Source organism: Rattus rattus, chromosome 4 (genome assembly GCF_011064425.1).
Source record: "Rattus rattus isolate New Zealand chromosome 4, Rrattus_CSIRO_v1, whole genome shotgun sequence".
Lineage (NCBI taxonomy): Eukaryota > Metazoa > Chordata > Mammalia > Rodentia > Muridae > Rattus > Rattus rattus.
The window spans coordinates 108,023,544-108,095,632 of record NC_046157.1 but is presented as its reverse complement, the minus strand read 5'-3'; the positions used below and the strand labels follow the sequence as shown (position 1 = coordinate 108,095,632).

Genomic DNA, 72,089 nt, shown 5'->3' with positions numbered 1-72,089 from the left:
CACCAAGTGCAAATAGAAACTTCCTGAATGAGACATACATTAATTTATCTGTATAATGGTGAGTCATCAGAAGATAGTTTGCTAATATGTTTCTTTAGCAGAATAATAATAAGAGATTCTTCCTTGGGCTTATGACCTCTGTGGCCATGGTTCTGGCCTCAGTAATGGTGCGAGATATGGATTTAATTTTATGGAGCAGGATTTAAATCTATTATGAAGAGTTGGTTCGTGCCATGATGTTCATGTCACTACTGGACTGGTAGGAATATCTTCCAGTGCTAGTCATCTTTACAGCTTGCAATATTCACAGTTTATGAAAAACGTGTACTTTTCTCCTCTGATGCACGTAACTTTTTCAGAACTGGAAGATATCCAGTAGGGTGAAGCTTTGGATGAGTAGCATATTGATTTTTTCCATGTCTAATGGTGTAGTTTGTGATATGTTCAGTAACAGGGTCTTGATAAGGTCTTACTGTTCCATACAAGAGCATTGACAATAGTGTGTAATGTTTCAGTTGTAAATAGTGTGTAATGATGCTTACTGGCTGTTCTAGTTAGTTTTATGTCAACTTAACAAAAGGTAGAGTCATTTCAGTATAGGGAATTTCAGTTGCAAATGTGCTCACCACAGTCTGGCCTGTGGGAAAGCCTGTGATAGATTTTCTTGGCTGGTGATTAATGTGGGAGTTCCAAGGCCACTGTGGGCAGTGTTATTCTTGAACTGGTGGTCCTGGGTACTTTAAAAAGAGCAGGCTAAGTATGTCATGAGAAACAACCTGGAATATCATAAAGTTTTTATCTTTAAATCAGTTCCTGTCTCCCAAATATTGTTCTGACTTCTTTGGATAAAAGACTATAAGCTACAACATGAAATAAACCAAATAAATCCTTTCCTCTCACATTGATTTTGATCATGATCTTTATCACAATAATGGAAAAATAACCAAAACACTGGTCAAGCAACTCCAAAATAGTTATCTCACTCATGGTACTAGGCTTTTAACTTGTTAGCCTGTAGTGTCTAACAGTATCATTGTGACCTCCTTATATGATAACTCTCCATGTTTCTCTCTCTCTCTCTCTCTCTCTCTCTCTCTCTCTCTCTCTCTCTCTCTCTCTCTGTGGGTGTATGCTGTTTGTGTGTGTGGGTGCATAAGTGTGTGTCTACAATAGTATACAACAAAATCCATAGCCACCATTATACTAAATTAAGAAAAAGTTAAATAAATAAAAAGTCAAAGGCACCTATTCTCTCTACATTTATTCAGGATACAGTATGCAGTATTTGCTTCAACAATGAGATAAGAGGGAGAAATAAAATAGATGCCAATATGAAGGAAAGAAGTGAAATCTTTTCTATTTGAAGATAGTACTCCATCAGAAAACTCTTAGGTCTGATAAACACTTTCTGCAAATTCTTTGGACACAACATCAATAAAGATCAGTAACCTTCCTCTACACCAGTGTTTTAGAAGGAAATCAGGAGATAAAGCCAAAGAATATTAAATACAAAATACCTATGGAAAAATTTGAACTGAGGTTGTTCTACACAGAAAACTTTGAGAAACCAAAGACAGAAGCTGAGCAAACCATGGGAAGCAATCCCTCCACGGTCTCGGCATCAGCTCTTGCCTCCAGATTCCAGTCCTTCTTGAGTTCCTAATCTGACTTCCTCCAAAAATGGATCATGATATAGAAGTATAAGTGAAATAAAATTTTTCCTCCTTAAGTTGCCATTAGATCATGATGTTTCATTGCAGCAATAAAAACTCCAAGACACAGATTTAGTGTAATCCCCATCAAAATTGCAAGTACTTTATTTTCATAAGTTAAAAAAAAATCTAATATTTACAAGGAAGCCCATCACCTGGTATAGCTAAGATGGACCAATATAATTTCATACATATAGAAACAATTATTATCTGAGAAACAGATAGAACAATATACATAGACTACAAATGAATTGTTTACCTTGCTAGTGATACATTTCATCAAGGCAGGATATAATTACACATGGTAATACTTTATAAAAATACCCATTTAATTTTTGAGTATATAAAATCATAAATTCATCATTTGGATAGATGGCCAGAGCCATGCCACATAAAATATAAATATGATTTTATAAAACCTGATGTTCAATCCTAAAATATACTGTAATGTAAAAATGAAAAGGCTAAGGCTATCTAAATCCATAGTTTTCCTGTTTGTTATCACTAAAGTAAACATAGTATTTGTAGATCACATGATCACCTTTTACCCAGAAGATGAGATTCTGGCCTGAAAGCTAAGATGTTCTAGTATGTGTCTACCTTGACAGACAAAATAATGTTTATAGCACTTCTCTTTAAATTATACTCTCTTAGGGGGAAATGCTTATTTTTTCCTAGAAAGCAGTGAATTCATGTACAGTGGGGTTTTTAGTAAGGAGAAAGGGGAAGAGATCAATGACTCTCTATGTTTTGTGTGCTTGGGTAGTGGGATGGTGTAATAGAGCTGTCAACACACATTGCTGATGGGGTAGAAAATATGTTCCTTCATTTTCAAGCCTCATATTAGAAATATAAATCCATGTATGAGACATCATATAGTGACTTTAAATCCAATCACTACGGGCTTGGGGATTTGACTCAGAGTAGAGCGCTTGCCTAGCAAGCGCAAGGCTCTGGGTTTGGTCCCCAGCTCCAAAAAAAAGAATAGAAAAAAAAAACCAAAACAACATCTTATAGAATGTCAATTCATTAGACATGTCTATAAACATTTTTAAATACTTGTCTTTTTAATATATATATATATATATATATATATATATATATATATATATATATATATATTGTATTGAGCAGTGCTGAATTTTAGGGCATGTGGAATTTATTGTTGACAATAACATAAGTTATGAAATATCACCACCATTTGCTTTTATACATTATGAGCCAATTTGGGGCATGTATATGTTTCTCAGCAAATCAGTGAAATTGTCTAAATTCTACATAAACAGTTCTAAAGACTTTAGTCTTAGTTTATTCTGAAATGTTTTATTGCTACCAAGTGTTTCCTTCTCTGAAATTTGTTTGCCATAGAGAACTGTAGAGGAATTTTGATCCAACAGTATGGCTGCTCTGGCAAGGGGTAACATCCAAAGTTATCATCCAGCTGGAATACAGAAAAACCACACACCTTTGTGGCTGGACTACAGACACTTCTATGATACAAAGTAACTAATCATAGAAATATTTGACAGAATGAGTCACAGACAGGATATGCCCACCTTTGACAAGAAGAGACAAGAAATTGAGGAACAGTGAGGGTAAGAGAACTCAATGAAATTCAATTCAATTTAGTTCATTCAATTCAATGGAATTCAATTCAGTCCAATTCAATAAAATCAAGTTTAGTTCAGTTCAGATCAGCTCCTTTCAGTTGAAGGCTGTTGCATTCAGTTCAATCTGAAGCAGAGCAGTAGAGTTCAGTTCAGTTCACTTGGTGGGGTTCAGAGGCAGTCTTTCCAAGCAGATCAATACAGTCAGAAGCTGAGAGAAACCAATTTGAATCAGTCACCTTGAAGAGGAGTTTGTGCCAGACCAGATGAGTTGAACCAGCATCCAGAATTCAGAAAGATCTAGAAAGGATGGGTTTATTCAGCAGTTAGTCTGGGAGGCTGCAACATGCTAGGCCTTGGTTAGCAGATGGAGGCTGAAAGCTGAAGTCTTCCAGGTCCAGGTTTGAGAAGATTAGGTTGTATAGAGTATACAACCTTCTGAGCCTAGGATTATGGATAGTTAAAGGGCTCAGTGCAAGCCATGCGTTCATAAAGCTTGAGTATGGCTCTCATCACTTCATTTGAGGAAATAAAAGCAGCATTTACATTTACAGAGAGCACTCCTTCAAACACAATCATGACAACCATGCTCCTTAGAAACTTGCTGCTTTACAACTAAATAGTAATCATCCAAGGCAAGTATTTTGTGTGGTTTATTTTATATCTTTACTTTTTAAAAATGTTTTAATAAAATACAGGATTTGGAATTCACTAAGTAATTCAATGAACAACCGAGTTAATTTCTAATTGGTTCATGCAGACAAACAGTCTGATTTCATAGAAAATGTGTACTAAAAATAATTGTTGGGGTTGGGGATTTAGCTCAGCGGTAGCGCGCTTGCCTAGGAAGCGCAAGGCCCTGGGTTCGGTCCCCAGCTCCGAAAAAAAAAAAAGAACCAAAAAAAAAATTGTTCTGTGTATCAAAAACTTGAGTTATGAAATCTCACACTCAGAAATTGTCAAGGTAGGACTACAGTATAAAATTTTAACTTTATAAACAATTCATAACATACATACTTCAGATGCCATATCCATGCCAATGCTCTTCTGTCCTATATTAAATGTAGGCATCACTAATTGATTCAGGAAAACCTTTTGCTCACCCTACACATGCACTCATAAGTGTTCTCATCCTGCAGCACACCCTGTGATGCAGCGCTTGGGATGCTGATGTAGAGTGAGTTCCAGGAGTTCAAGGTTAGCCTGGGTTATTGCCACAATCTTTCCCCTTGTCTCCATATCCTTGTTTTAGAGAAAGGATGCAGAGAGAGAGAGAACAAGAGAGTAAGAGAGCAAGAGACAGAGAGACCGAGAGAGACAGAGACAGAGACAAAGACACATAGAAAGACAGATCACATTTCAATCTGCACCCAGAGCTAAGGCTATCACAGCCCTCTGTACCCAAATCCTGCCCAGACAGAGCAGGTCTCCCAGGAGTGCTCTCACTCCTAAGACCACAGGCCCACAGGAGACACAAGCTCCATTCAGAGACAGCAAGACCAACTAACACCAGAGATAACCAGATGGCATGAGGAAAGCACAAGAAACTAAGCAACAGAAACTAAGACTACTTGGCATCATCAGAACCCAGTTCTCCCACCACAGCAAGTCCTGGATACCCCAACACACGGGAAAAGCAAGATTTAGATTTAAAAATCTCACCTCATGATGATGATAGAGGACGTTAAGAAGGACATGATAAATCCCTTAAAGAAATATAGGACAACACAGGTAAACAAGTAGAAGCCCTTAAAGAGGAAACACAAAAAAAAATCCCTTAAAGAGTTACAGGAAAACATAACCAAACAGGTGAAGGAATTAAACAAAACCATCCAGGATCTAAAAATGGAACTAGAAACGCATTTTGACCATTAATCAAAATGTATTTGCCACTCATGATAGAGATTTTTTAAGCTCATATTAAAAGCTTTCCACCTGGGGTTGGGAATTAAGCTCAGTGGTAGGCGCTTGCTTAGCAAGGAAGGCCCTAGGGTTTGACCCTAGCTCCAAAAAAAAAAAGAAAAAAAAAAAAAAAAGCTTTCCACCTGCAGTTAGCTTCTGATCATTACATTATTTTTCTGAATAAAAAGGAAAGTTTTATCACTAATAAGGGGCATGAGAGTTTCTTCTTTTAAGCAGGAAGATGATTTAATGCTTAAGAGCCATATTTTAATATAAAATAAAACTATTTAAGATATTACTATTTTAATATTAGTCTAATAAGAACACTAAAATTAAAAGATTGATGTGGAGGAGAGAGGTTGTGTGCTTTATAAAATAGTAGGTCTGTATCTGGACATTTCGAACATTCTTGATGTTAGTCATTCCTCCATCTCCTGCTTCCCGTCTCTCTTATCCCTGTGTCTACTTGCACACCTTCCTTTTCCACCTTTTCTATTCAAATAACCTGTGTTGTACTCTCTGAATCTCATAAGATCCTTTGCCCCATTCCCTCTTTTCAAAAATAGCTACTTCTATGGTGTGTGTGTGTGTGTGTGTGTGTGTGTGTGTGTGTGTGTGTGTGTGTGTGTGTTGGATATTTTTGTTTGTTTTTGATTAGTTGGTTGGTTTGGTTTGGTTTAGTTGTTGTTTTTTTTTGATTCTTTGTTACTCCAAGTTAAATACAAATCTAAATAAATTCCCAATGCTAAGATCCACATGTTAGTGAGAACATGAAATATTGGTAATTCTGGGTCTGCATAAAATGTTTTCTAGTTTCATCCATTTACATTAGAATTTAATGATTTCATTTCTCTTTAAAGCTGCATAAATTACTCCGTGTATCAGTACAGCATTTTAAGTCTTCATTAAGCAATTGATGGACATGTACGTAGTTTCCATACCCTGACTATTATGGAAGAGCAGCACTAAACAAGGATGAACCTGTATTTCTGTAGTAAAAAATAGAATGTTTGTAATATGTGTCCAGGAATTTTATAGGTTCTAGATTGGTTTTGAGAATTCTCTATGATGATTTCCATAGTGTCTTTGCCAATTTGGTCTCCTAAAATCAGTGCATGAGTGTAGCCTGTTTCCTACATTCTTGCCAGTTTGTTGTCTTTTGTTTTTTTAATCTTTGCCAATTTGACTTGGATAAAATTAGATCACAAAATAGTTTTAACTTTTTTTATTTCTCTGATAACTAATGATGCTAAACAAATTTTAAATTATTCTTAGCTGTTTGTCTTTCTTTTTCTAAGATGAAACCCATCTTTTGATGAGTTTGTATCCTTGTTTTGTTTTGTTCTTTGAGTTCATGGTATATTCTAGTCATTAACCTGTCAGACATATATCTGGTAAAGATCCCCCACCCCTTTTTCTGGATGTTTTTTCAGTTGACCAATAGTTTTCCTGGCCGTACAAAAGGGGGTTTTGTTGGGGGATGGTTTTTCATTAAGTGTCAATTGTTGATTTCGGCAATGAGTCTTTTTCAAAAGGTTCTTACATTGAACAGATGTCTCAAAGTGCCCTCCCTACTCTCTTCTAAAATTTGCAATGTTTTATGTCCACCATTCAGAGTTTATTATGGTAGTGGGTTTAGCTTAATGCTGCTTATATTATAATGTTAATTTTGGTCCTCAAAACTGCTTACATGAGTGTCTGCATGTAAGACACTGAGGGATCCTGCCAAGAGTTGGTTCCGATTGGTAAATAAAGATGCTGGCATCCAAAGGCTGGGCAGTGAAGACAAGGACAGAACTTTTAGGATTCTCAGGCTTGGAGCTTGGGACAGACAGGAAGAAGGGAGAGGGAAGAGCCACTGTCCAGAGAAGGAGAGGAAAGGCACTATGCCTGAGGAAAGTGCAGGACAAACATATGTGGCTACCATGTAAAGGAGCCAACAGAGAGTAACCCAACAGGGCTGCCAGACTGGCTCCAGGTCAGCCAGGATAGAATATGGAATTTAGTAATACCTCTGCATTATCAATGGAAGGTGAATTCACCACATGGAAGTTAGGAAGTGGTCCCACCATTTAGCTGATTTAAGGCATATCAAAATATAAAGAGTGTGTGTGTGTGTGTGTGTGTGTGTGTGTGTGTGTGTGTGTGTGTGTTTATGTGTGTCTTTCATTCAAAATCAAGGCAGGTAGCAGGAACCTGCTGCCAGGGTTTATATATATAAAAAAATAATCCTATATTTGATCCATTTTCATGAAGCTTGAGAAAGAAAAATTGAGTTACATTCCTCCTACATAGATACCCAGTTTCCCCAACACCATTTATGAATCTGTCTTTTTTCCAATGTAAGGTTTTGACTTCTTTGTCAAAATTTAGTTGGCTTTAAGTGTGTATGCTTATATATGAGTCCTCAATTCTCTTTCATCTATCACTGTGTCTGCTTTAGTGTTTGTACTTTTTTTTTTTGATAATTCAGTGCTGTTTTTACCACTGTGGCTCTACAGTATAACTTGAGATCAACTATGGTGATATCTATTTTACTGTTCATCATTGTCTTGGCTATCCTGGCTCCATCGTGTTTCCATAAGAATTTTAAGGTTGCCTTTTCAATTTCTATGAATGATTGCATTAAAATCTTGATGAGGGTTACATTGAATTTGTAGATTGGTTTTGGAAAAGTGACCATTTTTACAATAATATTCCTGCTAATTCATATTCATTGGATAGCTCTATCTTTGGAGTCATCTTTAATTAATCCATACATTTATTTTACTGTTTTAAAGTTTTCTTAGTGTACAACTTTCGTTTCCTTGTTTGGGTTTAATCATGGGGGTAGGAGGCAGTGCTGATTATTGTATAAGACAGTTTCACTGATACAGTACATTGTCTTTGATATATATATATATATATATATATATATATATATATATATGAAGGCTATTGATTTGGATATGTTAGTTTTGTATCCTACCACTTCAATTAAAATGTTATCAGCTTTAGGAATTTTCTGGTGGAGTCTTCATTATCTCTCATGTCATTTACAAAGAAAGATACTTCATTTTCCATCCCTTGTTTTTGCTGCCCATGTTTTTTTGTTTTAGCTAGGACTTCATGCACTATATTGAATAGGTGTTTTTCTCTATTCAACATAATGTTAACAGTTTATCATACATGGACTATAATTTATTGAGATATGTTTCCTCATGACAGGCCTTTGCAGAGTTATCATTAAGGGATGTTGGATTTTGTTCAAAGCCTTTTGTTGCAGGAAGTGGAACGATTATGTAATTTCTATCTTTTAGCCAATTTCTTTGGTGAAATATGCTCATTGATTTATGTATATTGAACTGTCCCTCTATCACTATATTGAAACCCACATAATCATAACATGTGATCTTTTGGATGTGTTCTTGAATTTGTTTGTCTAATTTTTTATTGAGAATTTTCGTGTTCATGTTCTTCAGTAGATTGATCTACAGTTCTCATTTTATTGATATCAGGGTGATACCAGCTTCATAAAGAGTTTGCAATCTATTTTTTTAGAATTTCAGTTTTCTTCTTTAGTTTTATTAACTTGGCTCTCCTCCCTTTTAATTGGTTAATTCAGCTAAGTGTTGTCTTTTAAATCTTTTCAAAAAGCCAACTTAGTTTCAGGGGTTCTTTACAATTTGTTTGATTTTTCATTTATATTTCATTAATTCCTCCTCTTATTGATGTTATTTGCTCCATCTACTGCCTTTGAAATTGAATTGAATTGTGCTTATTGTTCCAATTCCTTAACATCTCCAGGTTATTGATTCGAGACATCTCTCTTTTTTTTTTTTTTTTTAATGGAGACACTTAGAACTGTACTGTTCTCTCTTAGGATTGCCTTTATTGTATCCCATGAATTTGGGTATGTTCTGTTTTTCATTTTCATAGAATTATAGGAAATTTTATTATTAAATTATTTTATTTATTTACATTCCAAATGTCCTCCCTTCCTGCCCCCCCTCCTTGATTTGTTCGCCTTTCTTCCTCCCCTTTGCTTCTAAGACTGTGCTTCATTCCCCCAAGTCATCATCCCTCTTCCTTGGGGCATCAAGTTTCTATAGGATTAAGTGCATCCTCTCCCACTGAGGCTTCTTGACTCTTTCAATCATCCACTCATCACTCAGTAGGGTATTGTTAGTAAGTTTGTATATTTTCTCTGTTTTTGTTGTTGTTGTTGCTGTTCTTGTTTTACCATTAGTTTCTAGCTGTAGCCCACTGTGGTCAGATATAATATCAGATGTTGTTTCAATTTTCCTGTTTCTTGAGACATACTTAGTGCTCTAATATTAAATATACTTTAGAAAAGGTCAATGGTTTGTATGGAAGAAATGTTCTGTGGATAACTGTTTGGTCCATTTGGCATATGGTAGAACATTTTATTCAAGTGTTCCTTTGTTCTCTTTTGTTTTTTATGAAGTTAATCTCTCTAAAGGTGAAAATGGATATGGAAACCACACAATATTACTGTGTGGGGTGAATTTGTGACTTCCAACCCAGTCGTATATGCTTTGTAAAATTGAGTGTGTGTGTGTGTGTGTGTGTGTGTGTGTGTGTGTGTGTGTGTGTGTGTGTGTGTACATATTTAGTAATTTCCTCTGAGTGGGTTATTCCTTTAATCAGAATGAAGTAATCTTCTTTTTCACTTTTGACAAGAACTGGTTTGAAGTCTATTTTGTCAGATGTTTGAATAGCAGCAACTACTTGTTTCTTGCTTCCATTTGCTCGGAATGCCTTTTCCTTCCTTTCACCATAAGATAGTTTTTGCCTTTGGTGCTTCTTGGAGATAGCAAAAAGGCTTCTGTTTTCTAAATCAATCTGCTAATCTGTGATGTATGATGGCTTTAGACCATTGTTGTTCAAAGTTATTACTCAATGTTTTTATTGCACTGGTTTATTTTTTTTTTAATTTCATAGTGTTTGGAGCTTTCTTGGTCCTCGTTGGTTTAATAAGTGTCTTCATATTCTTTAGTTTGACTGCCTTTAGTTTAATGCATATAATTTTCTTTCTCTTCAGACTGAAATATACTTTCAATATTTCAGTGTTCTCTGCAGGTCTACCTTGGAGGTCATAAATAGTTTTATCCTGATTTTATCATTAAAATTTTGTATTTTCAATGGTGATTGACAGTTCTGCTAGGTATGTTAAACTGAGTGGGCTACTGTGATTTTTAAGAGTTTGAAAGGCATCTGTTCAAGCACTTCTTGTTTTCCTAGTTTGGACTGGAATGTTAACCAGTTATTCTGATGAGCCAACCTTCTTTTCTCCAGTTTTCAATATACTTTATTCTGAACATTTCATGGATATGACATAGGGTGTTCCTTTGCTGATCCTATCTGTTTGAAATTCTGCATGCCTCTCACATCAGAATGGGCGTCTCTTTCCCTAGATTTGGTAATTCTTCAACTTGGTAATTCTGCTGTACATTCATTGAAATCATTTGGCATGTATTTTATATGAGCTTTTTTTCTATAATTCCTGGGCTTTTTCCTTTTATGGAGTCTCAAGTTCTTGGATGTCCTGTTTATACATTTTAAAGATTTATATTTGTTCTTGACTGAATGCTTCAGCCCCTTGACTTAGCCTTCTGTCCTTAAACTCTGTCTGCCACACAATCCACTCTATTAGTAAAGCCCTTTGTTGAACTCTTGTATTTTACATTTCCATCATCATTTTGTTTTTATTTTACATAACCTTTCTATCTTCTTACTGAGTTATATTTTCATACCATATTTTACTTAGGTGGTTTGTGTTATTTTCAAAAAAAGATGTTCAAACCCTCCTTGAGTTTTATCATATTTATAAACCTTTTCTAATTTTGTGTCTAAAACTTTAAAAGCATTTTGATTGGAGGCATAACTATAGAACTGGTAATTTTGAAAGAGACAATTTGTCATTCATTTCCATGTTCCTAGTGTTTTTGTTTTGTTTTGTTTTGTTTTGGTTTTGGTTTTTTTTGTTTGTTTGTTTGTTTTTTGTTTTTCGGAGCTGGGGACCGAACCCAGGGCCTTGCGCTCGCTAGGCAAGCGCTCTACCGCTGAGCTAAATCCCCAACCCCGTTCCTAGTGTTTTTATGATGGGACCTACCTGTCTGTGATTTTATTTTTGATTAACATATTTTGTAATTGTTACTTTTAATTCAGTGTGTTTCCTTCTCTTGTTGAAGCAGACATATCTGCAGTGTTCAGGAGAAACTGATTTGTAGTACAGTTGTGGTGATATTTTCCATCTTTTACATTAGCGTTTCAGGTGTCAGTCACTACCTTAGACCTGCCATACACAAACAAACACAAAAATACACAAGATGGGTATCAACTGCAACTACAGTCACTATGTGCTAGGTAACACCCTGTGATATTAGAGTATAGGTGACTACAACACAGACACTTAAGGACAGATTGTTTATGGAGTAAAAGAAACTGTGGTAGTATCACAAGGGAAATGCAAATGAAAACAACCCTGAGATTCCACCTCACACCAGTCAGAATGGCTAAGCTCAAAAGTTCCGGTGGCAGCAGATGCTAGCAGGGATGTGGAGAAAGAGGAACACTCCTCCATTGTTGGTGGGATTGCAGACTGGTACAACCATTCTGGAAATCAGTCTGGATGTTCCTCAGAAAATTGGACATTGAACTACCTGAGAACCCAGCTATCCCTCTCTTGGGCATATACCCAAAAGATGCCCCAACATATAACAAAGAGACATGCTCCACTAAGTTCATAGCAGCCTTATTTATAATAGCCAGAAGCTAGAAAGAACCCAGATGCCCTTCAACGGAGGAATGGATACAGAAAATGTGGTACATCTACACAATGGAATATTACTCAGGTATCAAAAACAACGACTTTATGAAATTCGTAGGCAAATGGTTGGAACTGGAAAATATCATCCTGAGTTAGGTAACCCAATCACAGAAAAACACGCATGGTATGCACTCATTGATAAGTGGATATTAGCCCAAATGCTCAAATTACCCTAAATCCACAGAACACATGAAACTCAAGAAGGATGACCAAAATGTGAATGCTTCATTCCTTCTTTAAAAGGGGAACAAGAATACCCTTGGCAGGGAATAGGGAGGCAAAGTTTAGAACAGAGCTGAAGGAATGTCCATTCAGAGCCTGCCCCACATGTGGCCCATACATATACAGCCACCAAATTAGATAAGATGGATGAAGCAAAGAAGTGCAGACTGACAGGAACCGGATGTAGATCTCTTGAAAGACACAGCCAGAATACAGCAAATACATAGGCAAATGTCAGCAGCAAACCACTGAACTGAGAACGGGACCCCCGTTGAAGGATTCAGAGAAAGGACTGGTAGAGCTTGAAGAGGCTCGAGACCCCTTATGAACAACAATGCCAACCAACCAGAGCTTCCAGGGACTAAGTCACTACCCAGAGACTATACATGGACTGACCCTGGGCTCTGACCTCATAGGTAGCAATGAATATCCTAGTAAGAGCACCAGTGGAAGGGGAAGCCCTTGGTCCTGCCAAGACTGAACACCCAGTGAACGTGATTTTTGGGGGGGAGGGCATTATTGGGGGGAGGATGGGAGGAACACCCATACAGAAAGGAGGGGAGGGTTAGGGGGATGTTGGCCTGAAAACCAGGAAAAGGAATAACAATTGAAATGTAAATAAGAAATACCCAATTTAATAAAGATGGAGGAAAAAAAACAGACTAACGTTAAAAAGAAAAAAAAAAAAAAAGAAAGAAACCTTGGTTGTGCTGTGTGTACCAATATCTCAGTATGAGTGGAAAGAAAGAAGATATAATCAATCACAGTAAGACAAGTGATAAGTCTTAGGTTTTTTAGAAAGTAGAGAAGGACAAAGGTAGGTCTGAGAATAATCAAGGTAACAGAAAAATTGGGTGGATGTATAAGGTTTGGGTTAAAAGCAGACTAAAAATTGTGGAGTAAAAAACCATGCCCAGATATCATAAGCAATATCAGCTTCTGTTCTATATGAGATGTAACAGGGAGAATAGTGGGCATCAAAAAAGATAAAGGAAGAAAGTTTTTTTTTAAGAAAAAATTAAAAAATAGCAAAAGGCACGGCAGTAGGAGAGAGTGTTTATCTGTTGCAATGACTACACTATGTTCTATATAGATAGTATCTATACAGGAGGAATAAGAGCTGAACAGGAAGATGCGATCATGAAGCCACCGACACAGCTGTACTAGGGAAGGAAATCTGGGTGGAGATAGAAGAAAATGAGATATTGACCAGAATACTGTGAGAGTCTTTGGTGGACTCACTGCTTTCTCTCCCTAGTCCTGGGCTGGGCTGTATTCCATGCTAATCTTTCCCTGTCCTGCTCTCTTGTAATCTCCAGGTTTTGCTTGTAAGATGAGTTTTCTTAATTTACTTGTGTGGTCTGTAGATGGCTGAGACCAACTTTACTCAGCCACATTCGCTGTTTCCAAAAGGTTTGTGATGGCTAGTGTCTATCGGTGCCTAAAACATGTGGTAGAATGTGGACATAACTCCTGTCACAGGTATGGCTTTTGTCAATTTCCATATCAACATTTTATCCCAGTATTCCTGAACTGAAACACAACTACGGTGAGAGGCATAACATGAAAAGTAGCCCACTCCTGATACTGCCTGGAGGGTCAGGACCCAAAGGATGGATAACCCAGAGTCTTAGGATCAAGCTTAACACAACCAGTCAAAAAGTCAATGAAATGACTCCTAATAATATTCTATAAAATCATAGATTAGATTAATGTTTAACTCGATTGTCATCAGAGGCGCATCATCCAGCAAACGTTAGAAACAGAGACCCACAGCCAAACATTAGGCAGAACTCAGGGAATTGTCTTAAAGATCAATGTTAAATTAGTATTTGTATACTCTCTATGATTAGCAGAACATTTATTTGCATATTTTCACCTATCAATAAGGATCATTACTCAGAAGAAATTCAAATGTTTCTTGATCTGTCCCCCCTTATTCCAGGACACAGAATTAAATTATATACACTTAAGAACATAGAGGTTGATAGACATGAATTTGTAACACTTATGCGACAGTTATCTAACCTTGAAGACTCAGCTATCTTCTAATAACTAGCCACTTCAAACCTTTGATCCCTAAAATTAACCCAAATAAGTAGAAAGTATGAACTTTATATTAATCAAATATATATAGCAAAAAAAACTCATCTGTTTGAAATCAGGCAGATAAAAGTATGAATTCCTATTTTGCTTATTTATGTGATTGTAGGTAAATAATCTTTCTATGCCTTAGCTGTAGATCTTTCAAAAGACAGGATACATATTTTATAATATGCTGATGCTTTTATCCCATAAACATTTCTAAAATCATGCTCATTTCACTACTCTTGCTTTCACTCTGGGACTATCATTTCTGAACTCACTGACCTGTGGACCTGTTTAATCATCAGTGTTCTGGGAAACAGTGCATACACACATAAACAAATTGAAATTTAAGTTCCATTTAAAACATCGCATAATGACTGCTTATTTCAGTGATCTAAGTAGTCCTGGCCTTATTAATGTGATGCACTAAACATGGGATTGGGAAAAGATTTAGCCTTTCAGCCCTGCAAAGCCTGGAAAGTAGGGTCTGGATGCTACTGATTGAACAAACACTTCACTAATGCTACAACTCATGTAAAAATCAGTTTCATCATATGACGTGTGACTATTGACAGCCTCTCATCATTTGATGGTGACATTTCTATTGCTTGGTTTTCTAGAAAAGGAAAATAATCTTACAAACAGAAGGCGTAAAAATGATCATGAGAAATATTAAATATTTATATATTATCCAGTGTATAAGATAAACATTACTCTATCAGAAAATCCTAGTGACTTGTATCCATCAGTTACAAGTTATAGATGCCATTTTGAAGTCTTATAAAAAAAAGAATAAATTAACTGATTGTAGCTCAGCACAATGATTTATGATCTAATTTTAGGAAATTAGAAAATAATACTGACAGCTTAACAAAATATCAAGCAATCAATAGAGGATTTTAATGATTACAGCTACCTGCTTTTAAGTTTCCATTTTGAAACTGTCCCAATGTAAAATGAACAAGTGGAAAATAGGACTAGAAAAATGCCCATCCTCATATTCTTATGACTTGGCTTTGTGCTGTGAGAGAGCTTAACACTTCCTAACAATGATAACCCATCTACCTTTTATTCCCAAAAATCTATCCTCTGGTATGATAAACCAGGAAATGGGAAACTACCAGTGTTGAACTCTAGATGTTAATTTTTAAGAGTCAAAAGATATGGCTCCCATATACACCTTCAGTTCCTAACCTTAGAGGAAGAGATGGGGAAGGATGGACTCAGGGAGAGAAATTTACACCCCAACATGTACTGAAAAACACACATATATATGTATAAAATATATATATATACATATATATATTATACATACACCCATATTTACACACACTCAGAGAGAGAGAGAGAGAGGGAGAGAGAGAGGAAGAGAGAGGGAGGGAGGGAGGGAGGGAGGGAGGGAGGGAGGGAGAGGAGCTTAAAGTCATTGGGATTGAAGAGCAAAGATCACATGATATTTTTGGATTTTTGGTCAACTATCAGAGTTTCCTGTTCTGTGCCCCATAGTATTTGACTACCTAGCACTTCCCCCTGCGCCTGTGTTCTTCTTTAATTATATGGAAGCAAAAAATAAAAAAGAAATATTAAAGTAAGAAGTAAATCGTTTCCTGTTCTCTCCCCCATGACTTACCTCTTTTGAGAACTAACATTAGGAGCATAATACACATGCTAGATATTTGTCCCAAAAGACACAGTATCTCTTTTGATACAATGGTGTACCAAGAAGGCTGAACCTTGGTTGGTGCCAGTGAGATTCCTTCTTTCATATCTTCTGTTTGAGTGTGTCAAGGGCAAAAATAAGGGACAAATTTGAAAGCAAGAGTAAAAATAAGCTATCTTTTTGGCTTCATCCTGAAACTCACAGATTTGGCAATGAGTTTATTAAAAAGTCCCATCCCACATACAGTCACCAATTCCAGACACTATTGCAGGTGCCAAGAACATAGCTGTCTCCTGAGAGGCTCTGTCAGAGCCTTACAAATACAGAGAGAGATGTTTATAGCCAACCATTGAGCTGAGAACAGGGTCCCCAAAGGAGGAGTTAGAGAAAGAACTGAAGGAACTGAAGGGGTTTGCAACCCCATAGGACAAACAACAATATCAACCAATCAAACACATCAGAGCTCCCAGGCACTAAACCACCTTCCAAAGAGTACACATAGGGGGAACCATGGCTCCAGTCACATATGTACCAGAAGATGGCCTTGTTGAGCATCAATGGGAGGAGAGGTCCTTGGTCCTGTGAAGGCTTGATGCCCCAGTGTAGGGTAATGCCAAGGCGGGGAGGTGGGAGGGAGTAGATGGGTAGGGGAGCACCCCCATAGAGGCAGGAGGAGGGGGATGGAATAGGGGGTTTCTGGAGGGGCAACCGGGAAGGGGGATAACATTTGAAATGTAGATAAAGTAAATATCCAATAAATAAAGAGAAAAGGAATCCCAATTCCTCTCCAGTAGCCTTCTTCTGTTGCTACATGCATTAATATACAGCATGGTGTTGGCATGGCAACAGACACATGGATCAGCTGAACAGAGATCCCAGAAATAAAATAACACATCTCTAGCCAAGAATATATATAAATATCGAAAAACATACTGAAGAAAGGACCACCTCTTCAACAAATAGGTATGAGGAAACCGGGTGTCCACATGCTCAACACTGAAACTTGATTCTTGTTTCTCCATATGAAAAAAAATATCAAATCAAAATGAACAAAAGACATTCACATAAAGCCTGAAACTCTAAAACAACCATAGGCAAACAAGAAAGGCCAGAATATTAATATAGGAAATTTCTTAGGATGGAATAATGGGCAAAACTCTTGCCAACGATTCCTCTGACAGCATATTAATACCTGAAGTAATAATAAGTATTCCTAACAAAAAACAAGTAAACAATATGTAGAGTTAGAGCCCAGCTCTTCTTTCCAATTCCATGATCTCAGAATATGACTCAGATTGAAAATGTATTTATAAATACCTTGGTCATATAGTTTTAGGCTCCTCTCTGACTAGATCATAACTTAGATAACCCACTTATTTTAACCTACATTATTCCATGTGGCTGGTTACTTTTGCTCAGGTACTATGTGTCTGCCTCCTCACATCTTCCCTGGGGGATCCTCTTACCTGGCTCTATCCCAGAATTCTTTCTCTCTCCTGGACATTCTACCTCCTATTATCTATCTAAGCCATTGTCCATCAGCTTTATTATTGACAGGTGCCACATCCATACAGACATAAGATATTCTCTCTACAACAGTAAGCAAATATCTCCTGAATGCAAATAGCCAGTAAACATGAAGAAAGTCCAATAATGCTTGCCCCAGGGGAAAGGCAAATAAACATGTGAATGAGACTCCCTCTCATTCCACCTGAATATTACCAAATACTCATATTAATAATGTCGGTAATGGTGTGAAGAAGAAAAAGTCATTTAAACACTTTGGAAATATCAGTCAGTGTACACAGTATCAAGAACAGTATTAAATTTGAAAATAAATATAAAACATATAAAAATATAAATACCATATTTGCAACTATCCCATTCCTGGGTCTACGACTGGAGAAAATGAAGTCACAATGCAAAGAGATACCTACATGTCTTTGTTTATTATGACACTATTCACAAAAGCGAAGTTATTACATATGCCTACTAACAAGTGAATATATAAAGAAAACATTTTATTTAGGTATATAATGGGGTATCATTCAATAATAAGTCAGGAAAATCAATGGTGATAAATAATGGTGTATTAAGGCAAACAAGACAGATTGAGAAAAAAATGTTGTATCATTCTTGTCTAAGGAAGAAAAGAAGTGGGGAGAATAAGGTAGAGATGAAGAAAGTAAGGAACAAAGGGAAAAGTAAGGCAGACAGGAAGGAAGTGAAGGAGTACAAAATAGAAAGGAAAACTTGTAAATAGAGGAGGCATTATCACCAAAAACAGGGAAGGTACCTAGGAAGGACAGACAGAGAAAGGGACCTACAAAGCTATAGACATTGATGGAGAGAGAGGGAGAGAGGAAGAGAGGGAGAGAGGAAGAGAGAGAGAGAGAGAGAGAGAGAGAGAGAGAGAGAGAGAGAGAGAATGAGAATGAGAGAATGCTTCACTCCTTCTTTAAAAGGCGAACAAGAGGGGTTGGGGATTTAGCTCAGTGGTAGAGCGCTTGCCTAGGAAGCGCAAGGCCCTGGGTTCGGTCCCCAGCTCCAAAAAAAAAAAAAAAAGGGGAACAAGAATACCCTTGGCAGGAATAGGGAGGCAAAGTGTAGAACAGAGGCAGAAGGAACACCCATTCAAAGCCTGCCCCATATGTGGCCCATACATATACAGCCACCAAACTAGATAAGATGGATGAAGCAAAGAAGTGCAGACTGACAGGAACCAGATGTAGATATCTCCTGAGAGACACAGCCATAATACAGCAAATACATAGGCGAATGCCAGCAGCAAATCACTGAACTGAGAACCGGAACCCCGTTGAAGGAATCAGAAAAAAGACTGAAAGAGCTTGAAGGAGCTTGAGACAATACAGCAATGCCAACCATCCAGAGCTTCCAGGGACTAAGCCACTACCCAAAGACTATACATGGACTGACCCTGGGCTCCAACTGCATAGGTAGCGATGAATAGCCTAGTAAGGGCACCAGTGGAAGGTGAAGCCATTGGTCCTGCCAAGACTGAACCCCCAGTGAACATGATTGTTGGGGGGAGGGTGATAAAAGAGGGAGGATGGGGAGGGGAACATCCATATAGAAGGGGACAGGGAGGGTTTGGGGGGATGTTGGCCTGGAAACCAGGAAAGGGAATAACAATTGAAATGTAAATAAGAAATAACCAAGTTAATAAAGATGGAGAAAAAAGAAAGAGGAGTCTTATTGGATACAGGCACATCCAGAAGTAGAGGCTTTGGGACATTGAAATGATATGATCAGTTTTATGTAGTTCAATACAGAGATTATATACAAAATGTATACATACTTAAAGAAAACTTCATACTGAATTGACTTCCACTGTGGACAGTTAAGGCAGCTATCCCTAAAGATTTCTTCTCTATTATAAAAAGCAAGTGGACTGGATCTCCTAGGTATGGACCAGTGGATTTTTTCCAGCTATACTTTAAATGCTTTACCAAAATTTATTGGGGTCTGTGGCATTAGATTGTAAACAAAGCAAACCAAGGGCCTCCTGCCAAATTTCCTTTATATATACTCCAAGCTATAATTCACAAAGACAGCTGATGGAGCCATAGCTGGTTCTCACTTGTCTAGAAGCAGGAGATTTACACTTGACATAATCATAGATAGTGTCACCAATGGGAGGTAGATGACTGCTGAACTTTGCAGAGGTAAGCCCTCTCAGACACATATGGAAATGGGATGGTAGTAAACATTTATCCTCTTTCCAAAATAACAGGAAGAGATACAAGATATTCAGAAAAGCTGACTTTTAGAAAACTTCCCATAGTACATCTTTGTTATAGATTGACTATTGTGACTTAGCATTATGGTGGGCAATAATGAGAGCAATAGACTAAGGAAGATTCCCAAGCCAGAAAGAATAATGTTTGCCATTAAGGCAGTTTTCTGTGTTATCGTGCAACCCTAGAGAGTTAGGTCTTCTTGAGGAGCAATTATTTCTTTATTTAGTTGAAATGGTAAAAGACAGGCAATCCTAAAAGCATGTCTTGAATAAGTCAAGTATTTACTGCCCCTGTTCAAACAAAACAGATCCCCTCTGTTGATTGCACACTGTTCATTCATTAAAAAAACAGAGGATATTTTTAAAAAGGATCACATGTTACATTTGAATCACATGTTATATTTGTACATATCAAGCACAGCTACGGTTCAGTATATTGCAGAATCTCCAATCCAGGAAAGTAATGTGATATGACCTTCTCTGAATAACTTAATGCTCAAAGAAGATGGTGTATGTCCTTTCTGGGCAAGTAAGAGTTACTGGGTTGCTTCTCTTTCTCTCTCACTTCTTGCAGTGTTCTGGAAGGCTCATGCTCCAGATGGTCCACAGCAGAACAACTGCCTGACCCACAGAAGACCTTGTTTGCAAGCTTAACAAACTTTCCTGTGCTAATTCATTAACATGCTGAGGTTAAATTGTTCTGCTATGTCAATCTAGACCAGCAATCTAGACCCACATGTGTGTCGGGACCCCTTTGCCAAACTTGTATCTAAAAAAAATTTACATTAGGATACATAACTGCAGCAAAATTACAGTTATGAAGTAGCAACAAAAATAATTTTATGGCTGTGTGTCACCACAACATGAGGAAGTGTATGTATTAAAGGGTTTCAGCATTAGAAAGTGCCACAAACCACTCAGACAGAGGACACCGTGGGAGAAGCAGGGCTCTGGTACTCAGGAAGGCACAGGTTTGGCGCAATGACAGACAGACACAACACACTCAGGGTGGTTTGAATCTGCTGTGATTTTACTGAAATCTGCTTTGTGGTTATATACAATGCTTGAACAGGAGCTAAGTTTTTGGCCCCTTGCCAGAGTACACTCAAACAATAACCAAGAAAAAGTTTAACAGTTTACATTAAGTTCAGAACAGAAAGCAAGACAGGAAACAAATTTTCCTGAGAATCGGACTAGTGCCAGACGGTGGTCATAAACTTCATTTACCTCAATCTCTAAATATCTTCTCTTGGATAACAACAGGACAGCCAGCTGTAAGGAATCTTTTGTCTTTTACTCTCTCTTAGCCAAAAATTTATGTAATTGTCTTTTTAAAGATAGGACAGTTCCTTTTGATAATAGGCAAGCACAGGGACGCGATCTGGCCAAGCGTTCTATAAAATTTAAAGAATAATAATAGTACTCTCTTTCCATCAATATTAACACATCTATTACCTTCTTCATCATGTGTCCCTGTGTAGGGCAATGGCTCTGCAGTGGTCCTGTATCTACTCATGCTGTTTTTATCTAAAGGAGGGGCCAACTTCCTCTAAATAAATATTGTTTTCTCCCATGTAACTACTTGATAGCAATTCCTGAATGTATGGATTTTTTAAAATTGACGGGACTTTTCCCTCTAATAGCTAGCACCTTAATTCTTTCACTATCTAGGAGGTCTGGATTATCCACAGTTAATTCTTCCTGTTTTAAGTTATTGATCACATCTCTTAGAGTTTCATTCTGATTCTACTTAATTTTTGCTAGTGCTTTCAAAAGAGGCATGGTCCATAAAGACCAAATCAGGTTGTGATGTTCGTGTTAGTAGAAAAAGAAACAAAAGAGCAAATATGTAACTCCGGATCTTACCTATTCGAATCAGCTAGGCAGAAAGTCGAGAAGGAAGTGGCCAAGTGTCTCCAGGAGACCAAGTTCCGAGGAACACGTATCTATGGCCTGCTGACCACGATTGTTTCCTGTCAGACAGGCTCCACTGGAGCTGGTGCAGCAAGAAAGGTTGAAATCCTCTGAACAATGCTTACAAAAACCCTGACTCAATCCTGGCTAACAAGTCAAGTTGGGTAAAAAAAAACTTTCTAATTTATCCATGAGAAAGAACCTTGTGACAATGAACCTAAAGGATATATAAAAACATATATTTGACCACCAAAATCTATCATTATTGAATGTATGACATGCTGAAAATTTTTAGAAGATAAAAGCACTGAAAAATTTAAATATACTTAGCCAAAAAGCATTATCCTTTATATGCAAAATGCTTCAAAACCAATGAAAAGTACAAATAAGAAAGCTGAGAAAATAAAGAATGGGAGAGATGTGCTTGTTGGTAATTGTTTCTTACTGCGAATGATAGAGAGCAAAATTCAGCTAGTTAAGAGCTTCCCCTTATGGGGAAAAGAGATGTAGACTCTTCATGGGCTCTGGCCTGAGTCTTCTGCTCCTCCACACTTATCACAAAAGGTCAATGTCCAGTCAGTGGGGTAAATTCAAACCATCATGTTTATTTTAAAGACATTTGGAGGGTAAGAATTTTCTTAATTATACTTAAATATATTCAGCCACCTCTTCTTCATGAGTATTGCAAATCCCAGTGTTAGTTAGTGATTAAATACAAGGAAAGAACACAACATGCAACCGCTGTCCTACTTCTATGTAACCAGACACTGAGGACACCCATCCTCAGGAAATACTATATGCTTCTCTTTTTCCACAGAACAAGCTACAGTAGATACCATTTTGAGTTTCAGCATCTGCCCCGGGATTGAGGACATTTAGTGAACTTGACGTAGTCTGGCAGTTGTAGATCAAGTGTCAAGTTCAGCCCTCATTCATCAGCAGTGTATACAAAGAGAATATTTTAAAGGATTAAACAAATACACACCTAAAAACTTCTGGTGCAAAGGAGTGCATCACTGGAAAATAACAGTGGAAAATACCCACTGTTGGGAAAGGGGAGAAATGCCCCTCATCCCAACCCCAGTCCTTGACACAGAGTGCTTAGCCAGCTAGAAAGTCCTGGAGTTTTGGATTTTTGCTCTTTAAGGCCCATCTGGTTCAGGCTTTGAGGTACACTGGTGAACCTATTTCCAGTGGCTACAAAGTATTTGGCTATATTGGAATGCAGTCCAGAGACCACAAGCTGTTTTAGGAAGTCAAACAGATACTGGAATTATTGAGGATAGGTTTGTGTCTGTGTGTGTGCGTGTGTGTGCTTGTCTGTATGCATATATGTTTGTGTGTGTGTGTGTGTGTATGTGCGTGTGTGTGTTCATGTGTGTATATGTGTCTATATGTGTATTTGTGTCTGGATTTGTCTAGCAAGATAATTCTTTCTGTACTGTATGGCTTTTAATACTTTTCCTTAAATTCATACCCTGTGTTGTAGCTTCGCAAAGACCTCTGGACATAGTTTTAATATCTGAGAAGTTTATATTTATCATTTCATGCTCAGTGCTCTGCTTCAGTAGGAAAAACATGACCATTAACTCTTAACTTTAAAGCAGGTTTTGATGGGAGCTTTGTGACAATTACAAGAGTTAGAGTTGAAATTGGCTAAAGTGACTCAAGTCATGTAAGAAAGTTCTAGAAACTCTGACAAACAAAAGCATTGCTCTTACCTTAATTTGTTTTAGTTTTATAAATAAACTTTCTGTGCTCCCAATGAACATTGAAATTACTTTCATTTCTATGATATATGCAACGGGAACAATTTGTCCTATTTTGTTCTATAAAACTTATTTGTATCACAAAAATCCCAAAGATGTTTCTAAAATTAGTAGACATCACTTAAAACAAATTCAGCCCAGCTAAGTGTGGAGGTTTAGAATTTTTCCATTTCTCAACCAATAAAGCCAATGAGAAAGACAAACAGCAGCTGCATTCTGAGCTGAGGCCAGCATAAGTTCACATTCTGAGATTCTGGAGAATCCAATATGATTACATTCATAGGCATCAATATCTCTTCTGGTGAAATTTTAAAATAACAATTCCAAATTAGCTGTATCTAAGCAACCATATCTCCTATTCTCATAACTATGAACACCACCAAATACAAATACATGCTTAATTAAAAGTGCTAATGAAAGGTGAAAGCTAGTGACTTGTGTGTTCAATTGCTTCAAGGTTCTTCACAGCCATTATGTATGACCCGTTTTTACACTCAAATCACACAATTCATGTGCATTTTGTTTATAGATTTTTGTTATACCAGAGTGTATGTCTTGAAGTTAAAAAGCTAACCTTATTTCTAAATATAAGTAAATATGCATGTGTAGGTGACTAACTCTTCTTAGTACCTTTTCAACAAGATGCTAAATTCATCATATTGACTCAAATTATTAAGCTTTTCAGTGGAATCACCCAATGTAAATGGCTGCATTTATGTTACATAAAATGTGGATATGTACATGGAAGTTTAAGGCCTTTCTGAAGGTGAATGGTGTGCTAATAGGGGTTCTGTAGAGAAACTGGATCAATTGAATAAATATGTATTGTACAGCGGGTGGGGGTTATTATGATGGCTTAAGAAAAGCTACTAGGTAATCCAACAATGGACATCTACATTCTGGAGGGGCCAAGAACACAGTAGGTACCTAGTCCTTAAACAGAGATGACTCAGAACTCCCAGTTGGGTACTGAGCACCCCTGGAAAGTATTCTTGAAAAGTTGCTGTTCATCACACTCTTAGAATCCAAGGGATCTAACATCCGATGTCAATGAGAATGACAGTATCAGCAGAGGCAGGCACATTAACCAGCAGGAAGGAAAGGCAATCACTAAAGCAATGCTGTTTCTTTCTCAGACATTTTGATATCTGGCTGCCACCAAAAGGCACTCCCACTCTGGGGGAGGATCTTCTTTAAATTAATCCTTGCTGAGGGATGGAGAGATTGCTAAGTTAAGAATATTTGCTACTCTTCCAGGGGACCTAATTTGATGAACAGCACTCATGTGGCAGCTTACAACCATCTGTAACTCTAGTTCCAAAGAATCCAGTACCCTCTTCTGGACTCTGGAAGCACCAGGTATACATGCAGCACCTAATACTCATGTGTATAAAATAAAACATAAAAATTCTGTTTGGAAATGCCCTTAAAGACCCACCAAAAAGTGTGTTTTGGTTGATTCCAATACAATCCAAATTGATAATCAAGATCTAAGTATCGTAAGTGACAAGTGTTGACTGTTCTGCCTTAAGTGGATGTCCATATCAGCACTCCTGCCTCATGCTCAGATAAATAATAAAAGAAGGAGCAAAACCACCAACCAATGAGTACACATGGAGGGAGGGGAACCCATGACTCCAGCCACGTATGTAGCAAAGAGTGGTGTTGTCCAGCATCAATAGGAGGGAAAACCCTTGGTCCTGTGAAGGCTCGTTTCCCTAATGTGGGGGAATGCTGGGGCAGGAAGATGGGAGTAGATGAGTGGATAGGAGTGGGAGCATGCTCATAGAAGCAGGGGGAAGGGCAGAGGAGGAAAAGAGGATAACATTTGAAATGTAAATACATAAAATATCCAAGAAAAATAAAATTGAAAAAAGAAAGACTATAAAAGCCAGACATAGGAGTGAAGTTTGGTAAGTACTGACTTCCAAGCATGGCATAGCCACTGCTTTCTTGAACTCACAATACATATGCATACCTGACCTGAAGACCTGTGAAATATTAGACAGGTCTGCTGCAATCCTGCTCCACCACTCCCTAAGGATTTATGGGCAATTAATGTCATATGAGAGATTAAGAAATATTTTCTCTAGTGGCAAGACCATTGGTAAGGAGCCCATGGTCTAAACATGCCTCCCCCGTACTCCTGCGAACAACCTAACAGTACTCATTGGTTTATCGAAAGTAATTTTTAAAGACATCAGAGTAGAAGGGGGAGAGTTGAAAAGTATAATTGGATCAATATATGCATTGAATTCCAACTTTAACTTGCATTAAAATCTTTTATATCCCATACCAAAAATAAGAGTTGAAATCTTATCACAGAAGAAAATAATAAACAATAAGAAAGTAAAATTAGTTTCTCTGAAATGTACGGATAACGCTACATTATTTTGCCACAATAAAGAACAACCACTTGTTTTTAGTAGTGAGGTACAATCTAAGTGCTGGGGCAGCATCAGGTCTTTCTGAGGTCTGTGATGAGAGTCTCATCCTTCACTTTGTCCTTGAATTGACAGGTTTTCTGATAATCGTCAGTTTTTCCTCCTTGTAGATGGAGCCTTCTGCTCTTTCTTATCTTTATGTGCAGTCCACCCTCTCTTTGTGTCTGTGTCTTTGTTTTCATAAGGAAAATTGCCCTGTAAGATTGGGAAACAACCTAATGGTTTCACCCTGCAAAGTCACTTGCTATCTCCGAACATAATCATCTTGTGAAGTACTGGTGATTAGTAATTCAACATATCCCTTTTAAAGTGAGAGAACTCTACTGATAATGTATTTGTGTCTGTTAAACTTTAAACATGTTTATGCAATGTCAAGTTGCACATTACTACCTCAAAAGCATGTCTTCTGAGCTCCTGCTCTACTTGTTATAATCATTGAAGGGTCTGGATAAAGTTCTACCCTCAATTACCATATGATTAAAGGAAAGCCATCGCCTCTCTAGGCTTTAGCTACCTTTCCATTTAAAATAATGCAATGCATTTCATTCATTTTCAATGTTATACACACAAGCATGCACACGCACAAACACATAGCTATTCTCAACGTGAATATATGGATGTTGTTATAAGTCAAACGTTATAAAAGTATTTGTTGGAAATTTTAAAGTTTCATTAATTCAAAACTATCATCACCTCCTCACACTCAATTACCAAACTATGAATAATTTCAAAATTACGGTCTATACATAGAGGTATAGACATATCTGTTCCCTTTCTACAAATGATGGTTACATTTCCACACTCTAGAAGTTTCCTTATATGTCATTTGATTTTGTGTGTGTGTGGTAGCAGTTATTTTTCACTCTATTTATGGATGTCTATACATATATTAGGTATGGATGGATGGATGTCTATATTAGATATGTAAAGTTAAAGCAAGTGTCTCCATTAAGTTTCTTTAAAACCCCAGATATTATAATTACCTTAAATGGTATCATTATTATTTATTTAAAATGATCGAGAATGTAATTTCATTCTGTGTGTCACAATTGCTTTGCAATAAATGGTCCTGGCCTTAAGCAACTAGTTTGGATTTTGAAAATCACAACAGTATTTAAAAAAGAATCCCTCAATGGCGTTAGTTTGACCAGAATGAATTAACCTGACTTCTGAAAGACAACTGTGTTAGCAGACACTGAAACAAGAGAAAGAGTGAATTAAGAGGTTGCAGAATGGGATGGAATGGAGCAGACTTGGGGATGAAGAGCAAGTGACCCAGGCCAGTGCAGTTAAGCTTGGATACACATGTGCTCAGGTCCCATCACTAGGTGACACAACAGATTAATTCTGTATTCCGTGTGGGTCTGATCATCCGCATGGACCTTGTAGGTCCTCAAAAATGTCTTGCTCAGTCTTTTCCCTTCAGTCATCCCACCCTATCAACTATAGAAATTATGACTTCAGCGATAAGACATGCACAGTGATGTCTACTTACGCAGTAGACAGCTGATGCATGTGTGTAACCCAAGAATTTACTAAGAGGAAAACACTTGTGTCTAAACACATCATAGTGACATTGGTGAAGATGAATAATATGTTCACAGTCACCATTTATTGCTTCTCATTCACTTGATCTTATGTACCCACTGGGAGAAAGAAATATAATGTGTATTAATTCAGATGAATGGCTGGCTAAAGACAGCTATTATAATATTTTCTGTACAATGTAGAGCTAAGAAACACATTGCAACTTGCTATTTTTTTCAGCCAGCATGTCCAGTTTCAATCAGGATCTAAAGAATATGAAAGCACACGGTGGTATATGACCACTGGTTCAACAGCTGGAATTAGGTTGCAAATACAACAAATACTAACTTTACAATGCAAATAGAAAAACATGATTCACTTTTATTTTATAACAATGCAAATAACAAAGTTCTGGTCTTTTTAACAAACTCATGACTATTTCAGTCAGATTTTATATCCCTCCACCATGCACAGAGATTCTTCTATATTCTTGGTTTATGGTGTCATGAGCTCAGTAGCCTTTGCTGGAGTAGAACGCATGACAGGGACTCTGCTCATCTATCATGATGTGTCCATATAAACACATGACAGTGTGCAGACCATCCACCCTAGTCTCTTGCCACAAGTGACAAATGCTGTATTCCTATGTCTGAGATCCTATTTAGAACCTCACATTGAAATGATTTGCCTACCATCCAGTTCCTGAGGCATATAATGAACTGCTCTAATTTTGGGGGTCAAAGGAGGTCTCTGGAAGTATTAAAAAAAGAAAGAAATTCACAGAAAGTAGTGTAATTACAGTTTATCTGAATATTTTGAGAATCACTTTACTTCACCAAACATATGTTACAAACTTAAAAATATTACTAAAGTACTTTTGTGAACGTTATAAACTTAAAATATAAAAATAAATTCAAATTTTCATTTTTAACTCTGATAACTTATATAAACACATTTACCATATTAAGAGGGTAAAATAGAACCTTGAAAAAATGAACAATATTCAGACCTGACATTTATAATTAACATTATACATGGCCTTGAAGGTATACTCTGTGATTATGAATGTGTGTGCAGACACATCTTTGCCTATGACAATCATGTCATACTATTTGGAATCATTTTGTAACTATATCCTTAAAATGTGGTATCCAGATGTGCTAATGTTGGCATCCTGCAATTAGTTTGATGATAAAAATTATTAGACCAATATTACCACTTGGCTTCTAAATGTAAAGTAGATATTTAACACTGCTGGAGTTTAAATATGAAATGTCTTCCAAAAGGCTTATATATATTAACGGATGGGCTCCACTGAGAGGCTTTTGATCATAAAGGCTGTAAAATCAATAAAGGGTTTCTTCACTGATGGATTTGTGGTTTAAAAGCAATACTGGCTAGTAATGGAAACATCAGGATGTGGGACGCCATTGAAGAAAGTAAATCAATGGTGACACGCTCTGGAAAGATGTGCCTTGTCCTAGCCTCCTTCCTGTGTGTCTATCTTCTACCTGGCTTCAATAAGGTAAGCAATGGTACACTTAGCTACTTGCTGTATCTGTGCCTTGATATAGGCACAGGTATTTATGCATTTGACTTACAAACATATTAAAAATTACAGTTCAGACAAGAGAAGTCCATACAAACTCTTTTTGTTCATTCTGCTACCCAAGGCTTGCCCTGCTGCTGAGGATAGCCATTACCCATTGTCTGAAATCCACCATTCTCAGTTCCTACCAGAATCAGGACAGAACCCGCAATTACATCTTAAGGTTTAAAGAAGGCCAGTTGGGATTGCTTTCCTAAAAACAATTCATTTTAAACTCAGCAAGTCCTCCTACAGATGTTATTCCCACATCCTGCATGCCAATACAAGAAGATACTGAGTTCAGGGCCAGCCCAGGATGTACAATGAGATCTTGTCCAAGAAACAATTCACAGACTATATGAAGCTCAAGAAGAAGGAAGACCAAAATGTGGATGCTTTAGTCCTTCTTAAAAGGGAGAACAAAGTACTCATGAGAGGAAATACAGGGACAAAATGTGGAGCAGAGACTGAAGGAAAGGTCATTCAGAGACTGCCCCACCTGCTCCATAGGCAGCCACCAAACCCAGTCACTATTGCTGATGCCAAGAAGTACCTGCTGACAGGAGCCTGATATGGCTGTCTCCTGAGAGGCTCTGCCAGAGCCTTATTGATACAAATGTGGATGCTTGCAGCTAACCATTGTACTGTGCACCGGAACCCCAGTGGAGGAGTTAGAGAAAGGACTGAAGGAACTGAAGGGTTTGCAACTAGAACCCCACCCCCAGAGCTCCAGGGGATTAAATCACCAACCAAAGAGTGTATATGGAGAGACCCATGGCTCCAACTCCATATGTATCAGAGGATGGCTTTACCTGGCATCAATGGAAGGGGAGGCCCTTGGTCCTATGAAGGCTAGATGCCCCAGTGTAGGGGAATGCTAGGGCATTGAGGCAGGAGTGAGAGGGTGGGTATTGGAGCACCTCCATAGAAGCAGGGGGAGGAAGAATGAGAGAGGGGAAGCTGGGAAAGGGGATAACATTCGAAATGTAAATACATAAAGTATCCAATAAAAATGACCAAAACAAGCAAAAATTAATTCCTTGTTCACTTTCACTCATTGAAAATTCAACTACAGTACCATAAACTTGATCATGTATTCTGTCTTTCAAGATTTAAAACTATATAAAGTATTATATATAATTGGGATTTATTCATATTCATAGTTAATTACCATATACCCAAACACTACTAATTAGAAATTTTTCATAACTACTTACTACTAGAAACATTAAGAAAATCCTCAGGTATCTTTTCAAATGTTATTTGCTCTGCCAGATGGAAGCAGTCAGCAGCAAATAATGGAACCATAATGAAACATAAGATAGAAGAGACTATGAAAAATACAAGATCAAAGGACAGCAAGGAATAAGTTGTATCCACACAGGATCGGAATTTCAATCTCGCAGCAGTAGAATTGAATGGACAGGTGGCTCCTGACTGCTCTGCTAAGCTATTTTAATTATTGTGATTCTAAAAAAAAAAATTCATTTTGTTTTTAATGAAATTGGAATCTGAGCACAAGCAAGCAAAGAGTGCCTGTGCGTTCGTCTCTCCCCACCTTTGACGGTGAATGTGAGGTGTCTATCTGCTTTAAGTTCCTTCTGCTTTCCCTCCCTGCTCTCCTGCACTGTAACCTGAAACTGGGAGCTAGAGTAGACCCTTCCTCCCCTAAACCTCTTTATCCGGGCATTTATCACAGCAACAGAAATGAAGCGAGAACATACAAACCACCAACCAAAGAGTACACATGGGGGGACCCATGGCTCCATGAGCATATGTAGCAGAGGATGGCCTTGTCCGGCATCAATGAGAGGCGAAGCCTTTGGTCATGTGAAGGTTTGTTTCCCCAGTGTAAGTGTAGGAGAATGCAAGGGAAGGGAGGTGTGGGTGGGTGGGTGGGAGGAGAGCATCCTCATAGAAGCAGGGTGAGTGGGTTGGGGAGAGGGGGAAACCGGGAAAGGGGATAACATTTGAAATGTAAATGCATAAACCCTCCAATTAAAAAAAGAAAGAAAGAAGAAGAAAATCAAAAAAAGAAAAGGAAAGAAAAGGAAAAAAAAGAATTCTGGAGAATGTGCCTCAGGCTGAGACGAAATACCACAAAGTTAACCGATGTGGATATACTCTGAAAACCTAACAATGGTACACATGGTGTTTTCAAAAGGTCCAGGCTCCTGGAAAGAAAACCGTATTTTCAGGTAGTTATGGATAGTAACAGCATCAATCTCCAATGACAGCATACATACCATAATAATACGGCCATAGACGCTGAGTGTTTCATGTCACCTTGCTACTTAAGAAGTAATTCAAATTAATTTGTGGTATAAATCATCTCCCAGCCTGACCTTCTCTTGTACATCACCTCCGGTAAATCTTACCCAGTCCACCTGCCTGTCTGCCCCTGATGAACTGGGCTGTTCTCTGCTTCTGTGCATTTGGTCTCAATTTGTTGCACTTACTAATAACCAGCTATTTCCTTCATCGGCCTCCCCAGTCCATCCTATCAAGAATTATTATAAATCATAATGGTTGTCTTTGACTGGAACAAAATTTAAATTTGCATATATATGGAAAAGTATAGCTTATTTGATTCAAGTTGAGAAAAAGCACAATTTTTCTATGTAATCAAGCCCAAAAATTCCTTTCGAAGAAATACTTAGGCATCTGCGCAGGACAGAATTGGTCTAAGATAGAAGCTGCCTTGACAGAGACTTGGAGATAAGAAATGAATAGCAAATCAAAAGAGGAAAGAGTTAATGCATTTGGCCAGAGTTTGAGAAACATTCTTGTGTGAGGCTTACATGGCTGCCAAAATCACTTCTGCCAATCCCCTTTCACTGACATAGAAACCGATGAAAAGGCAAACAGTCTCCTCCAAGATAAATCAACAAGCTGAAATATCTAGCAATAAGAGATGCTGGGAAATGGGGACATGCTGTGATGTTGCATAATTGTTAACTACTATGTACACCATTCGTACCACAGCAGCACGCAAGAGCGTAACATTTCTCTTTTAATGAAATTTGTTTCATGAGCCTTGAGGGAAGCTGGGCCTGGTACTGGAGAATCTTTTATTTTCAATCTCTGGAAATATTAAAGCACAAAGATCACCAGTTATAAAATAGGCTATTTTCCAACAAAACATTCAGTTCTAAAGTCATACAAAAGAAAGCAAGTAATTGTGTTTCTCAGGGGAGGAAAAGACAGCTCAAAGTTAATTCTTAACCAATTCATTGTGTAACCAAATGATCAGGTCTGAAAATATACATATAAGTAACATTATATGGACTTGGTAGTGTATATAGATAGATCTAGATATATAGACACATGCATAGACTAGATATAGCTATATTGATATAGATATATTGATACAGATATATCATATGTACATACATATATCTATACAAATATATGTGTGCACTGACAGTGAGAATAGAGGCCATGAATTTGAAAGAGAGTAAGGAGTATATTGGAGGACATAGAGGGAGAAATACTGTCATTAAATTATAACCTAAAAAATAAACAAGAAGAAAATGAAATTTTTTGTAGCTCAAAAAAGAAGTTTCAAAGGAACTGAGTATATAAATATTTCCAGGAATATAAAAAGCCTCCATAAAAGTCTAGAAGTGGCTCAACCCACAGTGAACTTGGATTCCTCCATCAATTAGCAATTTTGAAAATGCCCTCACAGACACCCCTACAGCCATGATTTGCTCTATCACTTTAAGTGTGGCTTAAACATGACACACGGTCATTCAATTAAAACTTTAGAGGCCGGGGCTCTAATTTCAATTGTTGAGTGACACCGCAGTTCTTATCCTGTGCATATGTGCATGAAAGATAGACTCAGAGGCATCAAAACATGTCAGTGTCACTTTAAGGACAGAAAGATCAGAAATTTCCTGTGGATAAACTTGGCCAAAAGCAAGCTGAAGCTTGAAATCTCTATATCTCTCTATGAGCCTTCTATGTATGTCTTTTTTTGTGGTCTCTGGCTTGCCTACAGTCTGTCTGAACTGGGTATCTGACCTCCCTATTGCCTGTGTATTGTCTGTGTGTTGCATGTGTGAGTGTCCCCAACAAACGGTTGTCTTTGCTCTGTATTTATTGAAGAACACAGAAACCATCACATGGGGGAAAGAATGAGGCATAGTTTACGGAAATCTTTAACAGGGTTTTTACCAGTCCTGTAATCCAACTGACCTCAACCAACCCCAAACTCTCAGCGCTGAAAATGCTGACATCAAGCAATATCCAAATGCTATTCCCAACATTTATGGCATATCTCTGTTATATAAGGTCGCTTCTGCTCCATTTGCTGTTTTCAACAAGTGAATACCATACCGCACATATAAACACGTATGCATTGCTGTCCGAGTCTGAGGAATGGAAGAGTACATAGCTTAAGATTACAGCTATATGCTGTTTGCACATAAAATCCAAGACATGTAATATCGCTCTTCACATTGTTGTATTAAAGGCAGATTAAACAGACAGGTTAGGTACACAGCAAATCGTCAGACTAAATCTTAAGTGACCTCAGAATATACCATTAACTCAGCTCTAAGGGCCAGCAAAAGTTCCAGTCTTTTAAAAGTCAGAGATGTTTTCATAAAATTGAAATCACCACAGTTTTACATGAAAATAGCTTGGCCTTTTCTTTTAAAAATATTTATATTTACTCTGCATACGCATCTGGGTGTATGTGTGTATGTATGTGTATGTGTGTGCCATGTGATTACATGTGTGTGTGTGCATTGCTAGTGTATATGCATGTATGTGAGTGTGTGCATGTGTGTTTTTGTGTGTTCTAATTTTCCTATCTGTGCATCATCTGAAGGTAATACTTGTGGAAGACAGAAGAAGTTATTGGATCCTCCGGAACTGGAGTAATGGGCAGATGTGAGTCACCTGCTATGAGTGCTCTGAGCCAAGCTCAGGTCCTCTGAAAGAGCAGCAAGTGCTTTTAACCACACATATCTCTCCATCCCGAGACTCTACCTCTTGATAGAAGGAGTTAGGATAAACTGTCCCCTTTCACAACTATAACTGGCAACTAGGAAGAGTTTCTTCTCTATAAATAATGAGGTACTGAATTGAAAACCTGTAGTGTTTAAACCCATTTTTCTTGTATTTCACAGTATTTTAGGAGATGCAACCATAAACAAAAGACCAAGATTATATACAGTGGACACAGATACTTGCTGTCATGACAGACAATATAAGTTCAGCCCTTGGGACATAGATGTTTGAAGGAGAGAACAAACTCTGGACAGGTGTCTTTCGACCTCCTTATGCATGATTTGACATATACACACACGCACACACACACACACACACACACACTAATATAAGCAAACTTTTTAAACACACCTGAAGAAGTGAAGAAGTATGATCTGTTTCATTCTGTGACTTGTTTTGGCCTGGAGCCCGCTCAGAAGTCATGTTGCAAGAGCTAAAGTTGAGCCTAAAGAACGATTTATACTTATATCATTGCCATTGTTATTGTTGTTTTAAAATAAAATGTTTCATCTAATCGTCTTTATGAAAGACCCAGGGCCCAAAAAGTTATCACTTAAGCCCTGGCCGGCAGATTGGCAATCTCTCAACCTGTGAGTGTGGCCATATTACATTATACAATAGTCTGCCCACTGCCCAGACCAGGTCACAAGAAATAGCCTTGGCCGGGAAACTAACCAGTCAAACGTAGAGCTGTATCACATGACACTATTCAGGAGAGGACATGAAGCCATACATCCTCACCTCAAATAGAGAACGGATGGCAGATCACACCGATGTCCAACTTGGTGAGTCAAGTTTCACAATTCACTCACAGAAATATGGGTGAAGGGCTACTTGCCACAGATAACAATATGTTTCCAACTGCAGTTTTCAGAGCAAATGAGTGGATAAACAGGAGGAGAATACAGCATCAAGAACTTTTCAAGTCCAGAGCAGGTGATATGGGACGATCAACTTCAACAAGCAGAACCTAAACATATTTAATTTCTGGAATTTCTCTTAGTCTGTCATGCCTTTTGCTTTGTGCTGCTTGAGATGACTGAGTTTAATTTAAATAAAATTACTTTTGAGAATTGAGATTATGGCAATAACTTCATAAAGGAGTGGTAACATAAAACGAAATACATCTATATATACAAATCATGTCCCTATGGTATTTCTCTTTCTACACTACTTGAAATTTAATTTCCTACCTGGCACTTTATCTTTTAATTATCACTTTGTCTTTTAATCTTCACTATGTTTAAATATTTGGTAAATGTTATTTTTGTAAAATAAAATCATCGTGCTAAAATTGAGTCTCTTCTGGCTCTCTGTGTATTTTTGTCTGTATTATTGATTATTCACCTATTACACTCTAGTTTTATAAAATAATATCCCAAACCACACATGGTAGTTCACACTCATGACTTCAAGCTTTGGCGACCGAAGGAGGGCGGTCTCAAGTGTACGGGCCTCCTAGCTTACACGGCAAGACCAGGATTCAAAAAAAAAAAAATGCAGTCTTTAATATAGATTGTCAATTTGACAGTAGCTAGAGTCACCTAAGAGACAAGCCTCTGGTCATGCTGTAAGGGATTTCCCAGATCATGCTAAGTGAAATAGGAAGACCACGTCAATAGTGAGAAACATCATTCCTCCGGCTGGGGTTCTGAAGCAAGCGACAGAAAGGAAGCAGAGCATGCGCATTCATCACACTCTGCTTCCGGGCTGCAAATGCAGTGTGGGCATCTGTCGCACACTTTTATTCCTTTACTGCCACACCTTCAGTGATTTCATTGGCACCTTGGATTTTTTCTTCCCTGGGGACCTGCATGAGACATGTTCTCCATATGCTCATGTGTTTGAAGGCTTATATATGCATACACACACAAACACACAGGTGCATATACACACATATATATGCATATATATATATATATGCCCGTATACATGCAGACACACATCATGCAGAAGAATATATTAGTGAAAGACAAATGTTGTGGTTGTTATGCTTGTTACACCAAGCACAAATAGGACCTGTGCTTGATCAAATATTATATTAACCTGATATACTTCATCCACAACTAATGGTTTTTAACAGCAATTCTGTATACTTTAATATGTAGACTATGGAAAGAAAACATCCCTTCTAGCAATGAAATATTTTCTCCCAGTATATATTATATTTATCTGGCTGATAAAGAAAACAATACCATAGAAGGTGATCTCTTTTGCCTCTTGTTCGTTATATGTCTACCAGAGTTATCACATAACTGAGTTGTGCAATTGAGTACATTGCTTTTCCTATAAAATTCCGGATAGCTTTACTATCGGGTTAGTGGCATTTAGTGGGATAATAATCCATACGTAGTAAAATATTATCTATGTAGCCCAATAATGATAATTACAAATGATCTGAAGTACACAGGCCTTAAAAAGCAAATCAATATGTAATGTGATGACTTTCCCTTTTATTTCACAAGAGAGAAAATAAACGTTGCTACTTTATCATCTATTAAAATCTGAGACTGTGCTGAGGGCTCATGTCTGTCTTCACTTTTTAGTGTCTTCTGTACAACACTTGCACTAAAATCATCCTGACATCACCCATCGTGTGCTTGCTTGCTGGTCTGACTTGATTATTTGTAAGTATTTTCTCACTCTTTATGCAAATTCAAAACATTCACATTGATATCTTAGTCCCCTAAGGCAGTTAAGACTTGTAGGTCACAATCCTTTTGCCTAAGACCATCAGAAAACAGATATTTGGAGTGTGATTCATAACTAGCAAAGTTACAGTTATGAAGTAACAAGAAAATAATTTTCTGGGTTGTGGTCCCCACAGCATGATGAATTGTATTAAAGGGTCACAGCATTAGGAAGGTTGAGAACCACTGCCCTGAGATCTATAGCACTTCATTCTCTTTTCACTGGAATAAAACTAAAATCCACTGCCCAACATTCCTACTTGAGACTTTCTCGAATTGAAGAGTTTAATATGACCTTATGGAAGCAACAGAGAATTCCTGAGACCAGTCAAAAATTGAATATTTATTATTTCAATTTTATATTAAGCATTTATCCCATTTAAGAGATATTTCATTTCTTGTTTTTTAGTTATATATTATAGCTAGTTGATTTCAGGGGTGGCAACCATGAACTACCCATGACCACATCATTTCAAAGAATGCTTCCTGCCTGAGACCAGAGGCATGTTGCCCTTCTTGAGGTGGCACAGAAAAGATTACAATCTACTTCATTCCTTGAGGTTATAGGTCCCCAGATGCTTGGTTGTGGCCACATATCTGTCTACATAGCCACATTGTCTCAACTCTGCCTGTAAAATAATCTCTCTCACTTACTCCAATTAAGACATGTATGGAATATAGAAGTAGCTTAGGCAGTTCAAAAAAATGTTATACCCAAGATCCTTAAGTTCATCATCTCTTTTTCATGAAGGAATATTAATGCTTTCAAAAATAAAATGATATTTGCATCATGCAGGCTCTTGACTATTGCCAAATATACAGTAACATTCACAGGTTCCAGAGACTTGGACATGAACATGTCTCTGAGGGTCTACATCACCTCACCAGTCACACACAAATACTTATTTGAATACCAACAGTTATTTCCAATGAGTGTTTGAAAAAAGTGTACAGCTTTATGCCAGCTAAAACATAAATATTTTAAAGTAAAATTGTGATGTTTAATATGAACCATTGACTTGACAGGATCTAGAGTCATCTATCAGACAAGTCTCTGAGCAAACCTTTGAAGGATTATCTAGTGGATTAGTCTTCAGGCGTTGCTAAGAGAGATTTTCTTGACTAGGTTGATTTTGTTTTGTTTTCTTTTTTTGAGACAGAGTTTTTCTGCATGGCTCTGGCTATCCTGGAACTCACTCTGTATAACAAGCTGGTCTCAAACACAGTGATGTGCCTGCTGCCTAAGTGCTAGAATTAAAGTTGCATCCCCACCACTACACCCAGTTCTTGACCAGGCTAATTGAAGTGAGAAAACAGACACTAAATGTGGGCATTGCCTTCCAGTAGCATCCCAGACATAAAGAATACTGAAGGGAAAGCTCCTAGTTTTGCTTGCTTCTCCTCACATCTTGCTGGTATGCTCATCAACTCTGTTGCTAGCTCTGTCTTTGCTATTGTCCCTGCTGGTTCCATATTCCTCTCACACTGGATCCCAGTTTCATTAGCCTTACAACATACCCTGAAGGTTCATGGCTCTCTAAGATTCTTCAAAGTCTTCAGGATTAGTAAGAATTCAGAAGCATCCAGCCTCATGGGCTGAGCAGTAACTGGGTTTGAACATCTCCCGTGTGCTGATAATTATTATTGGACTACCTAGACACTACTGTGTAAGTATATGTAAGAAATCCCCTTTCAATTTATATTCATTTTATCATTTATGATTCTCTACAAATATTTAAAAGGACCACATTGGCACAAACCTTCCTTCAAAGAGAATTCTGGGAGAAGAGGAAGGCAGAAAAGAAATGAGGATAATAGAGCAAATCCTGAGAAATACTAAATACTAACACTTAGTCACTAGGACTCAGAGAAGCAGAAGCCTGGCAATGCTTCCATCCAACGTCCTTGCCTCCAAAACTATGAGTTAATAATTTTCTATAATTAGAACATTATATGTCTAAAAGAGCTTATTTGATTTTCTTTGAATTTCTTCTTTTTGGACTCCTTTAATTTAGAGGGTATTTTTTTTAACTCTTGGACTTTTATGTGTTTTTAAAGTGATTGTGTGTGTGTGTGTGTGTGTGTGTGTGTGTGTGTGTGTGTGTGTTCTGTTTGGCATTTACAGAAAAAGTTAGTATGAATTAAAAATGGAGTTTTCAGTGACTGGAGAGAAGGAACATTCAATAAAGTGCTTCCAAAGCAAGCATGAGGACGCAAGTCCAGACTCTCATTGCCTTTTTCCTTCCCCTTTTTTAATTTATTAGTCATTTTATTTGTTTACATTTCAAATGTTATCCCCATTCCTGGTCTCCCATCTAAGAATCCCCCACCTCTTCCCCCTCCCCTTTGCCTCTGAGAGTTCTCCCACCCACCCTCCTCACCTTTACAGAAAAAAAAGTCACTGTGCTTATAATCCCATAACTGGGAAAGCTGAGACCAAGGAATTCCCAGGGATCAGTGGCCAGACAGTCTAGGTAAGTGAATAAGCTCCAGTATTAGTGAGAGACCTTGTATGTAAATCAAGTTGAAGAATTAAGACTGACTGGGTAAGTAAGCAAGCTACAGTATTTGTGAGAAATCATGTATATAAAGCAAACTATTGAGGAGGACATCATATGTCAACATCTGACCTACACACACACACACACACACACACACACACACACACACACACATTCATTCATTCATTCATTCATTCATTCATTAGTTAAATAAAAAAATACGCTTGCCATAGTCAAAGGTCTATCAGTGGTGGTGAGGGTTTTCTCTTGACAGACTGTCAAATCACTTAGGAGTCAGGCTGTAGACACACCTTTGAGGGAGTTCTCCTGGACTGAGTTAGCCACTGAAAGTCTGTGAGGGATAATCTAGATTGCTTTAACTGATGCTAACCCTGACTCATGTTAAACTGTGGGCAAACAGTTCCCTGAGCGATGTTGGCTACCTCAGATGGAGAAGGGGAAGTGAACAGCATCTCAATTTATCACGTGTCCTTTCCTGAGCTGTCTACAAAACAAACACATTACCAATTTCTAATTCTTGGATTGTTCGGGCTGTGGTCCCAGATGTCCTATTTCTTTTTCACTGTCTTTTTAAATAATATTTGTTTATCTATTATGCCAGCCTTTTAAGCTAATGTACACACTTAAACACAAGTGTGTGCCCATGCTAAAATCAGTCCTCCCCTGAAGAGTTTTGCATTTGTACTCTAGAAGTTGTTACCTTCCAACTTGGTCTTATTCTCATCCTAAAAGGCCTTGGCAATGAACAAAGGGACACCTTGTTGGTGGTGTTGCTCTTATATCAGTCAGGGGTGGAGCAGATAGCAATCCTTTGTTCATTGTAGCTTGATGCCTGACTTGGTGGCCAAAGCTATCTGTCTTAGTTAGGGTTTTACTGCTGTGAACAGACACCATGACCAAGACAACTCTTATAAGGGCAACATTTAATTAGGGCTGTCTTACAGGTTTGAGGTTCAGTCCATTATCATCAAGGTGGAAATAGCATCCAGCAGGCATGATGCAGGCAGAGCTTAGAGTTATACATCTCCATCATCTCCATCTGAAGGCTGCTGGTGGAAGATTCACTTCCAGGCAGCTAGGATGAGGGTCTTACAGCCCAAGCCCACAGTGATACACCTACTCCTATGGGGCCACACCTACTCCAGCAAGGCCACACCTCCAAATATTGCCACTCCCTGAGCCAAGCATGTACAAACCATCATGCTATCTTATCATAGGACTCATAAAGGTAAAATCAAGTCAAATTCAGGCAACAGAGAGTAGGAGAATGAAGACAGACAAAGCCCTTTCGATGACCATACCACCCACAGACCTGCCCTCCAGTGCAGAGCACAGGTGCGCCATTTATACCCTCTTCCTACCATGGCACAAAGCACAGAAGGAGGACGTCACCCAGGGGCCTTCCAGATGCATGTCCAGGTCACAATGGAACCACCACAATATATGAATATATGGTAGACAGATGGGAAAGAAAGAGAAGTGGAGCAGCTTGGGTATTATGAGAAATGGTACCTACCGGAGACACAAAGATGAAAAGGAGGAGCCTGTTGTGAGTGGCCAGCCCTGCCACCTGAAGCCATGGTGAAGTCCCAGCCCCAAGCTGCTGCTGAGGGCCATATTTGGGTCTGTAACTATTCAACAGCAGGGGTCAGTGTCAATGTCTGTGGCTCATATTATCACGAGAGAACATGGGGATTCAATGGTTGGGGCTGCCACTGGGGACCATGTGGATGTCCAGGAATATGCATAGTTGGCTCCACTGCTCACTGGATGTGGTGCTTGGTAGAAGTGGCCATATCTCTCATCTCTGGCAATACTCAGGAGAGCAGGTCCTATACCTCTCACAGTCAGAATAGTGGAGCTGGCCCTTGTGGTAGGAGTATGGGTGATAGCAGTCCCGAGGGCCTGGGTTAGCGCATCCCAAAATCTATATTATGTGCAAGTGGTTGGGATGTTTGAAGGGTCCATTCATGCTGATCCAGGGATGAAGGATCTCTATGATACAAGGCAACAATGGGATGACTAGGAGGAGTCCCTATGATGATCCAATATCAATGGTGTCTCAGAAGCCAGAGATCTCCAACCAGACCAATGACACATTGTAAGAAATATTTGAAAATGAAGATGTTCAGACAGAGGGATATACTGTGGGATGCACTGTGACATACTGCAGACTTTACAATGAGACTGTTTTTATGCTTCGTTGTTGTTGTTGTTACTATTGCTGCTATCTCTCTCTCTCTCTCTCTCTCTCTCTCTCTCTCTCTCTCTCTCTCTCTCTCTGTGTGTGTGTGTGTGTGTGTGTGTGTGTGTGTATGTTTTATTCTGGGCATTGCTAGGGCAAAGGGGAGATATTAGGGGATAGAGAGATGAGTGGGGCTGGGGTGCATAATTTAAAACTCACAAGGAATCAGCAAAAAGTTAAAATAATAAGGTATATTCATCTTTTAAAAGTATATCTTTGTTTTTGTAAGAAATAAACTGAGATGTGCAACCTACTCTGTTGTTTTCTTATTTTTCTTTTTTCCTTCTACGTGGTGCTGAGAATCAAACCCAGGACCTTGTGGTGCTAGGTAAAACACTCCATCACAGAGCTACATGCTCAGCCATAAAGCACATGTCTTCTTGTGCTTTATTGAATTTTTCCTTGGGAAAAAATACTCAGAGAGGAGAGGTTTTAAATCCAAAGCAATAAACGGCCAAGGTCTCTGTCCAAGTGTCTTAAAAACTGAACTTCAGGATACATACGTAAAGGCCTTCAGTACAAAAAGGTATATCTCTGAGATGCCTTTGGCGGGGTGCCCTTGACAGAGCATAATCTCAGTAAATAGAACCCTGGTCTATGAGGCATGGTACCCAAGAGTGTAAAATGGCAGTGTGTGTAATTACATCTTCCTACCACGTGAAATGAAATGTGTCCTTCACAAGGAGATGTCACCTACTCTAGCCTGAACAGAAGGACCTGCAGAGCTGCCCTTGACATCCCCCATCTGTCCCTTGTTACACTCAGTAACTATTTGTTCTTTCTGTCCCCATGTAATAAAGTCTGATACTGAATAAGAGACAATCTGATCCTTGTGTTAATTTATCACCTAGCTATTATTTCCACTAACCAATAATCTCTCTATAGCTTTGCATCCTCTAGGAAATAACATTAATATATTGTCAGGTGTGGTTTCCTTAATCATCTCACTTCCTTTCTCAAATATCACTACACTACCTAATACCAGACTCCAACTTTTTTCTCCTAAAAATTTAAAAGTAGCTCTTCAGCAGTCCTGGTGTTTGTTCAGGATGGATGAGGACAACACTAAGCTCACCTTAGAATACGTCAGCACTTAAAAACGTAACAAACAACCAAAGAGCACACATGGAGGGACCCTTGGCTCCAGCAGCATATGTAGCAGAGGATGGCCTTATCAGTCATCACTGGGAGGGGAGACCCTAGGTCCTGTGGAGGTCCCTAGCATAGGGGAATGTTAGGGTGGTAAGACAGTAGAGGGTGGATGGCTAAGGAAGCACCACCCTCATAGAAGCAGGGGCGCAAGGAGTTGGGATAGGGTGTTTGCAGAGGGAAAACCAGGAAGAAGATAACATTTGAAATGTAAATAAATAAAATAATCAATAAAAAACAAAAAATATTTTCAAAAGTTGCAATAGTGATTTAAATCTGACAGATATAACAATAAAACATGAAAAGGTAACAGAGTTAGCTTGAACTATCTAATCACGCCCTTTACCATGAAATTGTTTGCCTCAAGTTAAAGAAGGGTTTCAAGAAAAACACTAAAGTACTGTATTGCGAATGTTGAAAAACTAAACTTATCAGTTTAATCATATATTAAATGAAGAGTTCTAGTCATTATCAGGGGCCATAGTGTTCTTCACAATACAACATTATAGTGAATAGAAAGACAAGCCACAAGCTAGAAAATGACATTTGAAAACCATCCTTGAGTCAGAATTCCAGAAGGGTAGCTAGGTAGCTTGCTTTGATAAGTAGACAGGCAAACAGACAGAAGACAGACATTGAATTTATGCTTACTGGGTTGACAAAAAGTTCAAACTCTTAGTATCAAGACTTGGTGGAGATATAAAAAAAGGAATATTGAAATATTTCTAGTGGGAATATAAATTACAAAATAATTTTGGAAAATAATTTGACATTATGCAATAAAACAGAATGTCCTCTATTTTATTGAATAGAGTATGTTATAAAAAGATGTTAGTGTGATACAGGGGTACAGGCATATATAACTGGATAAAAAAATTCAAGAAAATAATTTTTTTAAAAATTCACATTGCATTTTGTTAATGTATATACATACAAGTGAAACATTGATACACAAAACTTCTCAAAAAGAAGAAAGATACTTCTTTAAAGACTATCTAAGTAAAAAGGTTAAAATACAATATTAAGGTGAAGAAAAAGATTTATCTGTGGTAAATACTTCATTTAGGCATCATTGAAAATTGAAGGCTCAAGTCTTGTGTGCTGAAATTGGCCCTGGAAATAATACCAGTGATTCCCCATGCCTACCATTGAAATCTTGTCCACTCTCACAGGGTTTATTCACCACCTTCCTGTCAGTGGTCAAGAAAAAGTTTTTCCTTTTCTTACTGGTTGATGAGCAGATCTGAGCTTCATATAAATACATCTAAACTTGGCTTTCTCTATTATAGACATGTTTTTATTTACTGTCTATACATCCTGGCTACTTATGTGATGATGTACAAAGCACAAGTTTGTACATCATTAGTAAATGTAAACATCAGTGAACTAAACCTCACTGAGTTCACTTCATAGTTGTTTGCAAAAATTGCCCTTTATCTTCTGCTTAGGAAACTGGGAAATGTCAGTGAAGGAAATAAACACACCCATTCCTATACATAGATGCAATTATAAAGATATGCGTGTAAAATACAGTTCACTCTTCACCCATACATTATCCTTACAATCCATCTGTCATACTCTCTGATCACATTGTCTGCCAAATATCAAATTATCATCTTCCTCATTTACATCTTTACGGGCTTCAACCTCAAGATGACCAACATCTTAGACACTGATATTTCAGGGTTAATTCTTTTCTGTTGCTATAAGCTAATTTGTCAGGACTGGGTTTCTTTTTATACTGAAACTCAGAGTTTGGTTGTTGTTCCTAGAATACACTTCTCCATATTTTTTACTACTACCAGCTGCTTACACTCATTTTGTGGGAAAACTCTTGAATGTCACTATGCTCTGCTACCATAGCTCTCTCTGGAGCTTCAATCAGTAAACTCTTCGTTATTTCATTTTACATGTTTACATTCTCGCAAGGTAAAATATCTTGAAATACACAAACTATAATTTGTCTTTCTTCTCTTCCCTTGTACAGTGCATGGGTTGTGATATAGTGTGGTCTTTACGAATATTGGTTTAAGTGGATAGTGGAAATGGGAGGCAGTTTGATTATTACCTGAGAAACAGCCTTGCCCTGTTTACACAGCCCATTAGAGTCTTCAGCTTAGAATCAGTGTTTTGAATTGTCATCCTGAGCTATGGAGACCGAATCACTGCATCGCATTCCAAAGCAGGTGTTTTAAATCCTTTTGATTGGGAAATTGACTCCTTAAATAGATTCTATTTTAGAAAATCAAGATTCCCACTGACTAGGACTAAGGATGCTGTGACATTTCCTGTATATAAACCATTAGCTTTCTCTTGGATATAAAATTCTAGGTTATTAAAATTTGATGGCTTCATGCTGACAATTGAGAAGCAACTTACATTAAACTTCACATTATGTGTTTATGACTATAGAAACTGAGTAAAACTGGAATTAGAAACACGATGTATTTATTTGCACTGCAGAGAATAATGAGTTTGGAACGCAAGTGGAGTACAGTTCGAATCTTTTCAGCTGATTATTACTAATTATATGACTTAGAGGAAGTTATTCAATTTTCTGAGATGAGTTTCCCCATGTGCAAAAGAAAGACTTACTGAAAATTGCAAAGTTGGTCCAAGATGGCTTATAGGCAGGTTTTATCATTCAGTGCCAAATAGTCTAATCTCATACCAATTCTTATATGATTAAAAGGGATATTTGCTATGTTGAATGGGTGCTCCACAGGAAGGTGGCCTGTCTTCATAATTCATTAAGAAGACTTGCAGTACCATGTATTGAGTCATGGTCATAAAAAGCACATACATTAAATGGGTACTCAAAATAAAAGCTAAAGTCACATAGACTGATGATGAAAGAAACCAAGATAGAAGCATCCAGGGATCTTTCCCAGTGGAGTCAAAAGATAATGTTCCTTCATTCAGCAACTGAAATGTGTGAGATTCATCAACCTCAAGAATCCATTAGAGGTCCAGTCTCCAAAATTTCAGTACACATCGGTGACTGAAGATACACACTGCCTGGAATGAGCCAGGTGTTCAGAAATAACCATGTTCTTCCACACTGTGACACACCAGTCATCTGGGAAATGAACAATGTATCACTCTAGTTCCTAGGTTCAAGTCACGAGCCAACCCAGCAATAGACCAAACTGTCCTAATGTTAATTACCTAGTATTACACAAATACTGACAGTGCTTCCTAAAACTTATAAAGTTGATTTTAAGTGTTTTATAGAAGAAACAAGATAGCTATGAAGAAATGAGAGAGATGACTCAAAAAACTAGGAAGTATACAAAGAAACAAAAGAACAGCTATCACTAAATCGACTTGAATAAGAGGGAAGGCTACTATGAGATTGAACTAGAATTATCTGTCAAGTAGAAAATGACATTATCACAAAAATGTTGATATTTTCTTAATTTTCAAAGAAAAATAAATAAATTTCTGGCTCTAGGATATTTCTGGAATATATGACTTAATGCCAGTTTTGAAAAGAATAAGTCCAATATCTTAATTCTGAACTAGTTAAAGAAGTAACTGTAACATTTGTTTAACTTTTTCTCCCTTTTATAGCCTGAAAGAACAGGTATCGTGGACAGACATTTGGCTCAGTGGTAGAGCACAAGCCTATCAACCATGAAGCATTAGGTTGAATCCTAGCACCACATACACTGAAAAATCTATAGAGGAGGAATTGTCTGTGGATGAGATAACCTAAGAACTCTAACTTCTGCTTTGAAGATATATACATATGTGTGTGTGATAGAAAACTAGATTTTCTAATAATTCACAATAATACATACTATATTTCATCTGCAATAGAAAAATCAGTAAGATTCCATATGTTATTTTCATGCAGGAAAATCAGATATGATAAATAAATTCTGAACCTTTAAAAGTCACCAGTAGAGGGACTAAAGGGACAACTCAGTAGTTAAGAGCATGGGCTGCTCTTCCAGAAGACTTAGCTTCCCAGCAACCACATGGTGACTCACAACCATTGAACCTCCAGTTGTAGGGGATTTGATGCCTCTTCAGACTTTCATAGCCACCAGTCATGCACATGATACACAGACACACATCACTCATATACATAAAATAATGAATGACATTTTAGAAGCCTCTCAGTAAAGTAAAATTTGATATTTTGCACATTCCAAGCATCCTGTGGACACATCAGATGAGTTTTTAGTGCCTGCAGTGTGAAAGCTTGAAGATTTCCAAGAACAAAATTACAACACAACACACAGGCTTTATAAATGCTCTCAACGAGCAAGTAGGGAACTTAATCAAAATAGCATTCTTCTAATAAGTACCTTCTGCTAAATTCACCATGTGTGACTAAGGGAAGTGTGATTATCCTGGCAGCTGGACTCCCATGCCAGGGTTATAGAGTTCACCTCTGCTCATACTGTGACTCAGGTGAGAAGTCACTTTACTAAAAGTTTTCAGGTGATATTTTAATGGGAGTGGAGGAAGCCATGCGTGAATGAAGTTCTGTGTCAACAAGCTCAGTTCTCACCCTCACATCAAGGACACTTGCCCCAGACCCAGACAGAAATGGCAAAACCATCCCTCCTGGGGTGAGGATCAGAAGGAAATGACAAAGCTTTCCTCTGGGGTCTAAGTGTTGACACTGATAGTGTGTGCAGAACGTGCCCATCATAGCTTCCTCTTCCCCACTTCCAATACCAAGTTTCTATCCTGAAGACCAACCCTTCTAGAAACTGTTCCTGCCAAGATTAATGAAACCTGTCTCCTTGATCCAGCTGTAAGCCGTAAACTCTGCCTCCATTTTCATGTGGATATAATAACCACAGCTCCTTATCTAGCTATATACAATAACCCTGCCTCTCTGTTCATTGCTATATAATAAATACACTAAGCTTCCATGGTGCTGAGGTACAGTGGTCCCAATCCACCGGATGCCAGCTACTTTTGTGTGTCTGAGTGTTTGCTTTTCTTTGTTCTCGCACAGGCCTCAGTCAGCTCTGTCCCTGGAACCATGCAAGGTCATGGCAGTACTAAACATACCTTTGCTACATAGCCAATAAATCAATAAGCAGTCCACTCGCTCAAGCATGGGTATCGGTGTGGTTCACCATAGAGTCTTAAGAATCTATCATGAAACTGAAACCCTTCCTTTACACAAACCAACACATTATTTTTGGGGACTGCCACCTGGATACAGTTCATTGCAATCAGAAGGCTGTCATCCCCAGGGCATAGTTACTTGAGTACTCAGCGACCAAAGATCTATAAGGGTATTCTATAAATGTTTGCTTAAATATATCTCATCAAATTCCTCATGAATACTGGTAAAGGTTTCAACAAGAGAGCTCCACACCTTAATGCGTCCCACCCAGAATCCTCCAAAGTAAAAAGGCAACTTCAACATGCCGTGGTGGTGCTTTATTGCCCAATAAAGTACAAGGTTATAGATTAGTCAATCTGATAAATCCACTGATGGTTTTGTAGTTCTATGATCGGTGTGCAAGAATTTTTATAGCTCAGTAAAACACAAGACAGCTTTACAACCCAAGACTAAGCTTGTGATAAAGGGGGAGGGGAGCACATGCATATTAAAAGAAAATCTTCAAAAGTCACAGAAAGATGTCTCTACACACTAAAATATCACACAGAGAGAGAGAGAGACAGAGACAGAGACAGAGACAGAGAGACAGAAGGAGAGTGAATCAAAACCACTGCGCAATGCAGATGGCAAGAATTTCTTTTCAAAATAGGAAATATACAAAACTGATATTCATGGTAATGAACCCAAGGGAGTGTCTGAGCCTAAATACCATCAAAGAGCAAATTATGACCTAAATCATAGAGTAACATCATGATGTTAATTGCATCTTATCATATTCTGACTCCTTTGCAATTTCAATTCATATCCTATAATGATTAATTAAGATTAAGTTAAACAGTAAGCCCTATTTTTCTCTTATCAATCAGATTTTATTTCATTGAGAAATGTGAAAGACTTTGAGGACTTTAAAGATGTTTCCTAGGTAGAGAGAGAAGAAGGAAGGAAAAAATAGAAGCAGACGAATAACTGGCTACAGCCTCCTTCTAAAATGTCCTTTAAATTTTAGTGTAATAGTTTTAATCTTTATGCCCATTAATTCCCAAATACATGTGTAAATTTGTAAACTATACTAATATATTTATAAGAGGGCTCTTAATAAACTGTACTAAATAAAAGGAAGTTTAAAATATTTCCATTTTGCCTTTTCTCTTTATTTTTTTTCTGAGACAGAATATTGCTACATAGAGCAAGAAGTCCTTGAACTCATTGTATAGCCCTTGCTAACTCTGAAATTATGATCCTCTTGCCTACTGGAATAACAGGTGTGCAGCACCACACATCGCTGGACGATGGCATTTTTAAAATCTATTCTCTTCTCTTTTTATATTATTTATTCTTTTTTTCAGTCCAGACTTTATACTCCTCCTGGTCTACCCTCTGACTGTTCCATATCCCATACCTCCTCCCCATGTGTCCCTCACCGCACCAGGCCTCCCAACTCCCTGAAAAATTCTAATTTTAACAGAAGGATCAGTAAGCTAGCTATCTGGCAGCTTCAGTTAAAAGAAAAACTGATGAAACTTTTTTTAGCATCACTTATGATGAAACCTGAGGTTTAAAAAAAGTGTTGTGTTTGAACGCGTTACTTAGCTGATGAAATTTATCTTGATAACACTTTATTAAAATGAGCAACTTTGATCTGCACGTTGAGCTGAACCTACACCACAGCTCTCTGCACCCAGATCCTGCCCAGAGAGAGCTGGTCTCCCAAGAGTGCTGGCAAACCTGAAAGCGCAGGTCAGACTACCACTTCTGTGCCAAGGGGCCCACCCAAAGCATGTAGGACACTGGAACTGAGACATGGTCTAGGACAGGATCCTTCCGGTTTCAGTCTGTGCCCAGAACTGGCCCTGTGTCAGAGCTCTTTATGCCCACATCCTGCTGGGAGAAAGCTGGTCTCCCCGGAGTAGTAACACACAGACTTACAGGAGGGTCAAGCCACTGTCAGAGACAGCAACACCAGCTAACACCAGAAATAACCAAATAAATAGAGGCAAGGTGCAAGAAACTAAGTGACAGAAACCAAGGCCACTTGGTATCTTCAGAATTCAGTTCTCCCACCACAGCCAGTCCTGAATACCCCAGTACACTGAACAAAACAAGACTCTGATTTAAAATCACATCTCATGATGATGTAGGGGGGAAACTATACCCGAGAAAAAGTAAGAAAGTAATCTTTCAACTAACCCAAAAGAAGAAAACCACACAAACATAATTCCACCTCTAACAACAAAAATAACAGGGAACAACAATCACTTTTCCTTAATATCTCTTAGCATCAATACACTCAATTCCCCAATAAAAAGACATAGACTAACAGACTGGATATGTAAAGAGTTCCCAGCATTTTGTTGCATACAGGAAACACACATCAGTGACAAAGACAGGAACTACCTTAGAGTAAAAGGCTGGGAAAAAAGTTTACGAGCAAATGGTCTGAGGAAACAAGCTGAAGTAGCCATTCTGATATCAAATAAAATTGACTTTCAACTAAAAGTTATCAAAAAAGATAAGGCAGGACACTTCATACTTGTCAACAGAAAAATCCAACACGATGAACTCTCAATTCTGAATATCTATGCTCCAAATGCAAGGGCGCCCACATTCATAAAAGAAACTTTACTAAAGCTCAAAGCATACATTGCACCTTACACAATAATAGTGGATGAATTCAACATCCCACTCCCAACAATGGACAGATCAAAGAAAGAGAAACAAAACGGACAAAGTGAAGCTAACAGATGTTATGAACCAAATGGATTTAACAGATATCTACGAAACATTTCATCCTAAAACAAAAGAATATACCTTTTCCTCAGCACCTCATGGTACCTTCTCCAAAATTGACCAGATAATCAGTCTCAAAACAGGCCTTAACAGATACAAGAAGATTGAAATAATCCCATGCATCCTGTCATATCACCACGGACAAAGACTGGTCTTCAATAACAACAAAAACGACAGAAAGCCCACATACACATGGAAGTTGAATAATGCTCTACTCAATGATAACCTGGTCAAGGATGGAATAAAGAAAGAACTTAAAGACTTTTTAAAATATAATGAAAATGAAGGCGCAACATACTCAAGCTTATGGGATACAATGAAAGCTGTGCTAAGAGGAAAACTCATAGCTCTGAGTACCTCCAAAAGGAAGCTGGAAAGGGCATACACCAGCACCTTGACCACACACCTAAAAGCTCTAGAACAAAAAGAATCAAATACACTCTAGAGAAATAGACAGGAGAAAATAATCAAACTCAGGGTTGAAATCAATCAAGTAGAAACAAAAAGAATTTACAAAACATCAAGAAAACCAGGAGATGGTTCTTTGAGAAAAGAAACAAGATAGATAAACCATACTAAACAGAAGTCACAGAGAATGTATCCAAATTAACAAAATCAGAAATGAAAAGGGAAACATAACAACAGAAACTGAGGAAATACAAAGAATCATCAGACTATACCACAAAATCCTATATTCAACAAAACTGGAAAATCTGGATAAAGTAGACAATTTTCTAAACAGATATCAGGTGCTAAAGGTAAATCAGGATCAGATAAACCATTTAAACAGTCCCATAACTCCTAAAGGAATAGAAGCAATCTTTAAAAGTCTTCCAATAGGAGCGACATCGACGCAAGATGGCAGCCACCACAGGCTCGGGAGTAAAAGTCCCTCAAAATGTCCGACTGTTGGAAGAGCTGGAAGAAGGCCAGAAAGGAGTAGGCGACCGCACAGTTAGCTGGGATCTGGAAGACGACGAGGACACGACACTCACAAGATGGACAGGCATGATAATTGGGCCTCCACGAACAATTTATGAAAACCAAATACACAGCCTTAAGATAGAGTGTGGGCCTTAGTAGCCAGAAGCACCCCCGTCTGTGAGATTTGTAACAAGAGTCAATATGAGTGGCGTGAGCAGTTCCAATGGAGTGGTGGATCCATGAGCCATGGCAGTGCTGGCAAAGTGGCAGAATTCCTGCAGCATCAAAGTCATCCTGCAGGAACTGAGGCGCTTGATGATGTCAAAAGAGAACATGAAGCTGCCACAGCCACCAGGACAGTGTTACAGCAATTAGTCATCAAGGCCCTGGCCTCCCTTCCCCATCCAATCCAAGTCTTCATTTTCCACAGTAGTAAATTTTCTAGATCCATCTGTAGACCTCAAAGTACTGGAGAGGAAGCCCCACTCAGACTTCATCCTGAGACACTGCTCCGATACTAACTTCTTGTCCATTTGAAATACCTAAGTTGTGCTGTGTAACATCATCTGTCAAGTGTAACCACTGTCTGCCTGGTTGAACTTCTGGGATCAAGAAAGTGTGTTGAAATCGGTTTCCTTTGGGAGCGGTGGGCACAGCTAACCCAACTGTGAACAGACACGTCTCACACAATCACCTGCTGCTGGCGCTCGGCCTGGGTTTGCCTTTGCCCGCCCCGCCCTCCGCCACAGCTGTGTGGTGGCCCTTAGAATAGATGGGGAGGCTTCAGGTAGCAGCCGTGGGATTGACCACCACTGGGCTTGGGGCACTTTGGCTGCCCCCCTGCTTTCTTAAGTCTTACGTGATTGCTAAGCCATGGTCCCCACTCCTCCACTCCCACCCTTGGCCAAAGCTTAAATTGTAACCTCCCCTCCCTCTGAAATTGGCCGCGGGTGAGGAATTCAGGGCTTCCCGTCTCCCCACCTTTATCAAGGGGTGCTGCTTTCCCCTCCTCAAGTCCCTTGTTGCCCATCACCACCCAACACTTGCTGTGGCCAGAAGCCACCAGATGAGGTTGGAAGAGCCTGGCCTCCCTTACTTAGCTCCGAACCATACTTGTTCACCTGCCACCAGCCTGGGAAGGGAGTGCCGAGTCCTCAGCCCTGCCACCACCATCAGCCCTTGAGCTTTGAGCTCAGATCTAGAGGTGAACAGAGCAGTCACAGGGCAACTCAGACGGGCCAGCGCTCAGGGTCCTTGGATATATGCCTAGAGAAAGGCCATGCAGAGAGTCCTCGGTGCACATGGTTCTGAGTTGGTTCCTTTTCCCATAATTGTTTTGCTTTTACACATTGAAGAGGTTTGAACAGGGCTCTCAGTCACCCTGGTCACCCATCGGGTCTGGTGTGAAGCCTGACAGCTGGAGCATGAGGCCCTGACCCTGCAGACTCAGGTTTCAGTGTTGCTCCTCAGACCCTCGGCAGGGACCCAGAGGAGCTCTGTGTCACCACGTTCGCAGATCGTTTGCAGATCGGTGGGCCTGGCTCCTGGCTCATTGCCAAGGTCCCCATTCTGTTCAGGACCACTAAATGTTGAAATGTGGATGCATACTGAAATAAAGGCAATTCGTTGTGTTGAAAAAATAAAAGTCTCCCAATCAGCAAAAAGCCCAGGACTAGATGGGTTTAGTGCAGAATTCTATCAGACCTTCTTAGAAGACTTAATACTGTCCAAACTATTCCACAAAACAGAAACAGAAGGAACACTGCCCAATTCCTTCTATGAAGCAAAATTATGCTTATACCTAAACCACACAAAGACTCAACAAAAAAAGAAAACTTCAGACCAATTTCACTTATGAATATTGATGCCAAAATAATCAACAAGATTATTTTGAATCCAAGAACACATCAAAGCAATCATTCATCATGATCAAGTAGGCTTCATCCTAGGGATGCAGGAATGGTTCGATATATGGAAATCCATCAACATAATCCACTATATAAAGAAACTCAAAGAAAAAAACCACATAACCTATACAAACTCAAAGAAAAAACCCATTTATCCATTTCATTAGATGCTAAGAAAGCATTTGAAAACATTCAACACCCCTTCATGGTAAAAGTCTTGGAAAGATCAGGAATTCAAGTACCATACATAAACAGTAAAAGCAATATACAGCAACACAGTACCCAACATCAAACTAAATGGAGAGAAACTTGAAGCAATCCCACTAAAACCAGGGGTGAGACAAGGCTTCCCACTCTCTCCCTACCTATTTAATATAGTACTGGAAGTCCTAGCCAGAGCAATCAGACAACGAAAGGAGGTCAAAGGAATACAAATTGGAAAGGAAGTCAAAATATCACTATTTGCAGAAGATATGGTAGTATACTTAAGTGACCCCAAAAAATTCCACTGGAGAATTCCTACAGCTGATAAACAACTTCACCAAAGTGGCTGGATACAAAATTAAGTCAAATCAGTAGTCTTCCTCTACTCAAAGGATAAACAGGCTGAGAAAGAAATTAGGGAAATGACACCCTTCTCAATAGTCATGAATGATACAAAATACCTCAGTGTGACTCTAACCAAGCAAGTGAAAGATCTGTATGACAGGAACTTCAAGTATCTGAAGAAAGAAATTGAAGATCTCAGAAGATGGAAGGATCTCTCATACTCATGGACTGGCAGGATTAATATTGTAGAAATGGCAATCTTGCCAAGAGCAATCTACAGATTTAATGAAATCCCTATCAAAATTCCAACTAATTCTTCATAGAGTTAGAAAGAGCAATTTACAAATTCATTTGGAATAACAAAAAAAGAAAAAAAAACAGGATAGCTAAAACTATCCTCAACAATAAAAGAACTTCTGGGGAAATCACCATCCCTGACCTCAAGCTACATTACAGAGAAATAGTGATGAAGTCTGTATTGTATTGGTGCAGAGACAGGCAGGGAGATCAATGGAATAGAGTTGAAGATCCAGAAATGAACCCACACACCTAGGGTTATTTGATCTTTGACAAAAGAGCTGAAACCATCCAGTGGAAAAAAGACAGCATTTTCAACAAATGGTGCTGGTTCAACTGGAGGTCAGCATGTAGAAGAATGCAAATTGATCTATTCTTTTCGCCTTGTACAAAGCTTAAAACCAGCTATACTGAAACTAATAGAAGAAAAGGGTGGGAAGAACCATGAACTCATGTGGGGCACAGGGGAAAATTTCCTGAACAGAACACCAATGGCTTATGCTCTAAGATCAAGAATTGAGAAATGGGATCTCAGAAAATTGCAAAGCTGTTGTAAGGCAAAGGACACTGTCAATAGGACAAAACAGCAACCAACAGATTGGGAAAAGATCTTTACCAATCCTACCTCTGATACAGGGCTAATATACAATACATACAAAGAACTCAAGAAGTTAGACTCCAAAGAATCAAATAACCCTTTTTTAAAAAATGGGCCATAGAGCTAAAGAAAGAATTCCCAATGGAGGAATATTGAATGGCCAAGAAGCACCTAAACATGTTCAACATCCTTAGTCATCAGGGAAATGCAAATCAAAACAACTCTGAGGTTTCACTATTCAGAATGGCTAAGGTCAAAACTCAGGTGACAGCAGATGCTGGTGAGAATGTGGAAAAAAGGAACACTTCTCCATTATTGGTGGGATTGCAAGCTGGTACAACCACTCTGGAAATCAGTCTGGCAATTCCTCAGAATATTGGATATTGTACTACCAAGGACCCAGCTATTCTACTTCTGGTCATATACGCAAAAGATGTCCCAACATATAACAAAGACACATCCTCCACTATGTTCATCGCAGCCATATTTATAATAGCCAGAAGCTGGAAAGAACCCAGATGCCCTTCAACAGAGGAATGGTTACAGAAAATGTGGTACATCTACACAATCCAGTACTACTCAGCTATTAAAAACAGTGACTTCATGAAATTCTTAGGCAAATGGATAGAACTTGAAAATATCATCCGGAGTGAGGTAAACCAGTCACTAAAGAACATACATGGTATGTATACACTGATAAGCAAATATTAGTTCAAAAGCTTGGATATTCCCAAGATACAATTCACAAACCACATGAAGCTCAAGAAGAAAGAAGACCAAAGTGTGGATGCTTCAGACCTTTTTAGAAGGGGGACAAAAATACTCATAGGAGAAAATATGGAGACAAAATGTGGAGGAGAGCCAGAGGGAAAGGCCATCTAGAGGCTGCCTCACCTGTAGGATCCATCACATATACAGACACCGAACCCAGACAGTATTGTGGATGCCAAGAAGTACATGCTGACAGGAGCCTGATATAGCTGTCTTCTGAGAGGTTCTGCCTTAACCTGACAAACACAGAGGCAGACACTCTCAGTCAACCCTTGAACTGTGAACTGGGTCCCCAGTGGAGGAGTTAGAGAAAGGGTTGAAGTAGTTGAATGGGTTTGCAACCTTATAAAAAAGAGCAACAGTATCAACCAACCAGACCCCCAAGAGCTCCCAGGGACTAAACCACCATCCGAAGAGTATATAGGGTTGGACCTATGGCTCCATCCACATATGTAACAGAGGATGGCCTCATGGGGCATCAGTAGGAGGAAAGGCCCTTGGTCCTGTAAAGGCTTGATGCCCCAGTGTAGGGGAATTCCAGGGAGGGAAAGCAGAGGGAGTAGGTGTGTAGGTGAGGGAGCATCCTCATAGAAGCAGGGGGAGTGGGGATGGGATAGCAGGTTTCTGGTGGATAAACCGAGAAAGCGGGTAACATTTAAAATGTAAATTAGAAAAATATCCAATAAAAAAAAGAAAGCGACTTTGAAAGAGATTGCCTCAAGTAAAGTTATCAGCATAAATAATAGAAGTTCCCACAAATTCCCTTGGATAAAATGCCTAATATATTTTGGGTTATTAATGATAACCTTATATTCCCCCAAAATAATGCCTTCTAATGTTCTCTAATCTTGATAAACTGATTACTGAAAAAACTACAGGCATTGATCTTACCAAATAAAGCTAAATCACCTAGGGGAGCCAAGAACTCACCACCTAGAGGAAGAATTATACATGAATTTTGATTCCTAATAGAAAGTTTAATCTGCCTGCCTGTAAAATCGTCATTCTGTTAAATTAAGTTAGAAGGGATTGCTTCTTTATTACTTATGTGAGCTTATGTGCATTGGGTTTTACTCTAAATCTAGCTCTTGGAAATATCATAATTTAACTTGCCTGCAATGGTTCAAACCAGGAAAATTTGACATTGCTTATGGAATTGTTTTTAAACCTACGTTTTTTGAATATACGTACGTTAGACAACACATACCAGCTATACTGCAAGGCACCCAACACCGTGGTGGTAGGGGATAGTACAATTAAAACTACATGTGCTTTTTCTTCTCTAGACATGAAATTTATTTTCCCTCAACACTTTAACAGCAAGCCCTTCTTCCCAATTTAGCCACAAGGAGTAAATCTTAAATCTCCTTTTTCTCTGCCAATTAATGGAGGAATTAATATCTCTGAAAATAGTCTCATTCATTTATCAGCAAAATGGATAACTGTGGCCTGTGCAAGCTTTCATGCCTGGAGTGCATAGTACATTAAAAAAAAAAAAACCCAAAAACCTTCTGGGTACTTGCCAGTGCTCTCAGCTGGATGCATTGTTTTTAAGAATTTAGAAATAGAAGCATTTGGTTTGATGTGGAGGTCCTTGATTCACTTGAATTTAAGCTTTGTACAGGGCAATAATAATGGATCGATTTGCATTCTTCTACATGCTGACCTCCAGTTGAACCAGCACCACTTTTTTTTCCATTGAATGGTTTTAGCTCCTTTGTCAAAGATCAAGTGACCATAGCTGTGTGGGTTCATTTCTAGGTCTTCAATTCTATTCCATTGATCTACCTGCCTCTCTCTGTACCAATACCATACAGTTTTTATCACTATTGCTCTGTAATACTGCTTGAAGTCAGGGATGGTGATTCCCCCAGAAGTTCTTTTATTGCTGAGGATAGTTTTCACTATCCTGGGTTTTTGTTATTCCAAATGAATTTGCAAATTGCTCTTTCTATCTCTATGAAGAATTGAGTTGGAATTTTGATGGGGATTTCATTGAATCTGTAGATTGCTCTTGGCAAAATGGCCATTTTTACTATATTAATCCTGCCAATCCATGAGCATGGTAGATCTTTCCATCTTCTGAGATCTTCTTCAATTTCTTTCTTCAAGCACTTGAAGTTCTTGTCATACAGATCTTTCACTTGCTTGGTTAAAGTCACAACAAGGTATTTTATATTATTTGGGACTATTGTGAAGGATATCATTTCCCTAATTTCTTTCTCAGCTTGTTTATTTTTGAGTAGAGGGAGGGTACTGATTTGTTTGAGTTAATTTTATACCCAGCCACTTTGCTGAAATTGTTTATCAGGCTTAGTAGTTCTCTTGTGGAACTTTTGGGGTCACTTAAGTATACTATCATATCATCTGCAAATAGTGATATTTTGACTTCTTCCTTTCCGATTTGTATCCCTTTGACCTCCTTTCATTGTCTGATTGCTCTGGCTAGGACTTCGAGTACTATTTTGAGTAAGTAGGGAGAGAGTGGGCAGCCTTGTCTAGCAGAGGATAGCCTTGTTGCACACCAATGGAAGGACAAGCCCTTGGTCCTGCCAAGGTTGGATCCCTAGTGCAGGGGAATGTTGGGAGGGGGCAGTAAGAGGGATGGATGGAGGGAAAACACCCTTATGGGGGAGGGGGAGGGTATAGTGAGCTTATGGACAGGGAACCGGGAAAGAGAATAACATTTGAAACGTAAATAAATATATCCAATTATTAAAAAAAAAGAAATAGAAGCATTGATCTTTAACTCTGATGCCTTGCAAACAAGCATCCCCCAATCACAATAACTAATGCAGTTAGTTCACAAAAGAACAAACTCATAAGATGTCATTTCTTTATGTCTCATATTTCTAAACAAGAAATCAAGTTCTCTAGACAAATAAATTGTCTACAAAGGATGAAAAGTGTGGTTCACCAGTGTTCTGACTAATTTCTCTATTAAATCAACACTGTACATAATATGGCCATCGTATCATTTTGCAAAGTAATTTTCAGATTTCTGCATTAAAAATGTATTATGTGTTATTAATAGCCTTCAATACTAATTTTCCTAAATCAAAAAACAGAATTAAGTAGGAATGTATAAATTACTGAAAACCAATAGCAATATTACCATATTTAATTACATATTAATTATATATTAAAGAGCTATATGTATTATGTCGCTTTTTTCTTACAAATAATTAAATAGGGCTTAAAGAGTTGACTTAGTGTAAGAGAAATGCTGCTCTTGCAGAGGACCTAGATTTAATTCCTAGAACACATGTGGATGCTTAAGACTGTACGTAAATCCAATTACAGGCAATTTAATTTGTCCTCTTTGTCATCTGAGGTCAGTATATAAGCATATGGCACATGAATGTACATTTATACACATAGGCTAAAAATAAATAAAATAAATTTATCTTAAGGAAAACAGATCATTAATTAGTTTTTTCTCCATAGATAGATGATAGATAGATAGATAGATAGATAGATAGATAGATAGATAGGTAGATAGGTAGATAGGATAGATAAGACAATCTTTCAACACACATATATAAATATAAATAATATAAATATAAATGTATGTAAATAGCAGTGTTTTGAAAGATGATTCATGAAATTAGAATGTCACTCTAAAATATGCTTATATTTTATTATTCTACATTTCCTGGCTTTATTCTTTTATTTGAATTTATTTTATATAATGGAAAGGAAATAAGATTCATAGTACCCCAGAGTTAAGATTCAGTTATATAACTGAATCCTGGAGTAGTTTTAGAGCCTCACCCAAACTTATTTGGATTTTAGTTCTTTTTTAATTGTGTAACTTCAGTTATATTTAAGACACATAGCTTGCTTTCTTATCAATAAAGTGAAGTGGGTATTGCTGTTCTTTGTTGGTTAAAAGGAGACTGGTGTGGTGGCCCATGCCTGCAACCTCAACACTTGAGAGGTTGAAGCAGGAAAAATACAAATTCAAGACCAGTTTCAGCTACATAGAAAGTTGAAGATCAGCCTGGGCTACATGAGATGTTGCCTCAAAACAGCAAACAAAAAACCATGAGTGGAGGTAAGATGAAGCAGAATTTACTGTTTTAAATAGGGTACAAATATTAGGAAAAACAGACCTCCTACTCCCCTTCCCCCTTCCCCTTGTGTTCTTCACTCTATAGTACCTTCAAAATGGAAGAAATTGATAAAGAGACACAGGAATTTGCAAAGCCTATTCTGTGTAATATGGACTAGGTTAGGTGCTCAGGATTAGATGACAGGAAACAGGCAGCTAAGAGTTGGTAAGGCTGTTGTCACAGCAAGGTTTTAAGGATGAGCAAATACTACAGCAGATGTCCCAAGGAGCTGTTTCCTCAAATCTAGCAGTTCTCAGCCTGTAGGTCTCATCCTCTTGGGCAAATATGTATCTCCCAAATTATATATTTTATGATTCATCACATTAGTAAACTTACAGTTATGAAGTAGCAACAGACATGATTTTATGGTTGGGAGGGGGCATCACAGCATGAAGAACTGTATTAAAGGGCTGCAGAATTAGGAAGGTTGAGAACCATTGTCTGACCCTTACTTACTGTCTGACCCTTAAAGTGAATGAAGTGGGAGTTCCGAGACTGGAAATTTGAGGAAAGTCAGAGTCAGCATGCACAACACTGATATTCAGATCCCATATAGGCAACTGTCAAATGGCTTCACTCTAAACACCAACAGTTGTGACCAGAGAGCATGAAAACAATAACAGCTCTGGCAAATGGGGCTAACTGGCAGGGATGGGGCTGGGGGCAGAATATCTACGGTCTCTTTTGTATTCAAAAGTGTGCAGCCTCATGGGTTCCTAATTTGAATATACGTGATCCTAAGTCACATGAATTATGTCTCTAGGTCTACATCTCTTTTCTTCTTGTTCATATATCTTTACTTTATGCTTTATTGTTTTTCTTTTTATTGAAAGTAGATTATTTTTCTCATATAATGTATCCTGCTTAGGATTTCCCCTCCCTCTACTCATCCCAACTTGCCCCAGCTCCTCCCATTTCCAGTCACTCTTTTTCTGTCTCTCATTCAGAATCAAATGGACTTCTAAGGCAATATAATAAAATATGATATGATATATAATAAAATTGAGCATCAAAATTGAACAAAACAGATGGAAAAGATCCCAAAAGAAGGCCTAATACACAGAAAGACACTTATTCCCACACTCAGGAATCCCATAAAAACACTAAACCCAAGGTCCCTTAAATACTAAGCCATAACATATATGCAAAGAACCTGGCACAGACCCTTGCAGGCCTTGTCTTAGTTAGGGTTTTATTGCTGTGAAGAGACACATGGCCACAGCAACTCTTATAAAGAAAAACATTTAACTGGGGCAGGCTTACATACAGTTCAGAGGTTTTAGTCCATTACTGTCATGGTGAAAGGTGTGGTCCCATGCAGACAGACATGTTACTGGAGAGGTAGTTGAGAATTTTACATATGGATCTATAGGCAGACAGAGTAGATTGTGATAGTAGTATTTGAGACCTCAAAGTCTGCCCCCAGTGGCATACATTCTCCAGTAATGCCATACCTATTCCAACTAGGCCACACCTCTCATATTGTCACTCCCTATGAGCCAAGCATTCAAACACAGGAGCCTATAGGGGCCATACCTATTCAAACCACCACAACCATGTTGATTTGTAAATCTTTGTTTTCTTGACATTCTCTATTCCCTCTGGCTCTCATACTTTTTCTACCTCCTCTTCCATGAGGTTTCCTGAGCCCTGAAGGGAATCATTTAGAGCTGAGTGTTCAGCTCTCTCTTTTTCCACATGTGTGCCCCAAAATGGTAGGAGTTATTGAGACTACATCATATCGTTCCCAACTAAGAGGTGAGAGTATCCCACAAGGTGTTTGTGATGTCTGGTTGTATCTGCATAAGAGAAAAATATTACAATTCCACAAACTGCAATCCTCCAAACTGTGTGCTATGAACCTCATAGATACTCCTCTTCTTGAAGGAAATATTACTGTGTTCTCATTAAGTACAATGAACTGCAAAGTTAGGTGGACATGTTATTCAACTAGACATTTGGTAGTTCCAATATTTCAAATCTAGGTTTTCTGCTTTGGAAGAATTCCCACATAGAAGATGGCATTTGGTGATAGATTTTAAAAATCTATCCTTGCCATTAACAACACTAAGAAATTAGAACAATTTAGCAACAAGCTCTACCTAGGGGGTATTTTTTAACAGTTTTCTCATAAAAACAAAAGTGCAAATCCATTACTCTCAATTATTTAAGGCATTACACTTGAGCTTACTCTCTTTCTAACAACTCATTCAAATATGAGCAAGGAATCTTCAGGAATTATATATATTCAAGATACCAGCACTCATGAAATGAGAATAAATTTGAAAAGCAGCAATCTTGTCTCATGGTAATTGTGAGTCCCCTCAACCTCCCATCATGTCTAGTCTATAAATCTTAATATTCATGAAACATAAGCCACTGTCATTCTGATAAAACTTGCTTCTTTCTCCATTTCCTTAGCATACTTATGCATGTGCCAAATTCTGAAAAATAGTGTCATTGCTACTCAGACATTTTTCTTGACGTGCTTAGAATCTCATTGTGACATATCCTTGAGTTCCTGCATGGCAGGAACAAGGTTACACTAGGAAATGAATTGAATATTTGTTTCCTCCCCAGTTTTTTGTATTGACATTCTAAACTCTAGTGTGGCTGGTTTAGGAGGTGTGATTTTAGAAGGTGATTAACTCATAAAGGCAGAGCTGTCATGACTAGAATTAGTGCCCTTATAAAAGAGACCTTAAATCTGCAGGTAGCATAACCTTGGACTTCACAGCCTCTGTATGGTGAGAAATAAATTTCTGCTCTTTCTAAGTCACTAAGCCTATACTGCTTTGTTACAGGAATCTAAATGGAATGAAACCTGTTGTATTTGTCCTTGAATTCTTAAGTGCTTTGGGGAAAAATGTCCAAAATAATTTTCTCCTTTACTAAATTCTACAAAAAAATTTAAATAAAGAAAACACACCTAACAGACACATTATAATAAGACTCTCACTACACTCCAAGTAGACGACACCACTAAAATCAGGAAAATGAGTATGTGTCTTTAAAACTCTGTGTAGTAATGATTAAACATAACCACTAATTAAAAAACAGGAGTTGAAGTCAGATCTGTTATGTTCTAGATACCATTGTTCTTCCAATATTCATTCCAGAGACACTGAATAGATAAAGCCACACTGGTACCTTTACAAAGGGGCCACTATGATGAAGGACAACATTCCCTGCTTTACTTGAATGGATAATTGTACTAAATGTCCTGTGTGCTTCTCAGATGGATATTGGATGGGAGCTTTTGACCTTCAGGAGAGCAGTCTTGAAACTCTGTCATGATTTATGCTTTCCTATTTTCCATCTCATGTCCCTTCACCTCTACTGTTGCCTCCTTGAACATCACTTCGGCAACCTACCTGAAACTAGAGCCTGATCTCAGGTTTGGACTTTAGGAAAATACGAGCAGTTATAATCATGTGTGTATTGCCAGGGCTGGCTGCTTCCCAGGGAGGCTGATCCCAGAAAAATTATATTGATTTAATGATACGTTTAATGTTCAGACTCATGAAAGTTGTTGGGTTATTTATGGCAGAAACAGCTGCATTCTGTAGCTGAAATCAGTTTCAATGGAGGGAAGGATGAGTTGGCAGAATAGTGGCCTGTAAATGTCCTGGGTGGCCTTTGAGCTTTCTATCACACATTTGGTCCCAGGTTTCTCATCTAGAAGGATTCTAGACTACAGTCTCCCAACTTCATCATCCTTGGAACCAAACATCTATCACAGTCTCTTTGTTGCAGTAAAAAAAAAAAAGTTGTAGAATTGTAGAATGGTTCCTGTGTGTACCTTGGCTGTCACTCTCTCACTAGTCCTGGTTCCTGCAGGCCATTAGAACTAGCACTAATTTATCTCAGTGGCTCCATGCTTCTCCCAAGTACTCTCAGACCCAGTCAGCACTCTCTCTATCCATCTAGTTCTCAGAGTGGGTTGTTACCATGCCAGGCATACACATCCCAATTCCACAGTAGCCAGTGTGTCCAGCCACCATACACTCTCTTGAACTCAATTAAGTCGCCACATGAAAGAACACACCACACCTCTGATCCAATTGGTAAGATATAATTTGCCCATCTAGACAACACAAAATCCTGTGCATACCCATCCCTTAAAAATAGTCATAACAACCTGTAACTTTGCACAGAGAAGAATCTTAACATCTGCTGCCATGTTCTCCCAACTCCTCCTTCCTTGTTCCAGGCCCTCTCTCTTCTTCTCCCTCCCTTCCTTATCATCCAATGACAGGCCTCATTTTATCTTGTCTGCCTTTACCTGCATAATGACATCAACCTACATCTCTTTACTAAGATATAGATGCTTAATGAGAACATTGGGATAACCCCAGTTAATCCAAACTGGAATATTAAAGTGATTAGGTTAGTCCTTTACGATTAGTTAAGGATAGACTCATTGATCACATGACATGACAATGGGACCTTCAACTAATTAGTAAACACTTAAGGAAACTTTTCTTTGTCATCCATGGTACTATACTCCCACTGATATCACCTAAGAGAATTTCTTTCCAGAGCTATAAAGGAACACCACTATGACATGATATACTGAAAGTAAGCATGAGAAAAAAATCTAAATTTAGTATGCAGTATATTTTGCCTGGACAGGAAATTTTTGCTGATTATTGAGATGACAAGATGAAAACTGACAGAAAGCATTCTTCCTGGATCGTCTGCAGTTTAAGCACTGCTGCCTCTGGGAGTTCTAAACCAGCTCATATTTGGGTAGAGAGAAAGTGATTGGGAAATTATTAATGCATTGTCTTTGTCCCCCAGCATCTCTCTGGGGTGCCAGAAGCAAGCAGGAAGTTCCATTTGCCTTGAATGAGCCTTGTTACTAGAGGTGACGATGATGATGGACTAGACATACTACAATGGTTTCCTTTAGTCTAACGCTTCCTAGATAAATCTGAAGAATACTTTAAACCAGTTGAGTGTAGGAAATGATATATTTTACTTTTATTTTGAAAGCCAGTCCTCTCACATTGTTTCTATAGCATACTTATGATTTTTTTCATTGTGAATTAAACTCCTGAAATGACCATATTTATTACAAAGAGCTCTCCCTTGTCCCAAATTCATGTAGGTAATTACATACCAAACATCTCCAGCAGCATACTTTAAGTACCCAGACACCCCCACTGCAACATGTCCTCAAGGGATAAGCTGGGGCTCTGCACCTCACCTTTCCTCCTCTTCTCATATTCTTTATCTTGCATCAAGTCCTCCACTGAAAAGGGGATGTTTTCTACAACTGGATTCTTTGAAGAATCAGAATATCTATCTTCTTCATATTATCTGTCTTAATCTTCCTAGGCTGTTAAAACAAAACAAAAAAACAAATATTATTTGACTTTGGCAGATGGGAGGACAATAAATCTAATGTCTAGTGTAAACAGTTCATGTCCCATTTAGGGCTTTCTTTAGCTTCCCAATGTCATCTTAATATTGTGTCCCCAAATACTAGAAAGTAAAAAGCCTATTGTCTCTTCATTTTCTCATAAAGGCAGTAATCTAATCATGGCCTTTCCCTAGGTTTATTTGCATTGCTGTGAAATATTGCAAGGAGCAAATCAGGGGAAAGCATATATTTTAGCTCAGAGTTCCAGGTTTTAGTCCATCATTGTGGAGAAGTCAAGGTGGGAACTTGAAGCAACAACTTACATCACATCCACAACCATGAGCAGAGGAAAATAGTAAATGCATGTCTGCTTGTCATTCAAGTAGCTTTTACTACTCTTATATAAACTAGGGTCCTAAACCAGGAAATGATGCCACCCTCTTTCTGGCTAGGTTATCCTACATCAATTAGGCAATCAAGACAATCCCACACATACACATATCCACAAGTTACTCTGTCTAGACATTTTCTCATCAAGACTCTCTTCCCAGGTGATTTTAGATAGTAGGGATTATGCACATGATGTCAATAATCTCAGTCTAACCTAAACTCCCCACTCCAGAAAACATCACATTAAGGGCAAGAGCTTGAACCTATGAATAAAGGCAAAACTTTCATTCTATAATGTTCTAGCCATGAGGCCTGAACATTCATATTCTTTTGTTGTGTGAAAGACACCACATATCCTCTCAAACTAATCTAAAATTTTAACTCATTGCAGCATCAACTCAAAAATTAAAACTCAATGATCTTGCCTAATATAATTCAGATTGATTCTCTGGAAGATATGAAGTAAAGTTTGTCAGGTAGTGAATCTCTTTCCTAGCTATGAACCTGGAAAACTATACTTAAATGAAATAGTAGGTCAGACTTACAACACATAAGCCCCTCCTAAAAGGAAGAGGTTGTACGGAAGAAAAGGACAATAGGTCCTGAGCAAATCTAAAACCTAGCAAGGAGAGTAAAATTTGATTTAAAGTTCAAAATAAATTCTTTTTAGTTTGATTCTCTGCCGTCTACTAGGATGAAAGCCCACCTTCACACCTTCAAGAAATATCTTCAAGCCTTTGTCAAACCTTTATACCCTTTCGTAGGGCTAACACATCCCAGGCTATGAACAGTTGCCATCTATGCTGTGGAACTCCAGGTACTGCCCACCACCAAGGAACAGCGATCTTTATCATAGTATGACACAGGGACAGTTGCTGTATCAATAAAGTTTACATGTTTGTATCCAGATATTTCTGTGAACTGACCTTATAAGATCTAAATGTCTGGTGTCCTTTCATTCATCTCATATGATCCATTCTGTTCAACCTGGCAATGCTTCGACTATGGTAGCTCATACATTGAAGTACTATTCAACTAAACATTTAGTAGTTGCTTAGCTACACCTATGCTGTTATTCTTAGAACAAGCCTTTGGTTTTGCAATAGGGATACATGAGGCCTGTCCAAGAATTTAATATGTTTTGTTTTGTTCTGTTTTGTTTTGTTTTCTTTTGTTCTGATTGGATTTGTTTAGGTTTTCTTATTTGTGTGTTTAGTTTTATGGAGCCAGTTTTTACTTAGGAATTCCTCCTTCAATTTGATTCTATCCTCTCATGTTGTAAGCCTTACCTTCCCATGTTCATTCCAAAGAAAACAAACTACACTTTCAACCCTTTATTTAGAAGAACTTTCAGATAAATATCCAGCTCTACCTCTCAGGGACTCCACAAAATAATAGAAAACCCCTTGGTACTCTAACAAGGATTTCCTAGTTAACATACTCTGATAATAAGCTTATTTCTGGGTCAGGATGTTCTCTGCATTCAAAATCCGATTGATCTCCCATTCATGCCTAATGCTACATTTTCTAACAAGGGAGACATCTTCTCCAAAAAGCCTGCATTATATCCCATCATAATTCCTTCACGTGGACCGTGGCTTTTGCCGGGATGCACTTGAAATTACTTTTAACCTCTACTTCTTACCAAGCTCCAGAGAAACTTCCACATTTTTAGGTAGTTATCACCAAAGCACTCTGCTTCTTCCTATCAAAATTTGTGCTACTCAGAATTCCAAACATAAACTGAACTATTATATATAGGTTTGCTAAATGATAGAGTTGGAAATAGATTATAAGGGTCAGAAAATGTAGTACATTTACACAATGGAGTACTTCTCAGCTATTAAAAACAATGACTTCATAAAATTCATAGGCAAATGGATGGAACTAGAAAATATCATCCTGGTTGAGATAACCTAATCACAAAAAAATACCAAACAAACAAACAAACAAACAAACAAAAATACATGGTATACACTTACTGATAAGTGGATATTAGCCAAAAAGCTCAGATTACTCAAGATACAGTTCACATGCCACATGAAGCTCAAGAAGAAGAACAACCAAAGTGCAGATGCTTCAGTCCTCCTTAAAAGGGGGAACAAAAATATTCATAGGAGGAGATATGGAGACAAAGTTTGGTGCAGAGACTGAAGGAATGGCCATTCAGATCCTGCTCCACGTGGGGATCCAGCCCATATACATACAGCCACCAAACCCAGACAATATTGATGAAGCCAAGATGTTCATGCTGACAGGAGCTGGATATAGCTGTCTCCTGAGAGGATCTGCCAGAGCATGACAAAAAGAGGCAGACTCTTGCAGCCAACTATTGAACTGAGAATGGTGTGCCCATTGGAGGAGTTAGAGAAAGGATTGAAGGAGCTGAAGGGGTTAGCAACACCATAAGAACAACAATACCAACCAACCAGAGCTTCCAGGGACTAAACCACCATCCAAAGAGTACACATGGACAGACCCATGGCTCAAGCTGCATATGAAGCAGAGGATGGCCTTGTTGTCTACCAATGGGAGGAGAAGCTCTTGGTTCTGACAAGGCTAGACTTCCCGGTGTAGGGGAATGTCAGGGCAGAGAAGCAGGAAGTGGTGGGTGGATGGTTGGAGGGATGCCCTCATAGAAGGGGAAGGAGGATGGGATAGGGGATTTATAGACAAGAAATTGGGAAAGGGAATAACATTTGAACTGTAAATAAAAAAGGACCAATAAAAAAATATATCCACTTCCTGGGGAGATAAAAAGAACTCTAGTCTGAGTCTAAAAGTTAATAAAAAAAAAAGAAAAGAAAAGCCAATAATATAAGTTCTACTCCATGATAGAGAAGACAGTGTGACAGTCTAAAGATAGTTATGCTGGAAAAGAAAGTTCCCTATCTTTCTTTTTATAATTTTGGATATTGCATGAGACTAACTACCCACACTGAGGAGAGCAATTGGCTTCCCTATCTACTAATTGAAACTTTAATATCAGTCGCAAACACCTTCATGAAGCCACACACGCACTTGCACGCATGGACAAACACACACACACACACACACACACACACACACACACACACAGTCACACACACAAATAATTTTAATCAGATAAATGGGCAGTAAAATTAACCATCAACATTATCTAAACGAAAATGTTACATTTGGCCTTAGACACTCATACTCACGACTTCGGAAAACATTTGTTTAAAGAAAAATTGACTCCTATAGCCTCCTAACATAAAATCTATAAAGTTTGATGCTTAATAAATCAATTATTTTCCACCTCCTGTTTGATTAACTGAATTATTAGCATTCAACTTGTTTCATGTATTCTCTTTTCTATTTTAAATAGCAGATTGCTGGTGAAAATTCAATCACTTGCTCATTCTTTCATCTAAGTAAATCTTAAAATTATTTTAAACTATCCATATAAAATTATAATCAAAACACCACTGAAATAGAATGATGAGACATAAATGAACTTATGTATTCTGATTGTTGAATTCTGATCTTAAGCTCTGTAGACGCATGCCTTTCAAGAAGGTATCTCCTGTGATCATATACCCAGCAGATGGCAATGAGTACTTTGAAGGTTTTCCTTGAGGATTCTAGTCTTTCAGTTAAGCCATGATATTTTTAACAACTCTTATTAGATAAAATAAAGTTTCAGACTTTAGCTTGTCTTTGAAATTAAGGTCACCAAGAAAATGAAAATGCCCGAGTCTATAAAGTTTGCTATCTTTAGTATTAATTTTCTGAGGTGGATGATTACTTTTCAATTAAAAGAATAAAGCCAGTCCATGCTCTAGGTGAGAAAAAATGTAGAAAGATGAATGGGAATATTTGCTATCCTCACAGGTATTCCCAAAGATAGGAAATCACACCTCCTACACACCTCCTACACCTACATGTGTTAAGTAGAAAAAAATGTGAGACTCTATTGTGCAAACTTCAAATGGCAAAATAGTAAATATCTCCTGTTTATTATAAACAATTTTGTCAGTTAAAAATGATATCAAAGTGTGCATATATGTTTAAGGAATCTCCTTCTTATTACAAATTCTAACTATTCAAGGTAGGCACACTAGTATACACCTGAATACACACCAAGTACTTAAGAATTGAAAAGAGGAGAATCATGAATTCGAGGGCATCCTGGGCTACTTAGTAATATACCATAACTAAAAATTACCAATTGTAGAGTAATGACTACCCACATAAGTGTGACTTAGTAGGACTCCCAAAGAATTCTAAGAATGGTTGCAAGCATCGTTAAAGAACTAAAGAGGACATGAATATATTCAAAGAATTGAATAAAATACAAACTTTAATTAAAGATACAAAAACATGATTCAATAAAAGTATAAAATTGTTGAAAAAAGTCAAACCACAGAATGCTGTGAATGGAAAACTCAATAAGCCAAATAAAAAACTCACTACAATCCATTTGCAATATAATAAAACATGAGGAGAACAGAGTATCAGGGTTGAAAGACAAGGTATAACAGTTGAATCTCTCAGTAAAACTCAATAAGAATTCTTTTTAAAATATATGAATGAGACATAGGAGAACTTTGATGTCATAAAAATACTAAATCTATAAATTCTAGGCATATAAGATAAAAGATAATGTTACATCAGAGCTATAGAAATATTTTTAGTAAAACAAACAAGAAAATTCTCCAAATAAAGAGAAAAAGATGCTCATTTAGGTTCACGTTCCATTGAACAATAAATAGAAAGGACTAGAAAAGAAACTCCCAACATATTTTAAGTGAAACGCTAAAAATACAGACCAATGAAACCAAATAAGTAACATGTAAAACCAAAACCATCAAAATAAGAATTGGTTATTTATTTAAAAATTTAAATATGAAAGGGTTATAAAGATGTAGTTAAAGTACTAAAAGAACATAATGGTCAACCCAGACTTTTATACCCAGAAAAACTATCTCCCATAATTTGAGATGTTATATAAATTCTCCATAATAAAAAAATAAGGGAATTTATAAATACTAATTCAGATCGATGAAGAATATCAGAAGAAAAATTTCAGACTGAAAAGTTTTATAGACACACTCAAAATACCAAAAGAAAATATACATGTATTACCAGGACAGTCAGTTAATGTAGGTTGTTTCAAAAAATTGGCATTGTATCAATCTATTTTCTAAATAACTATGTTTATACCCATAGAAAACTGCTATTCCTGGAATTAATCCCAGAAGACTTATCTTTGCTGTGTACAGTAGTAATGAGGAGAGTTGTGGAATAGGTTATGGTTACAGGCCCAGTTCTGAACAAGACGTTTATGCCACCAACCTTCTCTAAATCTCAGGAACATTTAAGAAACAGAAGTAAAAAGACTATAAGACTTGGAAGAGAGAAAAAGGCTTCAAATTGACACCTGGTGCACAAGGCATTGCAATGAGAATGGCACAGCAGTTGACTACCTGCACTGGACATGCACAAAATTGGCTGTGTCAACAGCTAGTGTAGATAGGAAATCATGGGTCCCTACTCATTACTGTTGACATTTCATTGGCTACTGTTCAACTTTGAACAGAGAAAAGGCGTTGTTTTTAGTTATGTGCTTACTGGTGAGTTCAAAAGACTCCAGTGGACAGTTCCAAAGCCATGGCTACAAGGATGGCCCCAGATAAATTTAGTGAGTCACTAAATATTGAGGAAAAAAAACACAAACCACAATAATGAGAAAGGGACTGGTAAAAAAGGAAGGAGAAGGGACTCTGGGTGTGAAAGAAACCTAAGAGAGGATAGTAGTCAGTGTAAGCAAAATGCACTGTCTACATATATGAAATTTTCAAAAACCAAATTAATTAATAAAAAATCTTTTAAAATTAGCTATTGGGCTTTTAAAGAAAAACATGTAAATATATATTTTCTCACAATATTGGCTGCCTCTGGAACACAGATTCTCTGTACTCTCAGAAAATGCTTCCCAGGAGATTTCACCTCATTGATGCTGGTCTCTTCTTAATCAGCACTCATTTCTTAGCTCCAGCTAGAACATTAAGTATCCCAGTAACATAGTTTTCACTTTAGTATTTATGGTATCTTGTTAATCACAGATGATTCTTCAGCCCCAACTAATCATAACCACAGAATTTTACATCAAAAGAGGAAATAGCCCTGAAAGAGTCTTTAAACTTCCCTCTGAAACTTCAACAGCCAGACCTCCGTCTAAAATACTGCTTTCAACATTCTTATCTTCCAATCTCCTAGAGAAGATCCCTGAGGTCTTAACACTCAATGGTTTTTCTAGCCCAAATTTCCAAAGTACTTCCCAATTCTCCACAAAATGTAGTCAGGTCTGTCTTAATACCACCACACTGTTCCAATTTGTCTTAGTTAGGATGTATATTGCTATGATGAAAACATCATTATCAAAAAAAAAAAGGTTCTGGAGAGAAGGGTTTACTTGGCTTCCACTTCCAGACCATAGTTCATCACTGGAAGAAGTCAGAAAAGGAATTCAAGCAGGGTTATAACCTGGAGGCAGGAGCTGATGCAGAAGCCATAGAGGAGTACAACTTACTGGCTTACTTAGCCTAAGTTGTTCAGCCTGTTTTTTCTACAGAACACAAGCAGGACCACCAGTCTAGGGATGGCATCAC

At 38.0% G+C, this 72,089-nt stretch overlaps 1 pseudogene; it reads left to right on the top strand.

Moving 5' to 3' along the window:
• Positions 1-51,393: 51,393 nt before the first annotated feature.
• LOC116898126 lies at positions 51,394-51,834 on the top strand (annotated as a pseudogene).
• The last annotated feature ends 20,255 nt before the right edge of the window (positions 51,835-72,089 follow it).